The following is a 72,089-nucleotide window of genomic DNA, read 5'->3' on the forward strand; positions in this document are numbered from 1 at the left end:
CCTTGAAATTTTGAGCACTCTTTATACTGGTGAGTATTATTATATGCATTCAGTGATTCTATTTTTATTCACTTGCTGGTAACCATAGGAAAAAAATGTGCTGAGCAGATTTTATCATTTAATTTAATTTTCATTTGGGTCAGTTTTCAGTTCAGTCAGGGTGACTTTTCAGACTTCGGAGTTTTTTTGTTTAAGAGATAGCATAACAGCATTGTAAAGCAATTGCACCAATTTACTAAAGAAGTCAATCCAATTTCTGCAAGTTCACTACTGTCATATCTGGTTTCTTGTACATGCATTGATTATATCAACAGAATCTTAGATGGTTCTTTGAATACCTGACTTCATTGCATTAAAAGCTGAAATCTTTTATCTACATAGATACTTGAGAGACTTGCCTTTCTATATTTTAGACGTAAATAAATTGGCAAATATATCCTAAAGACTCTATGGTTAAATATAAATTCCCTGAGGTTTGAGATATATGTATATGTATGTGTATATATATTTTCAAGTGTGTGTCATTGAAATAATTTCAGAAATGTTGTTTAAAACTGGTATATGTATTTTTTATTCCTGCCATTATTATTACCAAAATGTCATTCCTTTTATAATTTACTCAATTTATATAAACAGAAAACAATCAGCATCTGCCTTCCCTTATACAAATGTAATTTAAGAGTAGCAATTCACTTTCTAGCTATCATTTTTGGCAATAGCTTCTCAGCAGAGCTAGTAACTAAAAAAAGGGGGCTTAGCCAATCTGAGGTGTTCATTGTGGCACTTTCAGAAGTATTTCTGTGGACTTGGAAATAATTTTGAAAAGATCATTATGGTGATGTTTTTAGTATCCCTGTTTGAGTAATGCGAGACCAAAGAGTGTTGTAAGAAAATGTAATAGAAATTGAATTGGAAAACGAGACTCAATCTGAAACATTGATTTATTAGGCACATCAATAATGTAAAAAATATTTTAGCATGCATATGCTGTTGTCCTTTTTCTCCCTTATGCCTACATGAATTAAATTGAGATCATACTTAGTATTTCTTTTTCCTCTATTACATATGTAAATGTTATTTATTCATCCACAACTGAAGTTCAGAAACATCACTATATTAGCATCCAATATCATACTCATTTCAAAAATTTACATTTAGATCAAAATTGACAGCTAATAAAGATCCAAGTGTGTTGAGAATGCTTGTTTAGAAAACCCAGTATTCCAAGTTGATGTGTTTGCATTTATCCTTCTACTGCTACCTTACTACTTCCTCAGCGTTGATGGAGTATAGTTAATACTTCATTGTTCTGAGTGCTGACATGAAAAATTTCATGTTAAATACATGTTTAGATATTCATCCTACTACAATTTTGAGTGCTGTTTCATTACTAAGATGTTTCTTCCTTAGTTGAAAATAAACACTTTTTAAAAATATTTATCTTTCATAAGATAAAATTACATGTACATTTGTTTTTATTTGCTTTATACACTAATCTTATATTTTTCCTAATTTATGTTTTCAACCATAACAAATTTTCTTCCTTTGAGTTCAAGAAATCTACTACATCCTACTGTTGTTCACAGTCAAGTAATTACTAAGGAATCAAGATCAAAAATAATTTTCATAGTTTCATGGTAATCTTTCTCACATCTAAGTTCTGTACATCTTTCTAAAAGTTTTATTTGTCGTCCATGTATTTGTCATAGGAAAAATGGAGTATCTTTAGTAACCTCTTCTTTTCTGTTGGCAATTGAAGTGATATGTGATGCTTTCACTGCAAATTGAGTCTACAAATATTCTTGCTTGCTTCCATTGTCTAGATGGATGTTTCTTTTTTCTTCTCCAAGATAAATTTGCTGATATGTACTCAAAATCCTGTCATTTTCAGTACCTTCTGGGAACTTGCTCAATCCATTACCTCATTTGTTTCATGGATCTTTATCTGTCTTGTTTCCATTGGCTCCCTCATAGCAGGGCATAAATTTCAAGCTTAAAAAGCAGCATTCACTCTCGCCCTGCTCCTTTCTAGATCTTATGTCTCTTTATTTCCATGACAATGATAGAAAAACAACAGCCTACCCTTGCTACTTCTATTTCTTAACCTCCTAATTATTTTTCAAAAACTGCCCTGCCTTCTGCTTTTTTATCTTTACCCGAATTGCTTTTCTTAAGTTCCTGATGACCTCCTCATTTCTAAATAAAAGAGGAATTCTTCAATTCTTCATCCTTTTGACTCAATAATATACAATAATATATCTTATCCTACTTCACAGTCATAGACTATGTTTCCCAGAATCCTTGGTGCAAGTTGTGTGTACCCTGTTTGAGTTCCAGCCAATAGAATATGGAAGCATGTGACATATGTCACTTTCAGGCTTGCCTTACAAAACCTCTTTCATAGTACTTCAAGCTTTCTCCATTTATTTACCGATGGGTTAACTGCAGAGGCTCCAGAAGAAGGGTTTTCAAATATTGGAAAATAGTGGCGTTAAAGAAAGAAGCTCTAGTTTCAGAATTCTCAGTACAACGATGTTGACAAGTTGTTCCTGTTTGCCTAGGACTTTCCCAATTTGAGAACTGAAGAGTCCTGTATTCTGGGAAACCCTCTGCACCTGAAACATCGGAAATTTGGTTAACCTAGGAAGAATGCTACCCACTGAAAATTGAAACGGACTGAAATTGAACAAGTGATAACCATTCTACTGTATTTAGACACATTTATTTGGGATTTATTTGCTATAATAGTCTACTTGAAAAAATATCTCGCTTAAGTAAGACGACATCAATTACCTTCCTTCATTTTGCTTCGCCATCCTTTTATTTTTATTTGTGATTACTACTATCACTTATATATTTAATCAGTCCGGAGTATAATAGTTATCCTGTATTCCATTCTTTTCATTAATTCACAGATTCATTCAAACCCTGTATATGCTGACACAGCCATCTAAAATATCTAATTGTTTTCTTTTTCTCTATTTTTCTTCCCAGACATTATTAGTTCATATTCTCTTATTTCCTCACTTGGAACACTGATATTAACATTTAGGCGCATAACATAATTATCCAGTGAGCTTCTGAAAGGTTTCCTAGACACACCTGAAAGGCTCTTATCGTAAGCTCAGGGTGGAAGAGGGGATCTTATTATTTAAATTACCCCAATAACTGTGATGGTAAATGTGACAGTTTAGAAACACTAATCTGGAGTTCCACTAAACCCTTCTTATGAGTGACATACATAGTAATAAAAATCCCTCTATATTGGGAGTTTCGTAATAATGATTTTCTAAAGGAAAAGAATATTTTCCATGTCTCTGTAGTAGAATAAATAGTTGTCCTAAAATAATCTGTCCTCAATTCTGTGAAAAAAAATATATGCTTCCTTGCCCCTTGATTAAGGGCTGGATTTTAAGTATTTAGGACTTATGGGGGTTATATTTAAACTTTAATTCTAAAATGCAAGTAGTAGCCACAAAACAAGGGTACTTGCCTCAACTTCCACCCGAAATGATCAAATGCTGATGATGATCCTAAATCCCCAAATCATATTAGTTTTCATATATAAATTTAACTTGATGTGGCTCACATGCAACTTCTTTCAATACTTATGTCATTTTTGGTGACACATCTTCTTTTTATTCAAGTTGCTCCTTCATGTCCTTTTAAAATAAATATATCTGACACCCTCAATGTAAAAGCCAATATTGCTACAATAGTGTGCAAGGCCAGACATGGCTCCATCCTCCTTCACTGATCTTATCCTTCAGTTGCTCCTGTTCTTGCTCTAATCCTAGTGTCCTCTTTCCCTTGTTTGTCCTCTGCTCTGTGCATTCTCCAGAGAAGTGATCATTTTCCTAAGGGCACATAAATGGATTATTGGTGAGAAAAAGACGGTGAAAGAAAATCTTACTTTTTCTTTGTGCTTACTCAACTCAGCTCAGCCCTCTTCCCCTTGGATTCACACCTCGTCATGGCTAGCGCCAGCTTTCCCGTGTTAGTCCATGGCATAGAATTTACCTTACCTGTTTCTACACTGTCTGAAACTGAGTGGCTAAGTATGCCTCACTAAACCTACTTAACAAACAAAGCCAAGTCCATCCATGCTCTTCATCTTGGCCTCTATGAGTCATAAACATGATACTTTGGCCTGAATATAGCTTTGTTTTTCTTTTCAATTTGTTCAGAAACTGAGAAGAGAAAAATATATACAGGCAATTCTCTTGAATAGACCACTCAGTATGTTCCGAAAGTTATTCTTTTGTGCACTTACGTATTCAATTTCTCACTTAAACAGCAATATTTACTTAGACTATTTATTGAGACTATGACATTGTATGTGCTGTGCTAGTACTATGAGGGGTTGCCATCTACTCTGTCAATTACAGGAGGTCCTTTTGATGGAGAAAACAGTAATCTTGCTCCTACATTCATATTTGCAGTGGTTCATAAGACTGGGCATAGAGAAAAGATAGGACTCCCAATTGAATGTTCTGGCCATAAATCATATGCTAAGCCTCCTATGAATATTTAGATACTACTTTATGGCAAGGAGTTGTTAAAACTCAAAGTACTTACTAAAATGTCAGCACTTATAATTATTAAAAAAAGAGATTGCTAATGTGACCTACTAAATTAGTTAAGACACATGAATGAATGTTAGCAACAAAAACTAACTCAAGCTAAGTAATTTATTTTTGTCCAATTCCAAGATTGGGGATGTTGCTTGGTTTCAAGCAGAGACCCTGCATAAGGATTTGGAGGACTCTTCCTATCTTTGATAGACTGGGGTCATCCTGTACCTCCCATAGTTTCCACCTTATGAAAATATTTTCTTTGGATCCCATTTCTAAATTCCAGGCAAAGATAATCCGATTAGCCCAGTTTGGAGCAATCATCCTTCCTCTCTTATCGGCTACAGCCAGAGGGCAGAAGAATATTGTAGTAAGAGAGAACAACCTTATGTGTAAGGTAAGTATTTCTAAGAGAGATATTGCTAGACAGACATATCAATAGGTCTCTTGACTCAGGGAATACTATAGGCTTCCGTAATTATTGTTCACCCTAATGTTTATTGATGTGTGATTTTTAAACAAGCTCATATGTGTTTGGATTTTCCTGCAGTTGGAAAGCTATGTCAACCATGTTAACATAACTATGGGAATAAATAAATATCAACCTTCAGGGAATACTTGGGGCAATTTAACTATTCATGTCACCCTTTAGGATGTGTGGCTATTTATTAGTTTTAATTATTGATTAGTTATTTTGATATTATTCTCTGCAGTAAAACAACGATAACTTCTCACTGCAGCTAAGCCCAGAATTAATGTATATTGAGAATAATTTGCTAGCAGTGTGCTAAAATGTGACAGATTTACAATGTTAAAACTAAATAGAATACATTCATATCACTGTAACTTTCTTCATGGTGTCTTAAAAAAGGGAAAGAGATAGAGTTATGGTTAGTAACCTAGCAATTACATAAGTGAGAGAAAGGAAAATATCAATGTGTTAGCATTCCCAGCATTTTGTACAACTTCTCATTTATTTAAAACGATTTTGTGTTTGCCCCTTTGCTCCAGGGAATTACTGAATTGAATGAGATAAAGGATTCATTAGAAAATTATGTGAATCTGAGCTAAACTAAATTGATTTACCATAAAAAGAATAAAACACCACTACAAGGGATGGGGAAAGTAATGGTGTATCCAGGGAACTAGAGAAAGTCAAGCTAGATACAGCCAAGAAGGAAAGGATAATAGAAGGCCAGGTTAGAACTGTTTGCTGGAGAAAAACAGAAGGATGATAGAATAGTTAACTGACACCATTAAGAATTTGGTGATCACTTATTTATAGATGCTCAGAAAATTTTTGCATGTCTTATTTCAAGGCTTTTGCTCCATCTGATAGCCAGGATGATTTGCGTTAATTTTTAAATACATGTCTTCATAAGTCCTTAACATTAGAATGCCACTGATAATGCTGATGACTCCACAGACCAACCTACACAGATGTTCTGCATCTAAGTATTCCAAGAAATTATTCATTATGTACAATGATTCATATGAGGGCAGTCAAGTACTTTAATTTTGAGAGCCACATAGAATAGATTCCAGGACAAGTTATACTTACTGAGTTATATAATTCGTTGCTTATTTGGAAGTAGAAAACTCTTAAATGTTATTAAATATAATTATTTTTAGATTTATTAATTTCTAAATATGATTAATTCCTAACTTTCAAACCTTTCTATTACCCTAAATAGAATGTCCTTTTCTAAAATGGGCATGGTTTCACCTGGATTATTAACAAACAGAATAAGAAATAGAAGAAATAGCTTTCTATGTACTTTGAAACAATCTCTCCTCAAGTCTAAGAGTTTATTGTAACAGAAAAATGGCCCCCCAAATGTCTACATTCTAACCCACGAAACTTGTTAATATGCTTTCTTACATGGAAAAAAAACTTTGCAGATCTGATTATGTTTAGAGATCTCGAAGAGATTATCCTAGATTACATACATGAGCTCTATCTAGTCACATGAATGAATTCTTAAAATTAGAGAACCTTTGCCAGCTGTGATGAAAGAGCGCTATGACAATAGAAAAAGGGTTAGAGAAGTGGCAACACTTCTAGCTTTGAAGATTGAAGGACAGGGCCATGAGCCAAGTAATGTAGACAACCTCTAGAAGCTGAAACAGGCAAAGAAACTAATTATCCAGAAGCTCTGCAAAGAAAAATACCTTTGTTGATACCTTTATTTTAGCCCAATGATATAGATTCTTTGTGTTAATCATTAATGTTGTAATTTTGTAATGTGATGTTCAATTTTACATTAGAATTGCCTCATAATCTAATAGATGATAGATAATAGATGATAGATAGATAAATACTAAAAAAGATTTAGATAAAGGAATACGTAACTACACTCACCACCAGAGACATTTAAATTACAATCTTTAAGATGGAAAGAGCTATTCATAACTTAAAAAATTTTCTAGATAATTCAAATTTTCATCAAAGTTTGAGGACAACTAATATAAGTAATAATTTTGACATACTTAAACATTTTTCTAATTTACATAAAATTTATTTTCTAAAATAATTTAAATTACAAATTCATGAAAAATAAATTTCTACTCAAAAGATAATACGTTATTAAAAAGTACTGGCATGGTGAATTAATTATCTATTGCAGTATAACCAACCATTCTAAAACTTAGTGTATTGTACGTCAATTCATCTTGCTTATGACTGTACAAGACAGGCTGGGTTTATTGGTGCTTCTTCTACTGGGCTCACTACTCAAATGACTACAGTCACCTGGCAAGTTAACAGCATCTCTACGGGCCACGAGGGCCTCACTTTCATGTCTGGCAGTGAGCTAGTTCTATTGGCTGGGACTCCTTGGCACTTGTTCCTGTAGCCTCTCTAACCTTTCCAGCAGATCAGCTTAGGATTCTTACACAGAAGTGACAAAAATCCAGGTTGCCAAGACCACTTAAAGAGGTATTTATTAAGCCTCATTTTCTGTAATACTTATTGATATACCATTGATCAAAGCACATCTCAAGGCTAAGCCCAGTATCAGTATAGAAACGGAATACACAGGCATGAATTTTGGGAGGTGTGTTTAATTATGGACCATTAATGTAGTAATGTAACACATTCAGTGTAATTGATTAGTGCCAAATATAAAATCTGCGACTGGGCATGGTGGCTCATGCCTGTAATCCTAGCACTTTGGGAGGCCAAGGAGGGTGTATCACCTGAGGTTAGGAGTTCGAGACCAGCATGGCCAACATGGTGAAACCCTGTCTCTACTAAAAATACAAAAAAGTTAGCTGGGCATGGTGTCATGCACCTGTAATCCCAGCTACTAGGGAGGCTGAGGCAGGAGAATCACTTGAATCCGGGAGGATTCATATATATATGTGCATATATATATATGTGCACGTGGCTAATTATGTAATACATATTCTGATTTCAGCTTTTTAAAAGTCTTTCTTTTAATACTCATTAACAAAAAGTACATAAAACATAACTATCGAAGTGAATAAATGATTGTGAATGAGTAGTAAGGAGAACAAAAAATCAGCAGCAGAAGAAGAATTTTGCCAGCATCCCAGAATCCCATTGAACATCCCTTTTGGGTCACATATTCTTATTTTACACAATGGGTATCATTTTTTCTGAAATCTAAGGAATCACTTTCTTGATTCTCTTCAGAATCCCATTCAATGATTTTTTTTTCCTGTTTTTAAACTTCATAGAAATATGACAGAGTGCATGTTATTTTTTATGTGGCTTCTGTTGCACAACAGTATATATTTCAGTCATTCAGGGTGCTACATAGAGCTGCATTTCATTGATTGTATGGTTGTATTCTTAAAAATAAACCACATTTTCTTTGTTCATTCTGTTGCTGCAGAACATTTCAGTTTCTATTTTAGATTTATTACAACGTATTATATATAGTATTACTCTAAACTTATAAACATATCACTTCAGTTTCTATTTTAGATTTATTACAACGTATTATATATAGTATTACTCTAAACTTATAAACATATATACACATTGTACATATGCTTTCCAGGTTTCAGTGTACATAAACACATGTGTATGCATACCCCAAAGAGATATATAATCTAAAGGAGAATTATTTCTGAGTCATAGAGAATGCATTCCCATTTAAAGATAAAAAAGATAATAGACACTTTAGCAGCATATGGTTAATTTTAGTAAGTGTTTCCTATTTACTTGGTGAGAATATGGATTTACCATTCTGCATTCCATCACTTAACTATTTTGCTAAACTTATCTGTAGATTGTTTTATTTTTTATGTATATAATTATCTGTGCATAAAAATTTTCTTCTTTCTCCTGTTTCGATCTTCTGAGTGTTACTTTTTTTTCCTTTTTAAATATTCAGGCAAATATTTTTTGGCTCTACCATGATTAAGAGTGGTGAGAACAAGTAAATATTTTTACATGAAATAAATTAATTTGCCATTCAAGCACTGTAAAAATGCATTTTTGCTTTCTCTAAATCAAATTCCCATTTCAATTTTATCTGCAGATATTATGCATTTCCCTTCTGCCTACTAACTTTAATTACTCCATTATCATTGGAATTCATTATTATTTTTCTATATTAAGCACTGTGAAATGAGTTTTGGAGGGATGCTTTGAAGGCTATTTTTATTGCATGTTAATATTATTATATTCATTATTTAAGAAATAAAATGAAGAAAGTCATTTTTGGAAATCCAGTGCCTCAAGAGTCAATTAATATTTTAGATACTAAAACCACTATTTAAGAAGGATGTTAGTCAGTTTAGGATGCCTAGCAAAATGCCACAGACTAAGTGGCTGAAACAATAGATGTTTTCTTCTCACAGTTCTGGAGACTTCTAAGTCTGAGATCAGAGTGCCAGCATGAGTGGGTTCTGGTGAAGGCCCTCCTTCTGGCTTACAGATGACCACTTTATCATTCTTTTTGTTCACATGGATCAAAGGAGAGAGAAGGAGAGAAAGAGAGAGGGAGAGAGAGAACACACAAGCTCTCTGCTATCTTTTATTATGAAGAATACTAATCCCATCTAAACCTAGTTACCTCCCAAAGCCCCCATCTCTCAATCATTACATTCGGAGGTTAAGGCTTCAACATATGATGTTGGAGAAAAACAATGCAGTTCAACAGTTCAATTCAGTTCCTTTTCTCCTTCTTCTTTTTTTTTTTTTTTTTTTTTTTTTTGAGAAGAAGTCTTGCTGTCTTGCTCTGTCGCCAAGGCTAGAGTGCAGTGGCAGGATCTCGGCTCACTGCAACCTCTGCCTCCCAGGTTCAAGAGATTCTTCTGCCTCAGCCTCCCGAGTAGCTGGGACTACAGGCACGTGCCACCACGCCCGGCTAATTTTTGGCAGCTTTAGTACAGACGGGATTTCACTGTGTCAGCCAGGATGGTCTCTATTTCCTGACCTCGTGATCCCCCCGCGTCAGCCTCCCAAAGTGCTGGGATTAAGGGCGTGAGCCACTGCGCCCAGTCTCCTTCTCTCTTCCTTCCTTCCTTTCCTCTTTCTTTTCTTTTCTCCTTACTTCTTTCCATTATTTTTCTCCTTCCCTCTTTCATTCCTTTTCTTTCTCTCTCTTTCTTCCTTTTTAGCCTTCCTACTTTCCTTTTTTATTAAAATTATTTGAACCATCATCTTTACATAGTAATATAATTTTATTTTGGTAACAATTTCATAATTATCTTTGAGTGATTTATTATCTCTTTGAAATTTTCAAGTTGTCAGGCGTTTTCTTCAAATATGCTTAGCTACCTTTTTGCCTGAGGATAAAACAAGGAAACACGCATACCTCTGAAATATTGTAAGTTGGCTTCCTGGCCCCTACAATAAAGTGAATATCTCAATAAAGCAAGTCACACAAATTTTTTGGTTTTCCAGAACATATAAAAGATATGTTTACACTATGCTGCAGTTTATTGAATGAACAATAACATTATGTCTAAAAATAATAATGTACCTACCTTAATTAAGATTTTATTGCTGAAAATTCTAATGATCATCTGAGCCCTCAGTGAGTTGTAATCTTTTTGCTGGTAGAGGGTCTAGCCCAATCTTTGATGGCTGCTGACTGACAAGGGTGGTGGTTGCTGAAGGTTGAAGTTGGAGGGAAAATTCTTAAAATAATAAAATAATAAAATCTGCAGCATTCATTGACATTTATTTTCATGGAAGATTTCTCTGTAGTGTGCAATGCTGTCTGGTAGCCTTTTATCCAAAGTGGAACATCTTTCAAAATTAGAGTGAATTCTCTCAAACATTGCTGCAGCTTTATCAACTAAGCGTATACAATATTCATAATCCTAAATCAAACTATCTATATGTTTTTATTAAATTGACCTGTGATTATCTATGTAAATACATAATTTATATAGAACTAAATTACTTTAGTTACATATAAAAGCACAGCCATTTGAGATATTGAAATACAAGTTATCCCTTTTAACTTTACAATATAGTACTTCCTTCTGGTCCTTTGCATGTTGGTGTATATACATCATTATAATATTGTTTTATCTGAGTACATTAGATAAACTTATTACAGCATTATTATCACTTTACCTTTAACATGGAGGACTCAAATATATACTTGCTCTGCACTATCACCGAAATATTTACATTGGCAAATTAAAATTAAAAAACACCCAAATCCTAGTTACACAGGTTGGTCATGAATATTAACAAAATGAACTTATTAATTATACTAGAAATTCCTTACTCTAGGATAGTCTAATCACTTTTTAAGACTTCCCTTTCTCTAAAATGATTTTAGAAATATAAATGTGTGCTCCACACGTTATTTAGAATGGCTTCTAGATGTTTTCAAATGAAGTACAAATACTTGCAATGGATGTATTTTCTGGCAAATTTTTTAAAAAGTTACTTTAAAAATGTCTGATCACTATCATAAATGTATTCTGTATAACACGTCTTAAAGTTGTGTGAATGTATTACTTTTAATAGGATTACATTTTTGCAGTTTGCATTTTCTTTTCTCATTTACTTGTATTTGCATTGTCTTTCCTAAAATATTTCACCCTAATGCAATATGTTTTGTTTTTGTTTTTGTTTTTGTTTTTTTGAGATGGAGTCTTGCTCTGTCACCCAGGCTGGAGTGCATGCAGTGGCGCGATCTCCGCTCACTGCAACTTCTGCCTCCCGGGTTCAAGCAGTTCTCCTGCCTCAGCCTCCTGAGTAGCTGAGATTACAGGCACATGCCACCACGCTTAGCTAATTTTTGTATTTTTAGTAGAGACGAGGTTTCACCATGTTGGCCAGGCTGATCTCAAACTCCTGACCTGAGGTGATCCACCCACCTTAGCCTCTCAAAGTGCTGGAATTACAGGTGTGAGCCACCACACCCAGCCAATATGTTTTTAAGAAATGTTTTTCTAATTACTCTGTCCTCAAAAAATTGTGAACATATGTATTACTTAAAAGCAATTTATTTTGCTTAATAATAATATATATTCATTTTGGTGTTAGCATTTTGATTATATAGTAGTAAAGAACTAATCATATGTTCCATCAATACCAAATTTTTATTGAGAGTTTTTAGCATGAAGGCTGTTGAATTTTGTCAAAGGCCTTTTCTGCATCTACTGAGATAATCATTTTGTCTTCGGTTCTGTTTATATGCTGGATTACATTTATTGATTTTCGTATGTTGAACCAGCCTTGCATCCCAGGGATGAAGCCCACTTGATCATGGTGGATAAGCTTTTTGATGTGCTGCTGGATTAGGTTTGCCAGTATTTTATTGAGGATTAGAACTCAATCAAATTTACAAGAAAAAAACAAACAACCCCATCAAAAAATGGGTAAAGGATATGAACAGACACTTCTCGAAAGAAGACATTCATACAGCCAACAGACACACGAAAAAATGCTCCTCATCATTCACCATCAGAGAAATGCAAATCAAAACCACAATGAGATACCATCTCACACCAGTTAGAATGGCGATCATTAAAAAGTCAGGAAACAACAGGTGCTGGAGAGGATGTGGAGAAATAGGAACACTTTTACACTGTTGGTGGGATTGTAAACTAGTTCAACCATTGTGGAAAACAATGTGGTGATTCTTCAAGGATCTAGTACTAGAAATACCATTTGACCCAGTCATCCCATTACTGGGGATATACCCAAAGGATTATAAGTCATGCTGCTATAAAGACACATGCACACGTATGTTTATTGCGGCACTATTCACGATAGCAAAGACTTGGAATCAACCCAAATGTCCATCAGTGACAGACTGGATTAAGAAAATGTGGCACATATATACCATGGAATACTATGCAGCCATAAAAAAGGATGAACTCGTGTCCTTTGTAGGGACATGGATGCAGCTGGAAACCATCATTCTCAGCAAACTATCACAAGAACAGAAAACCAAACACTGCATGTTCTCACTCATAGGTGGGAACTGAACAATGAGATCCCTTGGACACAGGAAGGGGAACATCACACACTGGGTCCTATTGTGGGGAGAGGGGAGAGGAGGGATAGCATTAGGAGATATACCTAATGCAAATGACGAGTTAATGGGTGCAGCACACCAACATGGAACAAGTATACATATGTAACAAACCTGCACGTTGTGCACATGTACCCTAGAACTTGAAGTATAACAGAAAAAAAAAAAAAAAAAAAAGAACTAATCAAAACCTATCTCGGTCGAATGCAGTAGCTCATTCCTATAATCCCAGCACTTTGGAAGGCCGAGGTGGGTGGATGACCTAAGGTCAGGAGTTCGAGACCAGCCTGGCCAACCTGGTGAAACCCCATCTCGACTAAAAGTACAAAAATTAGCTGGGCGTGGTGGCATGTGACTGTAATCCCAGCTACTGGGAAGGCTGAGGGTTGAGGCAGGAGAATTGCTTTAATGCAGGAGGTGGAGGCTGCAGTTAGCCGAGGTCGTGCCATTGCACTCTAGCCTGGGAGACACAGTGAGACTCCGTCTCAAAACCAAAACCAAAAAACAAACAAACCAACCAACCAACCAAAGACCTATCTTAATTTTCCAAAACACATTCAAACTGTAATGTAAAATTTGATCGAAAAGTTTTTTTGCTTGTTTGTTTTTCAGTGAGATAGGATACTGCCTTATTAAAGTAAACTTCTTTGTATGAAGATCTTTTGAATTGTCTCTGCATTTGACAACCACAAAAGTTTCCCACTGGAAAACTGTTTCTTTTATTTTAAGATGAGTGAAGACAATGTTTTATTTTTTGTAAAATGAGAAAAAGGTGATTGTGAAAAAAAAAGATTAGCATAGAGAATCTAAATAATACTTTGATGATAATTACGTTCTGAGCCAAATCAGTTGCAAAAAAAATATTAATTGATTTCTTAAAATTTATTGGTCTTAATATATTCTTTGTAAGATCTTCATACATCTCAAGGGTTAAAAACACCCCAATTTGAACATTTATTATTCCAGGAAGGAAATCAAAGTAAGATACTTTTTCTCTGAGAATCCGATAACCTTTAATTTTACTCTCTGACGGAAGCATTCCTTTGTAACATCTAAATTTGTGAAACCTTCACATAAAGCAGGAAATGTTAGCAAACATTTTTCAGGCCAACTTATTAATAGAAAATATTGTTCAAAAAGGATTTACTTTCCAAAGAGTACTTACAAATAGGGAAACAAACACAAATCTCATTAAGTTCAAATAGTTAAATAGGCCAAATACTGAAATGCTAATTCACTAAATGTAAATAACTATTACAATGTCAGCAAAAACGATTCATATTCACCAATAATTTTTAAACATTAATAATAAATTACCAGTTATGCTTAGGAGACACTGAAAAATATGTGATCTAAGATGGTAGAAATATACATATTCTTATTTTGTTAAAGTATCATGAATCACTGTGGTAAACAGGTCTTTTCTACTTTTCTCATGCAGCAGATATGTTCATTAAAGACAAATACCTAAGACAAATATTTCATCCCTTCTTTTGAGCACATCACTTGGTTATTTATCTATGACGAAGGAATTGTCAATCTGATTGGTCAGCACTTGAGAAGTTTTATTAGGCTATATTTCACTAGTGATTGGGGTTTTGCAACTTAAATTAATAATTTTGGGTGTATCTTCTCTATTTTCCTTCTCATTCCTATCTGTTGAACTAAACTGATCAGGATCTGTGTTTTTGGTTGAGACTAAAGCAGGATCTTCTCTCTTTTCCATCCTTTCCATTCTAGCAGGATGAGTCCCTTGAGATTTGGAAGTAGTGAAGCAGAAAATTTTCCCTCACCCCTTTGCGGGCAGGAACTGGAGTGCTGGAGCTAGCTGGCCGCTTCAGCGCTGGCACGGGGCAAACTTTGTTCACTCAAACCCGCTGTGCGCAGCCACTAGTGGGAGGGAGCATGCTGGTGAGTGGGTGCAGAAGCTGCGCCAAGCGTTTTTGGGTGCTGGCAGGAACGAACTACTTACCAGCCCCGCGGCAGCATCTAGGGGGGTGGCTGCGACCCCTGAAGCCCCAGAGGGTGTGTGTTATAGTGCTCTTTTAGCTCTGCTGGCCGCGGATGGCTTAAGTGTTAACAGCTCAGTGTGACAGCCTTTTGCATCTGCAGCGGTAGTACCCAAGCTCTTGTTCAGTGTCCGGGAAAAATCAGGTCACACGAATGAATTGAGGAGTGGTGAATGCGGATAATTTTATCGCCAATGAAAATAGCTCTCAGCAGGAAGGGGAGCTGGAAAGGTGAGGGAGCGGAAAGGTATTCTTCCCCTGAAGTCGCGCCATCAAGCTATTTTTCTGAAGTCAAGCCACTTCTCTCTTACGGCTGACCATAGTTTCCAACGCCCGGCTGTTTCTCCTATCGACGTTCAGCCGCTTCTCTTTTCTACTGTCTAAGCCTGGCGTTTTTATGAGCACACAATAGGGACTGGGGCAGGCATGGGAGGTTTTGGAAAAAGGCAACATTCAAGCACGAAAACAGGAATATAATGTTCTCACTGTGGGCCTCAGTTCCAGGCTTGAGGGTGGGGCCCTTGCCGGGAAACCACCCTCTTCTGCCCAGAATTTTCATATCAGTAGAAGAGTAAAAAGTCGGGTCCTAAAACTCCCACCCTAGAATGAATTCTTCATCCACCCTTCTCGGAAACTGCAGTGTTTACTGTCACTGGGAGCTTGCCAGTTTTATTTCGTTTTAGTTAACGTGGGAATTAATTTCATTTTTCAACTAGAGTAAAAAAGCTATACGCAGAAAACTGAAACTGGACCCCCTTCCTTACACTTTATACAAAAATCAACTCAAGATGAATCAAATACTTAAATGTAAGACATAGGACAGCCCAGCACGGTGGCTCACGCCTGTAATCCCAGCACTTTGGGAGGCCGAGGCAGGCGGATCACGAGGTCAGGAGATCAAGGCCATCCTGGCTAACACAGTGAAACCCCATCTCTACTAAAAATACAAAAAAATTAGCCAGGCGTGGTAGCAGTCTCCTGTGGTGCCAGCTACTAGGGAGGCTGAAGGAGGAGAATGGCATGAACCTGGGAGGCGGAGCTTGCAGTGAGCAGAGATCACCCCACTGCGCTCCAGCCTGGGCAACAGAGCGGGACTCTGTCTTAAAAAAAAAAAAAAAAAAAAAGGAAGATGGCCGAATAGGAACAGCTCCAGTCTCCAACTCCCAGCGCGAGCGACACAGAAGACCGGTGATTTCTGCATTTTCAACTGAGGTACTGGGTTCATCTCACTGGGGAGTGCTGGACGATGGGTGCTGGTCAGCTGCTGCAGCCCGACCAGCGAGAGCTGAAGCAGGGCGAGGCATTGCCTCACCTGGGAAGCGCAAGGGGGAAGGGAATCCCTTTTCCTAGCCAGGGGAACTGAGACACACAATACCTGGAAAATGGGGTAACTCCCGCCCCAATACTGCGCTTTAAGCAAACAGGCACACCAGGAGATCATATCCCACACCTGGCCGGGAGGGTCCCACACCCACGGAGCCTCCCTCATTGCTAGCACAGCAGTCTGTGATCTAGTGATCTACCGGCAAGGCAGCAGCGAGGCTGGGGGAGGGGCGCCCGCCATTGCTGAGGCTTAAGTAGGTAAACAAAGCTTCTGGGAAGCTCGAACTGGGTGGAGCTCACAGCAGCTCAAGGAAACCTGCTTGTCTCTGTAGACTCCACCTCTGGGGACAGGGCAATAACAAACGCAGCCGAAACCTCTGCAGACGCAAACGACTCTGTCTGACAGCTTTGAAGAGAGCAGTGGATCTCCCAACACGGAGGTTGAGATCTGAGAAGGGACAGACTCCCTGCTCAAGTGGGTCCCTGACCCCTGAGTAGCCTAACTGGGAGACATCCCCCACTAGGGGCAGTCTGACACCCACACCTCACAGGGTGGAGTACACCCCTGAGAGGAAGCTTCCAAAGCAAGAATCAGACAGGTACACTCGCTGTTCAGAAATATTCTATCTTCTGCAGCCTCTGCTGCTGATACCCAGGCAAACAGGGTCTGGAGTGGACCTCAAGCAATCTCCAACAGACCTACAGCTGAGGGTCCTGACTGTTAGAAGGAAAACTATCAAACAGGAAGGACACCTACACCACAACCCCATCAGTACATCACCATCATCAAAGACCAGAGGCAGATAAAACCACAAAGATGGGGAAAAAGCAGGGCAGAAAAGCTGGAAATTCAAAAAATAAGAGCGCATCTCCCCCAGCAAAGGAGCGTAGCTCATCGCCAGCAACGGATCAAAGCTGGACGGAGAATGACTTTGACGAGATGAGAGAAGAAGGCTTCAGTCCATCAAATTTCTCAGAGCTAAAGGAGGAATTACGTACCCAGCGCAAAGAAACTAAAAATCTTGAAAAAAAAGTGGAAGAATTGATGGCTAGAGTAATTAATGCAGAGAAGGTCATAAACAAAATGAAAGAGATGAAAACCATGACACAAGAAATACGTGACAAATGACCAAGCTTCAGTAACCGACTCGATCAACTGGAAGAAAGAGTATCTGCGATTGAGGATCAAATGAATGAAATGAAGCGAGAAGAGAAACCAAAAGAAAAAAGAAGAAAAAGAAATGAACAAAGCCTGCAAGAAGTATGGGATTATGTAAAAAGACCAAATCTACGTCTGATTGGGGTGCCTGAAAGTGAGGGGGAAAATGGAACCAAGTTGGAAAACACTCTTCAGGATATCATCCAGGAGAACTTCCCCAACCTAGTAGGGCAGGCCAACATTCAAATCCAGGAAATACAGAGAACGCCACAAAGATACTCCTCGAGAAGAGCAACTCCAAGACACATAATTGCCAGATTCACCAAAGTTGAAATGAAGGAAAATGTCTTAAGGGCAGCCAGAGAGAAAGGTCGGGTTACCCACAAAAGGAAGATCTCTCGGCAGAAACTCTCCAAGCCAGAAGAGAGTGGGGGCCAATATTCAACATTCTTAAAGAAAAGAATTTTAAACCCAGAATTTCATATCTAGCCAAACTGAGTTTCATAAGTGAAGGAGAAATAAAATCCTTTACAGATAAGCAAATGCTTAGAGATTTTGTCACCACTAGGCCTGCCTTACAAGAGACCCTGAAGGAAGCACTAAACATGGAAAGGAACAACCGGTACCAGCCCTTGCAAAAACATGCCAAAATGTAAAGACCATCGAGGCTAGGAAGAAACTGCATCAACTAACGAGCAAAATAACCAGTTAATATCATAATGGCAGGATCAAGTTCACACATAACAATCTTAACCTTAAATGTAAATGGACTAAATGCTCCAATTAAAAGACACAGACTGGCAAACTGGATAAAGAGGCAAGACCCATCAGTCTGCTGTATTCAGGAGACCCATCTCACACGCAGAGACATACATAGGCTCAAAATAAAGGGATGGAGGAAGATTTACCAAGCAAATGGAGAACTAAAAAAAGCGGGGGTTGCAATACTAGTCTCTGATAAAACAGACTTCAAACCATCAAAGATCAAAAGAGACAAAGAAGGCCATTACATAATGGTAAAGGGATCAATTCAACAGGAAGAGCTAACTATCCTAAATATATATGCACCCAATACAGGAGCACCCAGATTCATAAAGCAATTCCTTAGAGACTTACAAAGAGACTTAGATTCCCATACAATAATAATGGGAGACTTCAACACTCCACTGTCAACATTAGACAGATCAACGAGACAGAAAGTTAACAAGGATATCCAGGAATTGAACTCATCTCTGCAGCAAGCAGACCTAATAGACATCTATTGAACTCTCCACCCCAAATCAACAGAATATACATTCTTCTCAGCACCACATCATACTTACTCCAAAATCGACCACGTAATTGGAAGTAAAGCACTCCTCAGCAAATGTACAAGAACAGAAATTATAACAAACTGTCTCTCAGACCACAGTGCAATCAAACTAGAACTCAGATCTAAGAAACTCAATCAAAACCACTCAACTACATGGAAACTGAACAACCTGGTCCTGAATGACTACTGGGTACATAAAGAAATGAAGGCAGAAATAAAGATGTTCTTTGAAACCAATGAGAACAAAGATACAACATACCAGAATCTCTGGGACACATTTAAAGCAGTGTGTAGAGGGAAATTTATAGCACTAAATGCCCACAAGAGAAAGCAGGAAAGATCTAAAATTGACACCCTAACATCACAATTAAAAGAACTAGAGAAGCAAGAGCAAACACATTCAAAAGCTAGCAGAAGGCTAGAAATAACTAAGATCAGAGCAGAACTGAAGGAGATAGAGACACAAAAAACTCTCCAAAAAATCAATGAATCCAGGAGTTGGTTTTTTGAAAAGATCAACAAAATTGACAGACCGCTAGCAAGACTAATAAAGAAGAAAAGAGAGACGAATCAAATCGACGCAATTAAAAATGATAAAGGGGATATCACCACCGACCCCACAGAAATACAAACTACCATCAGAGAATACTATAAACACCTCTACGCAAATAAACTGGAAAATCTAGAAGAAATGGATAATTTCCTGGACACTTACACTCTTCCAAGACTAAACCAGGAAGAAGTTGAATCCCTGAATAGACCAATAGCAGGCTCTGAAATTGAGGCAATAATTAATAGCCTACCAACCAAAAAAAGTCCAGGACCAGATGGATTCACAGCTGAATTCTACCAGAGGTACAAGGAGGAGTTGGTACCATTCCTTCTGAAACTATTCCAATCAATAGAAAAAGAGGGAATCCTCCCTAACTCATTTTATGAGGCCAACATCATCCTGATACCAAAGCCTGGCAGAGACACAACAAAAAAAGAGAATTTTAGACCAATATCCCTGATGAACATCGATGCAAAAATCCTCAATAAAATACTGGCAAACCGGATTCAGCAACACATCAAAAAGCTTATCCACCATGATCAAGTGGGCTTCATCCCTGGGATGCAAGGCTGGTTCAACATTCACAAATCAATAAACATAATCCAGCATATAAACAGAACCAAAGACAAGAACCACATGATTATCTCAATAGATGCAGAAAAGGCTTTTGACAAAATTCAACAGCCCTTCATGCTAAAAATGCTCAATAAATTCGGTATTGATGGAACGTACCTCAAAATAATAAGAGCTATTTATGACAAACCCACAGCCAATATCATACTGAATGGGCAAAAACTGGAAAAATTCCCTTTGAAAACTGGCACAACACAGGGATGCCCTCTCTCACCACTCCTATTCAACATAGTGTTGGAAGTTCTGGCTAGGGCAATTAGGCAAGAGAAAGAAATCAAGGGTATTCAGTTAGAAAAAGAAGAAGTCAAACTGTCCCTGTTTGCAGATGACATGATTGTATATTTAGAAAACCCCATTGTCTCAGCCCAAAATCTCCTTAAGCTGATAAGCAACTTCAGCAAAGTCTCAGGATACAAAATTAATGTGCAAAAATCACAAGCATTCTTATACACCAGTAACAGACAAACAGAGAGCCAAATCAGGAATGAACTTCCATTCACAATTGCTTCAAAGAGAATCAAATACCTAGGAATCCAACTTACAAGGGATGTAAAGGACCTCTTCAAGGAGAACTACAAACCACTGCTCAGTGAAATAAAAGAGGACACAAACAAATGGAAGAACATACCATGCTCATGGATAGGAAGAATCAATATTGTGAAATGGCCATACTGCCCAAGGTAATTTATAGATTCAATGCCATCCCCATCAAGCTACCAATGAGTTTCTTCACAGAATTGGAAAAAACTGCTTTAAAGTTCATATGGAACCAAAAAAGAGCCCGCATCTCCAAGACAATCCTAAGTCAAAAGAACAAAGCTGGAGGCATCACGCTACCTGACTTCAAACTATACTACAAGGCTACAGTAACCAAAACAGCATGGTACTGGTACCAAAACAGAGATATAGACCAATGGAACAGAACAGAGTCCTCAGAAATAATACCACACATCTACAGCCATCTGATCTTTGACAAGCCTGAGAGAAACAAGAAATGGGGAAAGGATTCCCTATTTAATAAATGGTGCTGGGAAAATTGGCTAGCCATAAGTAGAAAGCTGAAACTGGATCCTTTCCTTACTCCTTATACGAAAATTAATTCAAGATGGATTAGAGACTTAAATGTTAGACCTAATACCATAAAAATCCTAGAGGAAAACCCAGGTAGTACCATTCAGGATATAGGCATGGGCAAAGACTTCATGTCTAAAACACCAAAAGCAACGGCAGCAAAAGCCAAAATTGACAAATGGGATCTCATTAAACTAAAGAGCTTCTGCACAGCAAAAGAAACTACCATCAGAGTGAACAGGCAACCTACAGAATGGGAGGAAAGTTTTGCAATCTACTCATCTGATAAAGGGCTAATATCCAGAACCTACAAAGAACTCAAACAAATTTACGAGAAAAAAACAAACAACCCCATTAAAAAGTGGGCAAAGGATATGAACAGACATTTCTCAAAAGAAGACATTCATACAGCCAACAGACACATGAAAAAATGCTCATCATCACTGGCCATCAGAGAAATGCAAATCAAATCCACAATGAGATACCATCTCACACCAGTTAGAATGGTGATCATTAAAAAGTCAGGAAACAACAGGTGCTGGAGAGGATGTGGAGAAATAGGAACACTTTTACACTGTTGGTGGGATTGTAAACTAGTTCAACCATTATGGAAAACAGTATGGCGATTCCTCAAGGATCTAGAACTAGATGTACCATATGACCCAGCCATCCCATTACTGGGTATATACCCAAAGGATTATAAATTATGCTGCTATAAAGACACATGCACACGTATGTTTATTGCAGCACTATTCACAATAGCAAAGACTTGGAATCAACCCAAATGTCCATCAGTGACAGATTGGATTAAGAAAATGTGGCACATATACACCATGGAATACTATGCAGCCATAAAAAAGGATGAGTTTGTGTCCTTTGTAGGGACATGGATGCAGCTGGAAACCATCATTCTTAGCAAACTATCACAAGAACAGAAAACCAAACACCGCATGTTCTCACTCATAGGTGGGAACTGAACAATGAGATCACTTGGACTCAGGAAGGGGAACATCACACACAGGGGCCTATCATGGGAAGGGGGGAGGGGGGAGGGATTGCATTGGGAGTTATACCTGATGTAAATGACGAGTTGATGGGTGCAGCACACCAACATGGCACAAGTATACATATGTAACAAACCTGCACATTATGCACATGTACCCTACAACTTAAAGTATAATAATAATAAATAAATTAAAAAAAAAAAAAGAAAGGCATAGGACCATAAAAATCCTAGAAGAAAACCTAGGCAATACCATTCAGGATGTAGGCATGGGCAAAGACTTCATGTCTAAAACACGAAAAGCAATGGCAACAAAAGCCAAATTTGACAAATGGGATCTAATCAAACTAAAGAACTTCTACACAGCAAAAGAAACTATCATCAGAGTGAACAGGCAACCTACAGAATGAGAGAAAATGTTTGCAATCTATCCGTCTGACAAAGGGCTAATATCCAGAATCTACAAAGAACTTAAACAAATTTACAAGAAAAAAACAACCCCATCAAAAAGTGGGTGAAGGGTATGAACAAACACTTCTCAAAAGAAGACGTTTATGCAGCCACAGACATATGAAAAAATGCTCATCATCACTGGTCATTAGAAAAATGCAAATCAAAACCACAGTGAGATACCATCTCATGCCAGTTAGAAAGGCGATCATTATAAAGTCAGGAAACAACAGATGCTGGAAAGGATGTGGAAAAATAGAAACTATTTTACACTATTGGTGGGAGTGTAAATTACTTCAACCATTGTGGAAGACAGTGTGGCAATTCCTTGAGGATCTAGAACTAGAAATACCATTTGATCCAGCAATCCCATTACTGGGTATATACCCAAAGGATTATAAATCATGCTACTATAAAGACACATGCACACGTATGTTTATTGCAGCACTATTCACAATAGCAAAGACCTAGAGCCAACCCAAATGCCCATCAATAATAGACTGGATAAAGAAAATGTGGCACATATACACCATGGAATACTATGCAGCCATAAAAAAGGATGAGTTCATGTCCTTTGCAGGGACATGGATGAAGCTGGAAACCATCATTCTCAGCAAACTATCACAAGAACAGAAAACCAAACATCACATGTTCTCACTCATAAATCAGAGTTGAATAATGAGAATGCATGAACACGGGGTGGGGGGGGAGGAACATCACACACTGGGGCCTGTCGGGGGATGGGGGGCTAAGGGAGGGATAACATTAGGAGGAATACCTAATGTAGGTGACGGGTTGATGGGTGCAGCAAACCACCATGGCACGTGTATACCTATGTAACAAAAACGGCATGTTCTGCACATGTATCCCAGAACTTAAATTATAATAAAAAAAGAAAGAAAAGAAAAGCTATATCTTTAATTGCAGTAGTCCCAAGCTGCTTTATCTTAAAATAAAACAAAATTGCAAACTAATATAAGTAAATATTTATCATAAAATTTGTATTTATATAAATATTAAATGACTTTTAAGACTGAATCAAATGTAATCATAGCTATAAACAAAGATTAACTCAGATACTCAGCAATATAACTGTGATTAAGTATATTAGCATATAACTCAATAAAATTTAGTATGTAATGTAAAATTCTGTGTTTTTAACCCAGCTAAAACATGGAAATGTTTAACAGACTCTTTGGAGAAAAATCCAGATAAAGCATTATTTATAAGTTCAGCTATATGGAAAGAAGCTTACATTATAAAATATGTATATTTTTTAAAAAGATATTGTGTTTTTGTTGTCAGATCTTCTCTATTTTCACAATTTACTAAGCTTAGTAATGAACTTAAATGACTATTGCAATTCAGTTGTACAAAATCATCACTAAAGGACAAAAAGCAAACTGAAATTTTTGTGGAATTGAATATACCTTACAATATTTCTCATTTTTAATGCCCTCTTACATCCACTAATAAATCTTTTTTTTTTTTACTTTTGAGTTTAGATCTTTATTTTTTATTCCTTTTAAGATATTTATCATTTAATAAATATAGAAATATATTTTCTTTTGTATCTATAATTCTTAGGGTGACATACATGTATGTATGTTTGATGGCTTCATATCAAGTCATTCGATTTTAGATTTATTCTGAATGAATTCTTCAGTGGTATTTTTTTGCAGTGACTTTTCAAGAATACTACAATACTTTTCAAAGACATAATAGAGTTAACTTCAATCTGAAGGCCTTTGGCTCTTTTGAAGGCATTTCACTGTTATTTTCTGTTGATATTGTCATTATGACTTGCATTAAGTGACATTTTGAATATAATATACAAATGTTTGTGCCCTTAAAGTTTCACCATGCATTTTTCATGCTCAAATTTTGTTAAATGTCTCTCTTTTCATTCGATTTTAGAGTTCCCTGAGACAATAGAGAGGAAATATGCCAATATTAATGTTTAAGTGTTTGTATTATCTTGTTCAGTTTTGTTGTGTAAGTGTATGTTTAAGAAATCGTTGCAATTTCTGGGCCAAGTTTAAGGACAAAAGTTTGTTATTACTAAGAATATAAATAAATCCAATCATGTATACATAATTAGCATGGTATTTTTTGAATGAAATAACAATACTAGTGCATTTTACTTCATACTTTCCAAAATAATACTTTATTTCCCTCTATTTCGGTTAATGTTTTCCTCAACTTTACTATATACATTGCTGTATTTAAAATGTTGATGCCCGCCCCGCTGACTGACTTCATATATTAAAATCTTTACAGTTAAGGGAATGATATTAGGAAGTGGGACCTTTAGGGGCATTTAGGTCATTAGTGTGGAGCATTTGTAAATGAGATTAGTCTTCTTATTAAAAAAATGCTTAAGAGAAACTCCTCATTGTTTTCCCTATGCGAGGACGCAGCCAGAAGGAACCATCTATAATCTAGAAGTTGGGCCCCCACAAGGCAATGGATCTGATTGTGCCTCAAAGTTGGACTTCCCAGCCTGGAGAATTATGAGGGATACATTTCTGTTGTTTATAAGTCACTGAGTGTACGAAATTTTCTTAAAGCTGCCCAAGAGGACTAAGACATACACCGAGGAATGAAACACATTCTCTACCTGTATGTTTTGTTATCAAATTTAAACAAAACAAATATCATACAGAAATTTAAACAGTATAAAGCTGCATTTACCATTCTGAAATAATCTCACCCCAGGAATCAAAGAGCAGCACATTTTTCTCTATTCCCCTGACAAAGCCCTGAGAGAAGTGAAGAATTGGGTGCATTAATCAAGAGACAGAAACAAAGTGGAAGCACCAAAGCATTGCTGCAGGTGGACTTTGCCTGTTCTGTCATTTCAAATTCCCTCACTCTTACTTTTATGCGTAGATTTGTCCTCATCAGCTTTCTCCAGGTTTCATACTTTCTCCTACAACCTATTCCTCTATGCCAGAATCACCTGGTCTCAATCCATGTATCTCATGAATCTGGGATGGATTTCTGACTGTTGACAGCAGAATGAAGAAATCAGACTTGGAGTGTGACCTTTTAAGAGACCTCCACTCATGTATTTCATCTTTAATCTCCACAGAGCACAAGTCACAAGCAATTCTGCCCCCGGTGATTACATGAGAACTACGTAAATAATCACCAAATTTTTAATCACATTAATTCTCACATTAAGTGCATTATTTCCTAGCCTCTTAGGGTAAAGATTTTATTTTAGTTACCCAGAGGTTACATACCTGTCATTTTGTACTTGGAGAATTCCTTGTCGTTTGTGTTTTGCTTACATCAAAATCCCACCTCATCCTCATAGGAACAAATAATGCTTGATAATCATTTCTCCTTTTCTCTCTTGCAATTTAAAATTAATGAGTAAAAATAATGCAGTCGTGTTTCATGTATTCAGTGTTTTATATACTTAAAATTATTTATTCTTCAAAAAAAAAAATCCTGTGAGCTGACCACTACATTCTTTTTTGTACAGATGAGGAGTCTGAAGTACAGAGAGGTTAAGAAACTTGCAGAAGTCCAGACAGCTTTTTAGTGTGGTAGATGGGCAGTGCAGCATCAGAATCTGTGATTTTAATCATACCACTGCAAGGCCCCTGAGTACTATGAATGCCCAGTTGTGTGCCTTAAATGTAACTGGTGGAAGGTATCCAAGTTACCGGTGGCAAATTCATACAAGTCTGCAGCAACCTCAATTCTTGCCTCTTCAGGAGAAATAATTTGATTAAGGGAATAAGGCAAAAAAAAAAAAAAAAAAAACGGGACCAAGGCAATTTTCAGAATAGGAGTGTACGTTTATTTAAAATGTCTTCAGACAGGGGGGAAACTATGCTTGGAAGAGACCCAAATGGGCATGTGAGGGTCAAGTGCAATGTTTAACTTTGATCCTAGCACTTATAGGCTGGCCCCTTTCCACTGATTCTTCCCTGAGGATGGGCCAACCACATGTGTAGTGTCTCTTTACACTTGAGAGGTGAGCACATGCAGTGTGTTTAGGAAGTTGTATGCATGCCCATCTGAGGCTTTTTCCCTTTTCCCTTGGAGTGCCCCCGGAAGATCATGCTCCGCTATTTTGTCTCTTAATGCACGTGCCCAGGAAGTTGTTTCTCCCTGACATCTGCGTTCAATTAACACTTCAATGCAACAGGTGTGGACCATCAAGAAATGGCCTCTTTCTGACACCAGCCGCCAACTTCCCACTTTAAGAGGGGCAATGTGATCATTGCCCAACCATCACCTGACATTCCTGGTAAGTGGGGAAAGCCATCTCCTGGTCTACTCATGCCTATCTACCTGTTACATAAACTCCTAGATGCCATACATTAGACACATTCTCTCTTGACTTTGACGAAGAATCTGGTATCAGAAGCAGGAAAGTACTGACAGCTCATCTCTCTTGCTCTTTTTCTCTCTCTCTCTCTGCTTAGGGTTTGCGGTAGTTATAATAATTACAAGGTAGGAATCGTGGAGCAAGAGAGACAGTGGTGCAAACTTTTAGTAACCATTCCTTGGTGGCAGCAAGTACATATCCTGATCAGACCAGTGTACTCACCAGATCAGCAGCAACCATTGTTGTCTGTGAACACTTGCTATTAAATTAAGTCTACTAAAGGTTTTATAAGTTTCCTATTTTTTTAATTTAGTAAAAAGTTTAATCGACTGGATCATTAGCCAGAGCTGCATTTATTACTTTCGACCAGAAATACTAACTAACATGTACTAATGATTTTCAAGGCAACTGCCTCAGAATGAAGAGAGCAACTTCACAAGTAGAAGGCTTAGACATTTACCTCTAATTTCTTCTTCCAAATTGTGACTCTTTATTTGCACCAGGGATGAAAATGTGTCCGAAGCTTGAGTCACATATTTCTTGTATCTTTCTTTTTATTGTCAAGAGCTGAGGTGCGCCTGAGAGAACCGAAAGGTCACGTTTCAGGCAAATTGTCCAACCACGACAATTGTCAAATTGTGACAAGTTGTCAGTCCATTAAAACAATAAGTTCAAATCAAAGTAATAGTTGAGCCTTTAATTGCTTTTTGCCATAGTATAAAAGCAAGAGACTAAACAGGAAAAGGTATTGACTCCTCAAATGTTCCATTTTCACCACAGTTCTGCACTAAGCAAATGTCATGTGTATCAGTGCAGACAGAGACAATTGTCTCACTGTCAAGAGATCTCTGAAAAGAAAGCTATTTCCAATTTGTTGACTGTAGAGGCCATAGAAAGGAAGAAGGGAAAAGGCTGGGAACTGGAAATTTCTGAGGACTGAGACACGTTGGAGAGAAGTGTCTGTACTTCTTCTCTGGGCCCCATAAGAAGGCTTGGCAGTGGTGCCTAGGGAGGGACTCAAATTAGTAACCTTGATAAAGCGGCCTCCACCTCATTAGAGGTGGTCTCTAGTTGCCTGAGAGCTGGCTTTGGAATAATTTAAGGCAGGGAAAATATTATCTTAGTGTGTGAGATTTAGATAAAGAGTGTAGTTGTAGAGATACACTTGGGATTGCTTTACTGGCATAAGAAGGCAGGTCATATCCAAGGTCTTTGCCATCTCTATCAACTGGTTAAGCCTGAGAGAGACAGTCACTTACCAGGAAACAATATTTTGAAGATGACAAAATATCATACTCTATAGGAAAAAATCCATATTAACACAGCTTTAAAAAAAATAGCAACTTATTCGTTCACAGTTGGTTAGGGCAGAAATGTGAGATTTAGGTGTCAGTAGGGTTGATTTCTTCTGAGGTTTCCCTCCTTGCCTGGTAGATGCCTACTTTGTGTCTTCACATAGTGTTTGGACTAAATTGTATCTTCAAAATTTACATGTTGAAGCTCCAATCTCTAATGTGACTATATTTGGTGATAGAAGATTTAGAAAACTAATTAAGTTTATATGAGGTCATAAAGATGGGACCCTAACATGACGAGATAGGAATTCTTATAAGACAAAGAAGTAGTACCAGAGATCTCTCTCCACACATACAGAGAAGAAGTCATGTGAGGACATAGTAAGAAGGCAGTTATCTATAAGCCAGAAAGAGGGGCCTTATCAGAAACCAAGTCTAATAGATGCTTGATCTTGAACGTCTAGCCTCCAGAACTATGAGAAAGTAAATTTCAGTAGTTTAACCTTCCTGGTCTGTGTTATTCTATTATAGCAGCATGTGAATAATACACATCATCTTCATAAGAATACGTCCGTGTCCTAATTTCCTTTTATAAAAACACCAGTCATGAGGGATCAGGACCCAACCATATTACCTTGTTTAACGTAATTATTTTATTAAAGACTCTATCTTTGAATACAGTCACAACTACTGGGAGTTAGAACTCCAGCATATGAATTTTGGGTGCACACGATTTAGTCTCTAGCATTCACCAAAGACCCAGTCAAAGATTTGAGAGTTGAGGACTCTCAGACTCCATTCCTAGTTTTTCTCTGGAGCAGAGAACATCTTACTTTTACGTCATAGTTACAGTTTGTTGTTTCAGTTTCAAACAAGTTTTACTAATTTGAAAACTTATTTTTTCTGCTGTTTTTATGATATGTATATATATCAAACTGATCTTTGTGACAATGTGAATGTGGAAATCATAAATAAATGAGCTGAGGGGCCGGGTGTGGTGGCTCGTGCCTATAATCCCAGCACTTTGGGAGGCTGAGGTAGGTGGATCACTTGAGGTCAGGTGTTCGAGACCAGTCTGGCCAACATGGTGAAACCCTGTCTCTACTAAAAATGCAGAAATTAGTTGGACGTGGTGGCATGTGCTTGTAATCCCAGCTACTTGGGAGACTGAGGCAGGAGGACCACTTGACCCCAGGAGGCGGAGGTTGCAGCGAGCTGAGATTGTGCCACTGCACTCTAGTCTGGGTGACAGAACAAGACTCAGTCTCAAGTAAATAAATAAATAAACAAATAAATAGGCTCAGAGAGTTAGCAAGGAGGGCATTTTATTTACAGCTGCTAAAAATGACCATAAAGACACATGCATGTGTGTATTCATTGCAGCACTATTCACAATAGCAAAGACATGGAATCAACCTGAACGCCCATCAACAGTAGACTAGCTAGAGAAACTGTGGTATATATACACCATAGAATGCTATACAGCCATAAAAAAGGAAGAGAACATGTCCTTTGTAGCGACATAGAGGGAGGTGGACAACATTATCCTAAGCAAACTAATGCAGGAACAGAAAACCAAGTACTGCATGTTCTCATTATAACTGGGAGCCAAACAGAGAGAACAGATGAACACAAAGAGGGGAACAAGAGATACCAGGGCAGAAGGTAGGAGGAGGGAGAGGATCAGGAAAAAATACTTATTGGCCACTATGTTTATTACCTGGTGACAAAATAATATGTACACCAAACCCCTGTGACCTGCAGTTAACCTATATAACAAACCTGTGCATGTATTCCTGAACCTAAAAGTTCTAAAAAAAAAAAAAAAAAAAAGTTCAAAGTATCAGTACACTATCATCAGAAATCAATTAATAAACATCCAAAAATTCAAGTCATTAGAATTCCTAAAGGAGTCAGAGTGAGGGGAATATAGAATGGGTGGGAGTCAGGAAGGTTGGAAAATCAGAGTGTTGAGCACTTGGATGTGGAATGCAGTGAGGAGGAGCATGGTGTGAAGCAACTTGAAAAAGATGGACACATGTGGAAGAACTATGTTATCACATCCATTCATTCATTGAATTGGCTTAGTCTTTTGGGGATGATATAACAAAGATACCAGAAGCTGGGTGGCTTATCAACAACAAACATTTTTTCTTACAGTTCTAGAGGTTGGGAGTTCCAAGATCAGAGTACTGTCAGTTTTAATGTCTGGTAAGAGCCCTTCCCTCACAGATAATGCATTCTTAGAGCATCCTCCTTGGACCTCTTTTATAAGGAGCAAATCCCATTCATGAGGATCTAATCAACTACTGAAGACCTCATGTCTTAATACTATTCCACTGGGGATTAAGCTTCCGCATATGAATTTTGGGAGAAGGCAGAAACATTAAATAGTAACATGACTAAAGAAGAACCAATGAAACAAATGCAGCAGGAAAAGCATATTTAAGTTATTTTGACAGAGAAACAATATTTTCATTGAGGTATTATAAGAAATACCTTTGGTATATACTATAATATACAAATTAATATAATAATAACACAACATATTCTGGGGAAAATTGCATTACCAACTTCTTCTTGAGAAGCATCTAGGCCATTCTTGTTCTAAATAGAGCCCTCCTAGCATGGATGGAGGCTTTGTTTTTTAATACTTCCCGAATGATATTTAGCAAAGTATTTTAAAACACCGTATAATATGTACTCACATAACATTTAATTTCTAATGTAGATCAATATGTAAATATATATGTAAAGCTGCTTATCAAAGTTGTGTTTAGTGCATGCTGTTTACTAAATCTTTCAAAAATAGTTCTGAAAATTGTATATATCTTACAAATGCTTGCTGAGGTGTTTATTTTGTTTGTTTTGTTTTGCTTTTAAATTATTAATGCAGTTGTCTTTTTCGGAGCAGTGCATGTATCTAGACCACAGTGTTTCCTAGAAAATAACATCAAACTCTTCCAATGACTTCTTATTTATTGATATAAATAGGTCTTTTACTTTTGATATGTAGAGAATTACTTTTAACATCAATGATTTTCATTATTATGTGAAAGCTTCTACTGGCTGCTAAGCTAAAAATTGCATAATGTTGCTATAATGCTTAAAACAAGGCCTAAGAGTAGTATATATTCCATATCTTTATTGTGAATTAAGTCACAAAATTGTTAATAAGAATGTTATATTTAGTTAGATTAAAATGGATTCTTCTGGCCAGGCAGGCAGTACTACTGGTTGGGAGTAAGGCATGCAGGGCTGACCAGATTTGAAGCAAAGCTCTGTAACGTCCATAACCTCTGACATCTCATTTCCCTCCTCTGTTAGAAGTTAACAATGATACCGCTTAGAGTACATGAAATAGTCAATCACAGATACTGGCCATGGCATTGGCATAAAATCCTAGAAAGCCACTACTGGGCCAAGCATTAATCATTTAATTTCTGGATCATGGGGATATTTGGAGGCAGGGGTTTCCAGGTGAGATTCTACAGCAGCAGAAGAGACAAGCAGTATTTAAGGGGTAGTGGCCACATAGCAAGTATGGAAGAGTTTTGATATCTTAATATCTGATAATGTCAATATTTTAACATTTAGTAATGCTAACACTAGATATTTAAATGTCTAGTACCATTAGCTTACAGGTTGCATATTAGCTGTGGTTGGACTCTAATTTTATATGTTAAATTTTCTCCTGATTGGATATCAGTCAGACGATAGACAGGAGATCAGCGTAGGGCTTTGGTAGAGCAGCGTAGATGGATTGTAGCTAATAAGCTGAAAAATGTCCAGAAAGAAAGATCTTTAACCCTGAAGAGGTGTAAAATAATGAGATGCAGGACAAATAGTTCTAGTAAATCAATAGGGTGGCATTTTTTTTTTTTTTTTTTTTTTTTTTTTTTTTGAGACGGAGTCTCACGCTGTTGCCCAGGCTGGAGTGCAGTGGCGCGATCTCGGCTCACTGCAAGCTCCGCCTCCTGGGTTCACGCCATTCTCCTGCCTCAGCCTCCTGAGTAGCTAGGACTACAGGCGCCCGCCACCGCACCCAGCTAATTTTTTGTATTTTTAGTAGAGACGGGGTTTCACTGTGGTCTCGATCTCCTGACCTTGTGATCCGCCCGCCTCGGGCTCCCAAAGTGCTGGGATTACAGGCTTGAGCCACCGCGCCCGGCCTAGGGTGGCATTTTTATGGAACATTTTACAAGTGCCCAGGAGGTGCATCAGCTATGTAGAAGGTGCCTACCTAGAAGTTTGCCAGTGGGGAGCCCAGCATCCACATCAGATGTTGCTTTCATATATCATCTGTGTGCCCAGTGACCTCAGCAGACAAACATTCAGACATTATTTGAATAAAAAATTTGCATTGCTATAATCAAGCCATAACCTTGCCACAATCAAGCCATAACCTTGCCACATTTGTGGGAATTTTGTGTATCTTCATCTAGAAGATGGAGATCACTTTACTAGAGGGAGAGCGAAGCCTAACCACGTTTTGTGACTTACCTGGAAGAACAGTGTAGTATATAAAAAACAAGGAGGAGAAACGAAGTCATTATTCTCAGCTTTTGAATAGGACAATATATCTCTCACAATACAAGAGAGAGGCAAGAGAAACAGTACTTTATGTTCTCTCCTAAATTTTTCCGTGTTAGTTTCAAATTAATTCCATGCCAAAAAGTGTTATGATGTGATCATATATGTATAAATGCACGCAGTTGAGAAAATACAGACTAAAAATTTGAACTAACATATAGAGTACTTGAAATTTGAATACATGCTTGATATCAGCATCCATTCTTTAAACCACTGTTCTATTATGACTTTGAATAGTAAACTACTGCTCTATTATGACTTTGAAGGGTAAGCTTATCAATCAAGTTTATCAAAATATCTGAAAGACCTTGAACAGTGCTTGTGAATTTTAATAATCATGAAAATACATTTAATAGTAAAAGTAATAGTAATAACACCAAGTGCTATTTTAGAAAGCCCCTAAAATAAACATTTTACTAGATGTTTTACATTCATTAGCTTGTTTAATCCAAACAAATATTCTGTGTGTAATCATATGTTCATTTCACAGATGAGTAAAATGAGAATTAAAGATTAAAATTAGATTGCCCAAGAATAAATGAGCAATGCCAAGATTTAAATATGTCCCTCTCTAAATTCCGTTGTTTGTCCCTTTATTTAATGGAAATGACAAAAGAAGGTAAAAACTCAATAAAACAACTTTAGAAATTTAAAATTAATGATACATTGACAATTAAATGATATATTTTATGATTTCATTGTATAAGTTTAACATTATAATATACATGACAAAAATGCATAATGCAATATTAGAAGCTAAAATCATGTTTCTGTACTAAGCCCTGCTGCTTAGAGAGAAGCAATTCAATGGTTTCTTGTGGCAAACATTTACATTATTTGCATTGAAAAAAGCATATTTTATTTTTACCAAGGCAGAAATTCTTTTGTTATTGTATAGATTCTTGTGTCATTGACTTTGTAAGAATTCAGTTAATATCTAAATAAATGTTTTTCAAATCTGTATGCTTTGTTGTTGTCAGTAGCAGAGAAATTTGAAAGAGCAATAAACTGACATCTAGTTCAAGAATCTAAACACTGGATGCTTAGTGCTATTTTTTTAAAAAATGTCTAAATCTGTTTCATTTCCAGTTAATAGCTTTCCGGGAGCAGACTTGAGAAACAAAGATTATTGGGTGTTTGCATGCATTTAAAGATCATTTTATTATACTTCACAGGTGATTTCTCTCAACATGCTTCCTTGTTCAGAAAGAATGCGGTTTGGCAAGGTGTTTGAAACACAAGGGCAAGAGGAAAACAGTCCTCAAACGAGGAGTGAAAGTTGACCATAATGTCCTCAATTCTGTAGTTAACCTGATTTTCAAACTGTCACTTTTAATAATATAAGACAATAGTCAACAAAATATTTTTGGAGAAATAAAGAGCAATTTTATGATGAGAAGCAGACAGAAATTTAGATGCATAGGTGGTAACTGTGCGGTTTCACCTGGCAATGGTATGTGAAATGATCATTTTTAGAGGCATGTGGAAACTGCATTCCATTATATTTTCTTCAATTCAACTTATTTCATTTGGTGAATCTCTTCATCTTCCCAAGAGGAATTTCCCCTCATTTTCTGAAGCAGGAAGAGCACTGAAATTGTGGAAGATGAATGACCACCATAAAATGATTGGCTGTCACCATCAACTTCAATTCACATTGTATCGGGATCTTATTAAAATGCAGATTTGATTTTGAGCAAGTCTATTACTGTTCTTGTGCAAGCTTGTTATTCTTCTTTATTATCAAAGTCCATGGGTCCCTTTAATTCATCTATCCCTATTTCATAAGATAGCTTGAACATTCCCTGAGCTAATAGAAAAACAGAGTTGAAATGTGGAGTCAGGGTAAAATCTAACTATGGAGACTAATATCACATAATACCTAGACAACTCAGGGTAAAAATAACTTTAGACACTTTAGGTAACATTGAAAATGAGCATTTGTAGGGTATACTTAAAAATAACAAACTCCATTTTTTTCCGTATCTATGATCCCATTTCCATTTTCTCTCTTCACTTTCTTTTTTATTTAGTAAACACATAAACTAGTAAAAATTTAAATATAAATGTTTAAGTTATCGTCGCTTATTTATACCAAATGTTTTCCTAAATTTGAAGAATACTAGAATTAATTCAGACATTCCTGGTCAAGGAACTGACTAGTACAATGCATGATGATAAAAATGAGGTATAGTATTCTATGCATATACAGACGCAAATATAACTATCTCAGTGTGAAATAAGAAATTTCCAGTTTGTTAAGGGGAGATATCACATTACACAAACATCAATAGTAGATGTAAAAGGAAGAAGGCATGAAAACCCGTAGGAAAATGGAAACTATCAGGAAGGCAGATGAAGCTGGGCAAAAGAGAATATGGTGAGGAAGCAGGTTATCAGATGCCTACTAGAATACTGGGACATGAATTATAGGAGCATATATGTGAAATTGAGCTGAATAATTCTGGCCATGTAAAGCCTTAAAAATAAGGCTGGTGCTCTAGAAGCATTGATATCATTTGGAAATTTGTTAGAAATGCAGAAAATTGAGATACACCTAGACTTGCAAAATCATATCTTCAATTTGATAAGAATCCCATATAATGTGAATTATATGCATATTCAATTTTGAGACAAATTTCAAATGATATATTTGGAAGTGTATGAGTAGCTTGAGAGCAATTGGCTGAAACCAGATATCATCAACAATGCTTTTTGACAAGAAAAGCTCAAACAGGTTTCTGCTGGGAAATATTAAAAAGAAAGATTTAACACTAATTAAAAATATTTCCATAATATGACCTTGGATATAAGATCATGTGGATCATGTGGTAGACATGTCAGGTTTTTTTGCTTTGTTTTTGTTGTTGTTGTTTGTTTAACATATCAACAACCCTTTATTTTCATGTGGCAATGAGCTTCAGAATAGTGCAGAATGATAGCTCTAGGTAATTTCTATTCTGAAAATGAAACACAAATCAGCATAATAGTTAATACCCTGGAATTACAAATTGTCTTTGTCTATTTCAAAATAAGATTTCGCAGCACTCAAGTAGAGGACTTCCATACACTCTTCACATGTAAGATTTACATTTTGTATTATTATTTCTATGTTTTGATTATTTAAATATTAGTTTTCTAAATAAAAACTTTAAATTGTTTTTATTTTTATGTGGAAGAAAGTAAAAGCTTTTGTTTGAAGATTCTACAAGATAGTTCCAATTTGGGCACAGATGTAGGAAAGATTTATAGGGTATTAGCAGGATTAAGTAAGCCAAAGTTTTGCTAGTTTTGGAGAATAGTTAGTCAAGGATGGTTCTTGGAAGAGGGAGAATCCGACCTTACGGCTTAGCGTCATTGGCAATTTAGATATTGTCAAGAGGGTAAGAGGAACAGTTAAGGCTACACGTTTGTCCAGGAGGTGGTGGGAGAAAGAGCTATAGGGGACAAAGTCAGTCAGGGGTTATAGAGAAAAATTATTTGTCCTACCCTATCTTTTACAATTAACACATTATTTTAGTAGACAATACAAGTGAAATATTTATTGAAATATCCCATGTTTCTTATTATAAATGTATACATATGACACATTCTGTTTCACTAATGCTAAATCAAGCTCAAGTTTCTATTACTTGTGCTGTGGTTCCCAAGAAAAAGGACTCAATATTGATGGTTTGCACAAATTAAACTCAACCATGCAGGAGAACTTGAACTCTTCCAGTGGAATACACTAAATATTTCTACCATTGCATTGAGATAACTCCTTACTTCTCTTGTCCTGGACCTCATCACTGCTATATATTTTTTCATACATCTTAGGATGCTGAGAACTCTGTTCATTGTACTTTGTTTCTCCATGTTTAAATTAGGGTGGGCTTGGTCTATCATTGATTTCATATCAAAAACCCAATTGTCTGTAAAAATCAAGCCTCTAACATACACGCCACAAATATGCCATGGCAGCATGCATGCCATGTATATATGTTGCAATGATATTTGACAAGGAAATTGACACAGACTTCTTTGATTTTGTGAAAGGGTAGTAAATACCAGATCAGCAAAATCAAGAATGCTTTATTGTAACTCAAATGGTACCACTTACAAATAAAATGTTCTTTTGAGAAAACTCCCTTCTGGAATTTTTACATCTATCTGCCATCCTTCTGAGCTATGCAATGGTGGGTAGTACAGGGTAGGCCAGCAAGTCCCAAGTGAGAGACGATGTGTTAACAAGAGTTTCAAAAACATTGTGCATTAATTACATACAGTGAGTATCTAGGTGTAATGTTGTAAAACCTAATGCATTGGGAGTTTCATCAGAACAGCAGAGTAAAAACTGTCATGCCTATTTCCTGAGAAGTAGAAAAAAGTGTATATATATATATATATTTGTATGTATGTGTGTGTGTGTGTATTTTTCTTTATGGATGAGGAAGCCCCAAAGTTGAGGTAAAAGTAAAAAGTTAGACAGAAATATTGTTTTGTTAACTGGTTTGAAAAATGGTGGTTTCCTGTTCATCCGAAGAAATAGGCTGATTGTCCTCATTTTAATTCTTTCCTAGCGTGGGTATGCGAGGTCTACTGCTTTTGCTGTTCTTAAAAGTGAAAAAAAAGTTCACAGGTGTTTGTGGCTGGTGATTAACCATCAGAGCTTTCTCCTTGTGAACAACTATTTTCAACCAAAAAGATAATTTCAGAGACAATTAATCACTATTAAAATTAATCTAAATATTAGCAACTTGTCCAGAAACCCAAGGACAATTATCAAACTAAACTTAACACATGCTAATTAGCCTATTTTAAATTAAAATTTAAACACCAACTTTATTTACAGAAAATATACAGAGAATATAGATTGAAAATGCAAATGAATAATATAGAATTTGCACAGTTCCTTTTTGATATTTCAAATATCAGAAAACACCTAATGTTTTGGTCAGTGTCTGATAATTCCCACCTCTTAATATTTTTCTTTGTGATTAAGTAAGAAGTCAGATTCTCAATAGATAAATGAACATGAACAAAGCCTTCAAACAAACATGTAGAAGAATTATACAAACCCAAAATATCTATAAAATGTGCTCAAACTTGATTTTATAAAAGCCATAAAAATGTGATTTTCCCCAAATAGGTTGGTGAAACAAACAAAAATGATACAATTTCTATTTAGGGACTATCATTCAACACTATCCTTATGTCAATGATAGGAAAGAGGAATTTTAAGAATCTCCTAAACACTGTTTTAAGAACTTAAATTGGTATAAGCATTTCAGCAACAATGCCACATTAAATTTGCCTCTATTCCCTCCCAGTATCTCTGTCTTTCCCTTGTCTCTCCTAGCCTTACTATTTGTCCAGGACGCTAGGCATGCCTACCTCAGGTTCTTGACAATCTTCTCTCTGCTTGATATTTACTTCTACTAGACATGTCTGTATATGTCTCTCTTCATTTAAGTCTTCCTCAAATACCACATTTCTCAGTGAGCCAGATTCTGACCACACCATTTACAATTTCTAACAGTCAAATGAGGCAATCCCTGTCTCTCTTTATTCCCTGTTTTATTTTTTCTCCATGTACTTATTGCTATCCATGTACTATTACATATTTCATTTTGGGTCTGTTTTCTCTAGAACATATGTAGTTTAATCAGGATTTTGTCTTTTTTGTTACCGTTATATCTTCAGAGCCAAGTACTGTCTGAAACGTACATGTTTTTTGATGATTAGATCCATGTGTACAGTATCATCTCACATAATCACACCTATACTTATATGCACATTGCTGGGGAAATATAAATAGAAACTAATCTCCTGCCAACTGAGGAAACCTCCTCACAAAAACAAAAAAGAAAGGAAACGGTTTTATTATTGAATAAACAGTAAACCAGAATGTGATAAGAGATTACAAAGACAGAAAGATACCTCTCCCTTTTATATAGGCAGGCAAATACAGCCCATTACATACATGTTCTCAGCATAAACACAACTAGTGCTCAAGTTAAGAGTACTTGACAGCAACATTTGTCACACATAGTTTGTCTTAGATGCACCTGGTAATTCAGGAGGCCATCTGCGTTTGCTAATTGGATTTGTGCACAGGAAAAATAAACTTCTCATATATTTATGACAGGAGAAGTGTTGCAACTTGAGGAGGGTGCCTGCAGAACGTAGGCCCCTACCTGTCACAGGAACTGGGAGATAGCGGCACTATCATCCTTGATGGTGACATTTCAGAGAGATGGTTTTCAAGTCCTTGAGAAAGAGACAGAGAAAGAACTTAGAACTATTATGTTTCTAAAGTAAATTCTCTAGTAAATGGGAGGGGGGAAGTCTCTCTCTTTATTTCCAATAAGAAAAATTAATCCTCCTATTTTTAATTTGTATTTGCTCTTACAGTCTGTCATATCTATCTATCTATCTATCTATCTATCTATCTATCTATCTATCTACTATCTATCTATCTATCTATCATCATCATCATCATCTATCATTTATCTTTCCTTCTGAGAATCCACTGAAAGTCCTAAGAGTTTTCTATTTATTTACTTACCTCTTGAAGGTTTGACTTAGCGTCTTGGGCAAAAAGGATTAATTTTCATTTACTTCAAATGCATTTGAATTACTTTTTAGAAAAAGAAAAATCATTAACAGGGATTTTATTTAAAAGTATAATTTTTAACTTTAATAAATATAAATGTATTCATCAGGGCTCTCTAGAGGGGCAGAAAGAATAGGATATATATTTATATATAGAGAGAGGTGTGTTTGTTAAGGAGTATTAACTCACACAATCACAAGGTCCTACAATAGGTTGTCTGAAAGCTGAGGAGCAAGGAAGCCAGCCTGAGTCCCGAAGCTGAAGAACTTGGAGTCTGATGTTTGAGGGCAGGAAGCATCCAGCATGGGAGAAAGATGTAGGCTGGAAGACTAAGCCAGTCTAGTCTTTTGCGTTCTTCTGCGTGCTTTTTATTCTGGTTGCGCTAGCAGCTGATTAGATGGTGCCTACCCAGATGAAGGCTGGGTCTTCCTTTCTCAGCCCGCTGACTCAAATGTAAATCTCCTTTGACGACACCCTCAGAGACACATCCAGGATCAATACTTTCCATCCTTCATCTAATCAAGTTGACACTCAGTATTAACTATCACAAGTCCACCTCTTGTCAACGTGAACCCATACACATCTCCTGAGATGATAGATAATCTTTAAATAAGGACAATAATAAGGTCATAATTATGCCTATTATAATACAACTATCTTTCCTACAAGTGAAAATCTACCAATCCCCAAACCAGATGCTATTACATAAAGTTAACAACACTTAAATGCTGATATAAAGTCAATAAATCTTACTTCACATGATAAAGAAAAAAAGGAAATAACATGAAGATATTTTCTTAGTGCCATTGTATATATGCACAAACATGTTTTTAACAAAATAAAAAGGAAATATTCATGACAATTACAGTCTCCATTTCTGCAAATTGTCATGTGGTCATAGGTGGCATAGATTACTACTTTCTTCTATTACACATTTTCTATTACCTTTACCTTCAGCAAGCACCTCAGCCGATCATGGGATTTTGTTTGTTTGTTTGTTTGCTTTTTCCTGATGAAGTGCCCCAAACCATTTCTGAAGGGTCTGGATCATTATAGTCATGCCTGGATTGGGCTGTTGTAGTTTCTCATTGACCTTAATCACAGGGCATAGTAATACTAAGAGACCCTCCAAGGGATCTCTTGTATTCCATGCATACTGCTCCTTAACTCCATTGTGGAGTAGCAGACTGATATTGTCTTGATGGTCTGGGTCAGTCACCCCAGTCAACACTGTAAACCCCTTCTCAGCCTGTTGACTTAAAGGCAGGAGGAGCCCAAAGTGTCCAGGTGGCAATCTTAACTTCCAGTTTAATGCAATTGTTGTGTCTTTTGGTGGCAGTGTTCCTCCATATGGAACTAAGACCTCTAGGCTAGCAGAACATAATGTCGCAGAAACAGGAAGCAAAAATGTTGCTAGTGGATCACTAAGGGTGATGGTGAGTGCTGGCACTTCCATTTCCACTCCTTTATTCCTAGACCCATGAATCCTGGCTATGGGAGAAACAACGCCATATTTTGCACGTGGATTCAGAGTATACACGGCCTTCTGGAGAACTTTGCCTCAGTCTTGCAAAGTATTGTCACCTAGTTCTTGTTGTACTTGACACTTCCAAAGGCCATTCCACAGTTCCATCAACCCAGCTGCTTTAGGATGATGGGAAACATGGTAAGACCAGTGAATTCCATGAGCATGAGTCCACTGCCACACTTCTTTAGCCATAAAGTGAGTGCCTTGGTCAGAGGCAATGCTATGTGCAATACCATGATGGTGGATAAGGCATTCCATTAGTCCAGGGATGGTAGTCTTGGCAGAAGCATTGCATGCAGGATAGGCAAATCCATACTGGAATAAATGTATATTCCAGTGAAGACAAACCTCTGCTTTTTCCAAAATGGAAGTGGTCCAAAATAATCAAGCTGCCACCACGCATCTGGCTGATCCCCTCTAGGAATGGTACCATATCAAGGGCTCAGTGTGGGTCTCTGTTGCTAGGAAATTGGGCATGCAGAAGTGGCTGTAGCCAGGTCAGCCTTGGTGAGTGGAAGTCCATGTTGCTGAACCTATGTGTAACCTCCATCCCTGCCGCCATGGTCACTTTGTTCATGGTCCCATTGGGTGATGACAGAGTTGGCTTGGGAAAAGAGATTGAGTGGTGTCCACAGAATCAGTCATTCCATCCAGTTGATTATTAAAATTATCCTCTGCTGAGGTCTCCCATTGGTGAGCACTCATATGGGATACAAATACCTTCACAATTTTTTACCCCTCAGAGAGGTCCATTCACATACCTCTTCCCCAAACTTCTTTGTCATCAATTTTCCAATCATGCTTCTTCCAAATCCCTTATCAGCCAGCCAAACCATTGGCTACAATCCATGAATCAGTATATAATTGCACATTTGGACATTTCTTCTTCCATTCAAAGTGCACAAGCAGGTGCATTGGTCGAAGTTCTGCCTACTGGGAAGGTTTCCCTTCACCACTGTCCTTCAGGAATGTCCTAGAAAGGGGCTGTAGTGCTGCAGGTGTTCACTTTTAAGTGGTGCCTGCATATCGTGCAGAACCATCTACGAATCGAGCCCTAGTATTCTCTTCTTTCTGTCAGTTGATCATAGGGAACGCCCCATGAAGCCATCAGTGCAAGCTGGGGGAGAGAAGGCAGGGTGGCAGGAGTGAAGACCATGGGCATTTTGAATCACTTCCTCATGTAATTTACTTGAGCCTTAAGGGCTTGCTCAAGCATAATCACATATATGCCACTTCCATTTGATGATGGAATGCTGCTGTGCATGACCTACTTTATGGCTAATGGGTCAGAAAGTACCCAGTTCACGGTAGGCAGTTCAGGTCACATGGTGACTTGATGACCCATAGTCAAAAGTTCAGCTTCCACCAAAGTCCAGTAACACACCATGAGCTTTCTCTCAAAATGAGAGTAATTATCTGCAGAAGATGGCAGGGCCTTGCTCCAAAATCCTAGAGATCTCCACTGTGATTCACCTATAGGCGCCTGACAAAAGTTCCAAACAGTATCCCTATCTGCCACTGACACCTCAAGCACCATTGAATCTGCTGGGTCATTAGCCCAAGTGGCAGAGCAGTTTTCACAGTAGTTTGGACCTATTGCAGAGCTTTCTCTTGTTCTGGACCCTACTTAAAACTTGCAGCCTTTCAGGTCACTCAATAAATGGGCCAAAGTAACACAACCAAATGAGTAATGTGTTGCCTCCAAAATCCCAATAGGCTCACTAAGTGTTGTGCCTCTGTTTTGGTTTTGGAGGGGCCAAATGCATCAACTTACCCCTCACCTTAGATGGAATATCTCAACAGGCCCCACACTACTGGACCCCTAGAAATTTTACTGAGGTAGATGTTTCCTGGATTTTAGTGTATTTCCCATCCTCTGGCACACACATGTCTCACAAATAAGTCTAGTGTGTTTGCTACCTCTTGTTCACTGGCTCCAATCAGCATAATGTCATCAATGTAATGGGCCAGTATGGTATCTTGTGGAAGTGAAAAGCAATCAAGATATCTGCCAATAACATTATGACACAAAACCAGAGATTTAATATACCCCTGAGGAAGGACAATAAAGGTATATTGCTGCCCTTGACAACTGAAGGCAAATTGCTTATGGTAGGCCTTACAGACAGAATTAGAGAAAAAAGGATTTGCCAAATCAATAGATGCATACCAGGTACCAGGATATGTGGTAACTTTCTCAAACAATGAAACCACATTGGTTCAGCATTTGGAGTCACCACTTGGTGAAGCTCACAATAATCCACTGCCATTCTTCAAGATCCATCTGTCTTCTCCACAGGCCAAATAGGAGAGCTGAACATGGATGTGGTGGGAATCACCACCCCTGTGTCCTTCAAGTTTTCGATGGTGGCACTAATCTCTGCAATCACTCCAATGATGCAATGTTGTTTTTGATTCACTATTTTTCTAAGAAGTGGCAACTGTAATGGTTTCTATTTGGCCTTTATCATGTAATAACCATTACCCTACTAGTCAGAGAGCCAATATAGGGGTTCTGCCAGCTGCTAAGTATGTCTATGGCAATTATGTATTCTGACACTGGGGAAATGACCACAGGGTGAGTCCAGGGACCCACTGATCCTACTGTAAGTCAAAACTGAGCTAAAACTCCATTAATTGCCAGACCTTCATAAGCTCCTACTTTAACTGGAGAACCACAATGACATTTTGGGTCTCCTGGAATCAGTGTCAGCTCAGAACCACTCCAGGTATTCCCTGAAATGTCTGATCATTTCCCTTTCCCCAATGCACAGTTATCCTGGCATAAGACCAGAGTTGCTCTTGGGGAATGATGGGAGAAAGATATGCAGCATAAATTGTCTGCAGTGTAGTGGGGTCCTTCTTCATGGGGACCCACCCTCTCCTTCATTCAAGGGGTTTTGCATCTGTAAACTGGCTCAAGTCTGAAAATTGATTGGGGTCCATGATTCTCTGCTTTTATAATTCAAGTTAGTCTTTTGTCCATTTGACCTGGAAGTTTTCTGCTTATACAAATTAAATAGGAATTCAGGAGGCTTCCTATCAATTTCACTTCTAGGAACACTGTGATTAATTAGACAATGCCAAAGCTCTACACGAGTCAGGCTATTCTGATTGCTGCTTTGCCTCTGCTGTCCATTACGGTAGCTACACCCACCTTGTCTTTGATGATTGAGAGCTGCCACTTAGCCCCTGCCACCTCAAGATCCAATTATTCCCATTGTATTTCAATTTTGTAGTTGTATGACTGTGGTTTTCACGGTTTCTTCTGGCATACAGAAAAGAGTAATTACAGGGCTTTTCAAAGACGCAGTTGCTGCCTTCACAAATCTATTTCACAAAGCATTGGTCAAGAGTATGTCTTCTGGACCATTCCAGCTTGGATGAGTATGTCTACGGTGACTAATTTACTCCACCATCCCAATATCCCTAAGCCTTTGGATTCCTTCCTCTACATTAATCCAAGGGAGATCAGGCATTTTCAGTTAGCTCACAGTAGGCCATCTTTTGATCCATATTTAAACTAACCAAGCAAATAAATTATTAGAACCTCTTTTTAACTCCCCAAACTGTAACATTAAATGCAGAGTCTCTACTTAGTGGGCCCAAATCAATAAATTCAGCCTGATCCAACTCTATGTTCCTTCCACCATTATTCCACACCCTTAATACCCATTCCCATGTCTTTCTCCAGATTTCTGTTTATATAAATTAGAGAACTCTAGCAGTTCTTTTACAGTGTAGTCCACCTCCTCATGGGTCACACTCTGAACCTCACCTCTAGGGACCTGCCAGGACTTTAGTCTAGTTATAGGGCTAGAAGTAAACAGCAGTGTTGGGGGTGTGTCTTGAGAATCAACATTATCTTGATAGGCAACTGCCTATGGGGAGGTCATCACTGTTGCCTCAGGCAGCACAGGGTTTATCTCCTCAGACAAAGGTGGAAAGGCTGATGGCAGTGTGGGTCGGGGAGGGTATGTTGCCACTTCTGGGAATGCGGAATCTGTTTCTTCTGGCAAAAAAAGACTCATCAGAGCTTACAAAATCAGTGTCCCCAGCTTCATTAGAGTCCTCCCACATGTCTCCATTCCAAGTTGTAGGGTCTCATTCTTTTCCAATTAATGACCTCACTTTATCAGTAGATACCTGTCAAGGCTGTGCATGCACCTTTTATTGCAGGTCAGCAACTCGAATGACAAGAGCTTGTGTCTGCTTTTTCATAATTTCAGCTTTTTCTCTACAGGAGGTTAAGACTCTCATTAAGGGCAATTTTACGAGATTTGAGACTCAGTATCTGCTTTGGAAGCCAGGAGTTAGAATCCTTGAGTTCATCATTTTCTTTCATCATTTTGTTCAATGAACTTGGGAGCAACCAACCAACTTCATTGTGTTCCTTCATTCTCCACATATAGTCAAAAGTATTATGTATAAAGTCACTGAGCTCCTTGCCAGTGACTCAACGGTGAACCAGATGTTGAATGCATTTATTTTGCATAACTCTCCAAACAGTTAATCCCAAGGACTATTAGCATTCTCCATACTATTAGAAGTAGAGTCATTAGCATTTTGGGGTCTTATCATATTAAACAGTCAACTCCAGAAACCCCAAAACTATGAAAGAACTCCATCCTTAATATTCTGTTCCTCTAAAACCACTTCTCGTACCAAAATCTGTAATAGTCAGGGTTTTCTAGAGGGACACAGAGAAAGATGTAGGCTAGGAGGCTAAGCCAGTCTAGTCTTTTCACGTTCTTCTGCTTGCTTTATAATCTGGCTGAACTGGCAGCTGATTAGATAGTGCCCACCCAGATTAAGGGTGGGTTTGCCTTTCCTAGCCCACTGACTCAGATGTTAATCTCCTTTGTGAACACCCTCACAAACCCACCCAGGATCAATGCTTTGTATACTCAATCCAATCAAGTTGACACTCAGTATTAACCATCATAGCAAACAAGAATGAAATTGGGTTTGCTTCTTAGTCAGTGCTAAGTACTTTAATGTTTATATGACCCATATCTTAATGCAGACTTAGATCTACCTTTCATTTCTTTTTGCATTTATCTCCTTGCTTGATAATGTCTACTGATTATCAAACAGAATAAGACAGTCATATTCATTTTTTAGGAATTAATTAAATACATGATGTCAGATTTTGATCAACTTAGACAGACCTTATTTAGTTCCAAATCATTGTCTATGATACTGATGTTACTAGGTGGTGTAGGAAGGGCCACCTAACAATACTTCATCTCAGAATTTATTCCATTGCCCAAGCACACTTTGTAGAAATCCAGACTGTACTTCTGAACTTTGAGGCAAAATGGTATGCGAAACAAGACTCCTCATGAACTGTTCTCTGAACATGGGGTAAACCATTCACAACTGGTATAAAACTGGTAAATAAAATATGCAAATTGAGAGTGCATTTTGCTACAAGTGGAGAAAGGCTAATTGCTTTATGCAGAAAATGATTTTGTTTATTGGTATATTTTCATCATCATAATTTTCACCATTGTACTGAGCCATTAGCAAATAATAAAAATAACTTTTTTATAGGAATGTATATTCATTGAATAAGTCACACAATATTGAAGAAAATCTTTTCTCCATGTTACATTAAGTGCAGATGATATTTTGAACCATACAATATCCAAAAAGATTGTTGCAAACAAAAAACACAAAAGGTAATGTTTCAAACATCTAATGGGAAGAAACAGAATTTTATACTTGGCATATGGAGAAGGAATTTGTTTTTCCAGTGAGTCATCAGTTTCATAATATCTTGTTTCAAGTCAGAAAACACAGAATTTCTAAGCATAGAGTTCAAAAAGTCAGGTAATTGTTGCATTTTAAATTCTGGACTTTGAGCTTCACTAAGCATAAAAAGATAGAAACTCTGCTTTATAATATCTGAACTCAGAAGTGAAAAATACTAGGCTCATGGGGATCATATGAATACAGAAAGATATTTAAACTGTTTACATAAAGGAAAAATTATTTTTTTACAGGAGGGGATTGAAATAAAGTTAGAAAGTCAGAATCACTTTTTTTGCAACTGCATCTTTGGGATTCTAACAAGAATTGAATGGAAGGAATGAGTCAACCAAAGCAACATTGTGGAGTATTTACTATTGCTTAAATAATTTTTAGATTATTTGTATAGAAGACATAAATGTTTTAACCATGTAGTTTTGTCTGTACTTTTTTCCTATATTGCTGATTGGAACCCAGTATTATGAACATAATATTTTGATCCAAATATTTTTATATTTATGATTAAAAATAAAATATGCAAAAAATTACACATTGATTAATTTTTTATTATAAAGCATTGATTATTAACCGTTTATTGCCCATTTATTTAATAGCTTTTAGTAGCTGATTTTCTGTATAGAACACTAAACATACTTCCAACATGCAGTAATCTAATTTAACCTACATTAGCATCCATGTTAAATAATTATTTTCCATATACATATTGCCATTGTTTTTCCCAAAATAAGACAATAATATTGCAATATGAGTTTTATAAATTGTTTCCCAAATCAATTTCCCTGGATCAACTTTTATAACCTACATTTTAAAATGAAAATTTATATTTTCACCAGTTTTTAATAAATAGCATTTTATGGGCTGCAATTTTAGAAACTAAATTTTAGTTTTGTGCAATTTATATTACTAATAATTATTTTCAGTATGTTTTTGCTTTAAATTAATCTATGAGAAAAATGTGAGAAAATTCCTTGAGAGATAACCAGATGTATTGTTCAAATGTGTAACTGCAATTATATAATTTATCAGTAGAGCAGCTACCATTTTTCACACTGGAGCAAACTACAACAACAGGATTTAAAGTATCTTGGGGAGCAAAATTTTCAGGGCCCATTTGGGTAGCTCAAAATGAAAGGACAAAAACTCTATTTTGGAAACAAAACTCAATTTAAATGCAGTGAGTCTATTGCACAACCACAGTAGTGGGATTAAATCACAGGGTAAAGATATTGCCTCCCCTACTGTTGCCATATCCCCTTGGCTTTTCTTAAGCCAATAAATATGCTTTCTCAAACTTTAAAATCATCTGTCAGGTGTTAAACTGGATGCCCCAAGCGCAGCTGCAGCAGTCTTGTATCCTGTTTTCTGAGCGAGGCATCTTAAGCTTCTGCCTTTAGTCCTGAGTCTGGGAACAAATTCTCTACTCTCCAAAAATAGAGGGAAGGGTTGACAGCAAACCAACAACTGTCTATAGATAAATTATTTTTCATGACTTCCAATAATCATAAATGTAAGTTATAGTTTCAAGAGTGCTGTACATATTTTACAGCCTGTTTCTTTTAAACTTGCATTTTGTTTTGGCAAGAAACAGTGGTATAACATGTCAATAGTATCTGTTGCTTCAGGTTAAACTGATGAACAGCTAGTCAAACATATTTGTAAATATCTTTACCATTGAAATTATACTTCTCTCTTTTACATTTGTGAAAAAGTGATGATTCAGATAAATTAACTAGTTTTCTTAAACTTTGTAGCTAACAGTAGTTACAGCAGCTATTTTTTTACATCTTTATTCCCTTTTTAATCATAGATTAAATGGATTTTTTCCCATTGCCCGTGTGTTTGTTTATGCCATGCTGATAGTAAAACAAAACACTGAAGTAAAGTTTATTTCATCTTAATATAATATGAATATATATGCAAACACATTTATGCTGCATCATTCTATATTTTTAAATTTCCATCTAATACCTTTGCTGTTTTCTTATTGATATGAGGTAATAGACTGCCTTTAATAGTTAAAGGCAGACTTAGCAAAGTACCAGAAAACTCCTTCCACTTGTCAAAACTTATCTCTTTTTCAAAGCTGTATTATCCCATAAGATACAGGAAACAGTATTACAGATGTACTACTAAAGAAAAGAAAGCTGATCCAGGAACTTTAACAATCCAGTTCCTAAATATTTTAAAAGGGGTCGACATCAAAGCTATTTGAAAAACAATCAACATTGTTCCAAAAAAATTTTAAGCCAATTTCACTTATAAATGTTAAAGATGAACTTATAATAGTGTGGGAATTTTTTGTCAAGCTTAATTTGAAATGTGAAAAATAAAAATTTCCATATGAAGGACTATGGAGCAAAAATTGAAATGTTCTGTAATTATATTCATACTCAGTCACCTTCTAAAAATGCAATGTAATGTCCATTATTAACATCAATGTTATAAGGCTTTCATATTTTCTTCTATTTTGGGTATAGTGGTTTTATCCAATGAGAATGAATCTGCATTTCATTTTAAACTGAATTAGGATTTTTTGTTCAAAACTTAGACTCAAACTTTAGATTTGCTTATTCTATACAAGATTACTCATTGTATTGGTGTTAAAAGTTTTCTGTCATTTTATAATCATAACATTAAAATCTGTTTTTTATGAAACCTAAAATTATTAAAGGTGAGTTAGCCATAAATATCTACCATTATCTTTGGCAATTCTTAAAAATGTGGTAACAAATCAAATAGAAACATTTTTGACTGATGAAACAGCAGAAGGCTAAACCTTTGTGTCTGGAATTGGTTCCTTCTGGTGGGTTCTTGGTCTTGTTGACTTCAAGAATGAAGCCATAGACCCTCACAGGGAGTGTTACAGCTCTTAAAGATCGTGTGTCCAGAGTTTGTTCCTTCAGATGTTCAGATATGTCCAGAGTTTCTTCCTTCTGGTGGGTTTGTGGTCTGGCTGACTTCAGGACTGAAGCTGTAGACGCTTGTGGTGAGTGTTACAAACTGAAAGAGTGAGCAGCAGCAAGACTTACTGTGAAGAGTGAAACAACAAAGATTCCACAGTGTGGAAGGGGGCCTGGGCACGACGGCCACTGCCGGCTCCCATAACCAGCTTTTATTCCCTTATTTGGCTCTGCCTACATTCTGATGATTGGTCCATTTTACAGAGAGCTGATTGGTCCATTTTACAGAGTCCTCATTGGTCCATTTTACAGAGTGCTGATTGGTGCATTTAAAAACCTTTAGCTAGACACAGACCGCTGATTGGTGTGTTTTTACAGAGTGCTGATTGGTGCATTTACAAACCTTTAGCTAGCAGAAATGTTCCCCAAGTCCCCATTGGACCCAGGAAGTCCAGCTGGCTTCACCTCTCACTTTGATCTAGTGTATGAAATTTTAGAAAAAATAAAGAGTAGTAGTTAAAGTGACAATCAAATATTGCCAATACACGTAGATATATTCACTCTGTAGGTTGTTATAATAAAAGCACTTTTCTGAATTTTTTCACGTAATTTTCTTCTAACTGCCTTTAAGTGAAATATCATTTTTAAAATGACATTTTTTTAAGTGTGGTCTGCAGACCAAGTGCATTAAAATCACCTAAAATTTTTGTGAAAAATACAAATTCAGGGAAATATTCCTTATCTACAAAATTAAAGTCTTTAGAATTGGGTTCAGGAATCATTTCAACAAAATCACAGGATATTTCCTGTGGCTACATTGGTTGAATCATTGCTCTATGAGTTCTGTGCTATTATTTTATTAAATAGGAAAATAAACAGCCTCTGAGATAGGACAACTTTCCAATGTTACACAATTCAAGTGACTGAGCATCCATTCCAACACAGATTAAAGCTCATGACCTTAATCATTAGACATGCTGGCTCATGTAGAAAATAAAAACTTAGATATCAAAATATCCATTAAACAATGGATATTAGTTACACATATAAACAATATATGTTTTTTTTTATTACTTTTAAAAACTAAACATTAGTGGTAGGTATTTTACACATATAAATTACTTTTGCACCAATCTAATATTTTATGCTCTTTCTATAATAAAAGATGACCCCATGAAATTTAGTAATCATAACAATACTTATCATATTTCATGATCTACTGATTCAAAAGTGTAAGTTGAAAATCAAACTAAAACACTTGTAACTTCAAATATTAGATTTTTGCAACATTATGATTCTTAACCACTGTCTAACCATGTTGTAAATCTCTCACTTCTTGTTTTGCCCATAAATAATCCCTTGTTATAGTTCGTATTAAAGTGAGTAAAAAGAATTCAAGCAGAAAACTCTCAATCTGAAATTTAAAATAGTGATCATGTTTCTTTCAAATTAGAGAACATAACACACAAACAGAAAATGCTTAGCCCAAAGAAAATCCCGAATCCACTAAGATAGATTTTCAGCTTCTGAGATCCCACAAAATATTTTTATTGCTGCTGTGTTTCTGAATCACTTAAGGACATTTGTAGAGATATTGGCCCATCTAGAGCAATATTGAGAAACACAATTTAGATAGGTGGAGAAATAAAAGATATAGATAATTTAATAAGCCAGAAGAAAGCCTTAGTTGGTGAGATATCTTTGCTTTTGCTACAACATGTTTTCTTCCTTTGAATTGCCATTGTTTTGAGCACTATCAAGTTTTATTTTAATGAAAGTATATGAGAAACATGGGATTGTAAGTAGCAGTGGAAACAGTGCCAGAAGCCAATCCAGTTTTCAGCTCCAGCAGTGTCAGCTGTGCTTGCGCCAATCATTCCTGCTCTGCAGCAAGCAGCCTTCAAATTCTAATCAAACTTATTCAACCTCGCGCTTTAAAGTGATGTTCCTGGCTCAGAAATGCTCAACTCGAACAACTCTAAATCCTTGTGCTAAACTCATTTTTGTAGAAATCTTCCAAACTTTGTTTCTGTTGTTTTCAACAACAAACCTTGACTCATATAGTGAGGTATCAAAATTCTATTTTCTGGACAAGGAATTTAAAATTAGGGAAATTAGTGTATCATTCAAATTTTTGGAGCAAATAGGAAGCAGATCCAAATCTAAGTCTATCTGACTCCACGTCCATTCTCATAACTACTATGATAAATTGTATCATATAATTGAGAGCTATGTGAAACAATGACACATGCCTTCACCTAAATATATGTAACTAAACCAACATTTAAAATTGCCTTGAAGCCCCATAACTTAAACTTATAGTGTGTACATTATTTTCAAATTATACCATATCCTCATTGATGATCATCTTATGATCATGAATGTTCTAGGGCTATTTTCTAGCTTTTAGAGTGAATTTTACACTATCATTATTTATACATCAGTGGAGCTCTCAGTGGTATCTCTGATCTCCCTTTTTTTTCTTTCCTGAGCTGCAGCTATGTTGCAATTTAGTGCAATCCATTTTTATTTAAAAGCCATCTCTTCTTCATAGTAAGGAGTAAGACTTACGCATAACATGTGCATGCTGTATAGACAATATAGTATTAAAATGGTTTCAAATAACCTCACTATCAAACAGTCTGAGCTGCCAAGGGAGCAGCCAGTGTACTTAAGATAAAACTAGGGTCTAGGATTTAACAAAGGGGAGAGATCACACAGCAGGAGCACGTTGGTGAAGCAGTAGATCTGGACACAACATAAACAATCCAAACTGGAGGAAACAAAGCCTGGCATGCAGTGATTCATTGGTTCATTAAGTAGAAAGAAAAAGAACACTCTTATTGACTGATGATATCTCCAGGACAATATCTTTGAGTGTAAAGCTAAGAAACTTGGGAAAAGTGAACATCTAAGAAATGAAGTAATATAAAATGTGAAGGCAAAAGAGGACTGGAAATAATTAATAACAACTGGGGGACAATAGACTGTAGCTACATTGCTTAGGTACCTGACTCAGAACACAGAAGCTTCGTGAATGTGGTGGTTATAGAACGGCATGACAAACTTTGAATTGCTAAAATGGAAGTGCCTCAATTCAGACCTTATCAATCTGGTGGGACAGATATCACATGCAAGCTAAGATATTGTTTTGGGGTTGGCCCCATCCCTCTCTATTTGTCTATGTCTTATCTAGTCTTTACAATTTTTCCTTGCCCATCTTTCATTCAGACATTGACTGTGCTTTCATTGTATTCCAAACTTGGTATCTCATTTTATCAACCTTATTATCTAATTATCTACTATTTTATCCTTATCTCATTCTTTTAAATCAGGCTTGGTTCAGAAAAACCTGATGGTAATAATACTGCCTGGCTTTGGAAAAGTACTTCTCAAATTACTTCAAGGTTGGCCCTAGATGATTTATCCCTACTGGCATTGATAGGAACCTAACCTAGGCATATTGGAAAGAAATAGGACCAAAAAAAGTGCTTGTTTTGTATTTGTCTACTTTCTGAAATTATTAATGCATGTCAAACAGTCTAGTTAGCAGTATTCAAGGAACAATAGGCATTGGTTCTATATATATTGCACAATATCAATGCCATACAATAATTTACTTCCAAGAAAAATGATACATTTACAAGCCAACAAAGAAACTGTGAACTTTTATAAGAGAAGCCTCATCCCAAACAATTCTTGCTAACGTTGAAAATTTCAGTTGTCCTGGCATTTACAGGATAATGACTTGTGCTCAGGAAGCCAATCTTCTTAACTTTGGAAATATTTTAAAAATGTGGAGTTTCCCACGTACAATATACTTGTGTGTTTCTGTGAAAAATACTGTCTTCTTAGAATGGATTATATACAAGATATCTGACATTGTGCTAATGACTTAAAATATAATCCACTCCCAACCTATAGTTCTATTTGCCTCAAAACATTTTTTTGATATACAAATTTAATTTGCCAAACTGTTGATGATATGGTTAACCACAACAATATTAAAATAATGTAATGGAAGCATTATACACCCAAAGATGTAACTTTCACACTCCTGTAAGTAACTTCTGGAGAATCAGTCATATAATAACTAAATATTAAAATGCCTCTCGCAGGACTTTAACCTCAAGTAGATAGTACATTGCCACTGAGGCAAATTCAACTCTCTCAAATATTAATTTATGGCAAGGATAATCATTTTTGTTCAATTAAGTCAAATTCTTAGGAAAGCAATGAAATTTTCATGAATATTTCTGGAATAATTAGAGAATTTCTATATTTATAGTGCGCTGACATCTCATAAATATCACATTGTGCTTTTATCTTCATATGTATTCTTTCCACTAAATATAGAAAAGTGATAATTAGCCTTAGAAATATCCATTAAACATGAAGGAAGATGGTATAAAAAATTAATGTCATATGCTCATGATAACGTGCAAAATAAAAATATTTCCAATTATTCAATTGTAGTTATTAATATAGCAAAATGTTGTCTGAGTAACATTAAACCCAATAATCACCATAATCTTCAAGAACTAAAGATTTATTAGAGAAATATCATCATGGAAACAAAATATATTATTTAAATTGGAAGAAAAGTTAGTAAGAGCATGATATTCTGAAACAATTTTTTTCATAAAATGAATAATAAATGCAAATAATAAGAACAATTTAAAATGCTTGGAGATTACTTAAGACCATATTAAAGTAGTAGTATATTTATTTTGTTATAATTTTGTTAGAATTGCTTTATTATATATTATAAGTTTTGAGCATGGGTTAAAAGGGTTAAAAATAAGGTCAAGTTAATACATTTATTAAAACCAAAATTATTCAACATTAAATAATTTGAACACTAACACACAGACTGTATTCTAGCACTCTGAAATTATAGATACATAATTCTACCATTAAAACCTGTTATAAAATTTTAAAACAAATATTATTTGGATTTATTCTTTTATTCCATAGGCCACAAAGATAGGCTCACTATAACAACTCATTTCTCAGTACAATGGATACATTGCATTAATCAAAATTTATTTTTAACTGAAATGTAGCTTTTAAAATGATTTTCTATAAAGAAAAAGTACACTCACCCGCATTCTAGTTAGTAAAGTAGTACATATACTACATATGAAAATACAAAAACTGAAATATGACTAAAACAAAATATAAACTTTATTAAAAGTTAAGGATCATTTATTTTTCTTTGCTGAAAACAATATAAATCACGATGAATAATTAGTTAGCTATCAATAAAGAGGAAGCCACTTGATAAAATGGCCAGTCATTTGAATGAACTTGGCCAATATAAAAATCCGCTTTAAATTGACATGATTATGCTTGGACATAAATCTCTCTAAATTAAAAAAAAAAAAAAATCATACCAAGCATATTCTCGGACCACATTGGAATAAAAATATACCAAGAGGAACTTTCAAAACCACACAATTCCATGAACACTGAAAGACTTGCTCCTAAAAGACTTTAGTGTAAACAATGAAATAAAACCTACAATCAAAAATTGTTTTAAAACAAATGAAAATGGAGACACAGCATACCCAAACCTCTGTGATGCAGCTAAAACAGTGTAATGTTTCAGGATACAAAATCAACCTACAAAAGTCAGTAGCATTTCTATACATGAAAAATGTTCAAACTGAGAGCCAAATCAGAAACACAATTATTTTTACAATGGCCACAAGAAACGAATTTTTAAAAAACCTTAGGAATACATCTATTCAAGGAGGAGAAAGAACAATGTAAGGACAACTACAAAATGCTGCTGAAGAAAATCATATATGATACATTAAAAATAAAAAATTATGCTCATAGATTGAAAAATCAACATTATAAAATGCCCATACTACCCGAAGAAATCTATAGATTCAATGCTATTCTTATCAAATTACCAGTGTCATTTTTCACAGAATTAGAACAAAAAAATTCTTTAATTCATATGGAGCTAAAAAGAGCTTTGAAAGCCAAAGAAATTCTAAGCAAAAAAACAAAGCCAGACATCACATTAACTGACTTCAAGCTATACTACAAGTCTATAGTAACTAAAACAGCATGGTACTGCTACAAAAATAGACACATAAACCAATGGGAACATAATAGAGAACCCAGAAACAAAACCGCACACCTATAACCAACTGATCTTAGGAGAAGTCAACAAAAACAAGCAATGGGAAAAGGATTCCCTAGTCAATATATAGTGCCAGGAAAACTGGCTAAACATGAGCAGAAGAATGAAACTGAACTCCTACCTATCGCCATATACAAAAATTAACTCAAAGTGGATTGAAGACTTAATGTGTTTTTGGATATGTGTTTTAGAATAACTTTAGAATGGTTTTGATAAAAAAATAATAATAATTTATTTCTGGCAAGACCAGTGTCTGTGAGTGTTTGCATGCTCTCTCCATGTCCGGGTGGGTTTTTCCAGCTTTTCTAGTTTCCTTCAGTATACCAAAGCTGCATAGTTTAAGTTCAGTGGAATGTGTCTGCCTGTTTCCAATCTGAGTGAGTGGGAGGTCTGTGTAAGCACACTCTGCAATGGGATGGAATCCTGATCAGGGCTGATTTATCACCTTGTTCCCTGAGGATAGGCTCTGGGAGTGATCCTGAACTTGAATAAGCAGGTTGGAAAATGAATAAGAGAATAAATAAAATGATTGCAAAATAAAAATTTGTAAAATCTATGAAAAAAATACAGATGCATGACAATAAAGAATATGGTACAAATACACTCAAAAAATAAACTGGTGTGATTAGTGTAAATATAATAAAATAAAACTACGGTGTCAAGATCAAGTTATAAACATAGCTAAATAGATGACCAGTAAGTGTATATTTTAGTCTTAAAAAGAAAAAACAACTTACGTCAACTTTTGTACTTCAATAGTAACTACAAATATAATTAAATGTGAAATGAAAAATTAAGGAAATCTACAATTCATGATAAAAATTGAGATACACACTGTGTAAAAAACACTATAATTAGTCTAGGATGAACAGCACCATAGAAAAATGGAAGATCAATATTCATTTCACAACACAAGAAACACAAATAGACAAAGCACATAAGAACATATACATATGGAAGATTATCTTATATTTGTGCATATTTTGTATATAATTTTACCTTCTGTACGAGTAAACAAAGTGATATAGAAGCTGTTTGCTTATCTAATTGGTGAAGGTGAAAAAAATGCAGCTTGTTGATTATTACACAAAATGCGACTCTAATTCCCTGCCAGTGAGAGAGAGTGAATGATTATACAGCTGTCAAAGCACAAAATTGCACCAAAGTTATTCAGGTAAGGAAGACTTTACGGAAAACGATTGCAATAGGGAAGAGAGACAAGAACTCAGTCTGAACTTCATGGACATAAAGGGAGTTTATTAAAAGTCAAATTATGGGGGAGTTTTAAGAGCTGTGGTGAGGGGAATCATAGGCCACTTATGTTTTCTAATTGGCCTCACCAAAAATAAAAGTAAACTTTCTTTTATTGTCATAACAGGAGCTAGTATTACAACTTTGAGCAAGATGCCCCCTACCCTCCCAGGAAGAATGGGAAATGCTGTCTTCTTTCATGATTACATTTCAAAGGAATGGCTCACATGTTTTTGAGAAAGACATTCTTGTGTTGTAAAATTGGCAAGAGGCCTTTAAAAACATTTGCATACTTAAAGAGGCAGAGAAAGAACTTGCGTTACACATCTGCTAAAATAAATGTTCTAAGTAAAGGGAGGGGAGTGACCTCTGTGGTTAGTTCATCTGGATTCTGTCAGGAATAGGGTGAGAGGGAGGTCCGGCCTAGAGGCCAGAAAAATCCTATGTAAAGTTTAGTCAAGCTGAGAAGAATGTTAAAGACTCTTGGTCATACCTTACTAAGGGATCATTTTAATACATTGCTTAAAATACTCAAGGCATTCTGTGCCATCTAAGTAGAATAAGATTTTTATTCAGTTATTCTAGGGAAAACATTAGTTAGTTGTGTATGCTTTGTATGCAGGAGGAGTAGGTTGCCTGAATGGAGTCACAACATCGGGGTAATCTGCTCCTGGCAGAAACTGTGATGGATCTGGTTAGTGTTGTCTGAGTTTCTGAACCAGAGGTAAGCATTTGAAATCTGTATTTTAACTTTCTGTAGTACAATGTGGTACTGTATGAGGGGAACAAAAGTCTTATGGTTTCAATAATTTATTTAAATATATTGTAGAATTGGTAAAAATAAGCCACTTTTATGTGATACTAGGTGTGTCAGACCCCAAGCTCAGCACTTCACCAAAATCATATTTTAAATCTCACAAAATTCTAATAGTAAGGATATTGACATCCCTAGTTATAAATATGGAAACTAAGGCTATTAATTTCCTGAAGATCCAAGAGCTAGTAAAGGAAACGACTTAGTCAAAACTTGATTGTTCTAATTTTACAATACCTCTTAGACATTGTGTTTGTTCTCCAGAATCAAAGTCATTATCAAATATTTGTATCTGTTCAAAACTTTCTGTGAGTCTAAGTTAATGTAAGATCTTGAATATGTTATGCTATGATAACTAAAGATCTGAGGAATTTCTACATATTGGGGAAAATATCAAAAATACCTTCTATAATAACATTGCATTGAAAAGATGTATTGCTGTTGGATGGATCAATGAAAGCTTTGGAAAATCAAGACTACAAATAAAATATTCCTCAAAGCTCATCTTTTGTGTAATATTTACTATGCAATTTCCCAGTAATATTGTAGCTTTCATCCCTACCAGAAAACATATATGAAGCAAAATTTCACTGAAGAAAGTGAAAATAATAATACAAAATATGTGCAAGTTTACAATATGATAAATTGCTTTTAATAGGCAATTTTGAATAGCTCAGATGAAGGGAGGAGACCACCCCTCATATTGCCTTATAGCCAATTTCTGCCTCCAAAGAAAGAAGAAGTAAAAACTAAAAGGCAGAAATGGAATCCATATGCAGACAGCCCGGCACCACACCCTGGGCCTGGTAGTTAAAGATAGACCCCTGACCAAATCGGTTATGTTATCTATAGTTTACAGACATTGTAAAGAAAAGCACTGTGAAAATCCCTGTTCTGTTCTGTTCTGTTCTGTTCTGTTCTGTTCTAATTACTTGTGCATGCAGACCCCAGTCACGTACCCCCTGCTTGCTCAATCTAACATGACTCTCTCACACGGACCCCCTTAGAGTTGTGAGCCCTTAAAAGGGACAGGAATTGCTCACTCAGAGTTCCCAGCTGAATAAAGCCCTTCCTTCTTTAACTCGGTCTCTGAGGGGTTTTGTCTGCGGCTTGTCCTGATACAATATGATATTTATCAATTGAAAACAATTTAACATGCTAGACACTGAAATATAAAAATATTCTAAATCATTAAACATATTTATAGCCAGTTTAGCTTAAGATGTATTTCATTAATTGTCATTTTATAGGATTAAGATTATAACAATTGAGTGGGCCCACAAAATTTTCAAATGTTGGGCCTGAAAAAGTTACGGGTGCTCAGAGAAAAAGTATAAGTTATAGTCTTAAACTGTCTTTAGTTATGTCATAAATTAATTAATATATCTTCTCAATTATATCTAAACATCAAGATCAGATCTTCATTTGAAATGAAAGTGTCACTCTATAGAATAAATTTAATTCAGAGAATGTCATTTGTTAATGTATTTTCTGGATCACAATAAGAAAATTACATAACTATTTTATGTAAGTTCAATTATATAGAATATGTTCTAATTGATACTATTTATGATCTGATCCAGTAAGTTTAGAATCTTAAATGTAATAGTAATAATAAATTTATCTGCTATCTTTATTGACTCTTATCAATTTCAAGTAGTCAAATAATTTAAAAAACATATATTCCAAACTGCATAACCACTCCAATAATTTCATTCTTACTACCTGGAGCGTTTTATGTGTCTTGTTTCGTTTTGTTTTTATTTTTTAAATTTTTGTTTTATAGAGTTGCATGAAGGAAAAATAAGCAGAAAAAAATTTATGGATTAGCATAATAAAGAAAGGATAAGTAGCTTTAAGTGGGTAACATATTTGAAATTTCTGCCAGTAGTTCAGGAAACAATATTCATCAGGCATCATTTCTGAGATTTTTCTTTTGACTCTATCTTATTCGAGTTGTATAACCTTAAAATTGGAATGAATTTCAGATAGCATATTGAAATTTACTATTTGGCCAGGCACAGTGGCTCAAGCCTTTAATCCCAGCATTTTGATCCGAAGCTGGTGGATCACGAGGTCAAGAGATGGAAACCATCCTGGCCAAAATGGTGAAACCCTGTCTCTTCTAAAAATACAAAAATTAGTTGGGCGTGGTGGCAGGTGCCTGTAGTCCCAGCTTCTCAAGAGGCTGAGGCAGGAGAATCACTTGAATTCTGGAGGCGGAGGCTGTAGTGAGCTGAGATCACACCACTACACTCCAGCCTGGAGACAGAGCTAGACTCGGTCTCAAAAAATGATAATAATACATAAAATAAAATAAATAAATACAAAAATAAAGAAATTTACTATTTTGGAGCAAATAAAATCAATATTTAAAGATCTTATAAAGCTTATTTTTAGAATAAGAGATTGTTTTTGTTTCCCTTCACTAGGAAAACAGACTGTTATCTACCTATCTTTCAGTATACAATGCTTTAGATGGCAATCAACTTTAGTATAATGGCCTATCTTCTACTAAGAGAGGTAAATATTTTAAAAGACAGATGTGTTTTGTTAAAGTGTAACTTATTGGAAAGTTCTCTTAATCAGTGAAGTAATCATAAAAGAAGTCTATTTTAAAAGGAAAAGTGCAGTGGTAGCTTTGTATAGCAGAGGACCTAAAAGAGATTTAAATTTTATAATGTTTGTTAAGCCTGTATTTCCTCGATGTCTCCTGCACTACTGGAGAATAAAAGCTTCTGAATTAGAGCTAAAGAAAATTATCCTCTAATCAGGGGTATTATATATTAAATGATAAGCTAGTGATATGCTTTATTTGGGTTTTGATTTATTTAATTAAAAAGAAAGCATTTGCATTATATAAAATCTACTTAAAAAAATTTTTAAGTCTATGTAACTTTTTAGTAATTGGAATTCTCATCTAATTACCAAAGAAGACAATATTTGTTCAGTTTCAGTTGACATTTTCCCCAATATCTTATTGAATTCATATTTTTATCCTGTTTTATACTGTTTTTGTACACTGAAAAGCTACTATTAAGTTGGTGGTGTGTATGAAAATCGACGGTGTTCAAGAATATATGGAACTTCTATGTTTCTTTGCTGAGGTTAAGTTTTAAGAAGTAAATAAATAAGACAGTATCATCTGTGAATGTCTGTTAAATGTGGATTATGGTAATTTTATTAAAAATTGACATACACTTGTAGAATTGTGTGTTCCAGTCTATTCTGTCACTTAGTAGCTCTGATAACTTGGGCAAATCAAGTTTCTCTTATCTGTAATCACACCTAACAACACGGAGCAGTAATGTAAATAAAATATTAGCCTTTTCTCCTCTATTTGGAAACTATTTATCTTTTATATTTATCTGTAACTATTAAACCTGTCATCAAAAACACATTAGAATCAGGTGTTCTCGCTGTTGAGTGTAAAGGCGGGCAGGGTAAAAAAGTGAGGAAAAACAGGGAACGTATGTATCACAAAGCTCTTCCAGGGCAGCTTCAAAATCTAGGTTGCTAAAGAATAGAAAATTGGTCCAACAAATCAAGTCATAAATGAAATGAAATTAAGCAAATGTTAGTTAAAACTATATTATTTACACACACACACATTCTCACACACACACACACACACTCATTACTACATTTGAAAGATTTTGTTCCTAGTCATTCACAATCAACTGTAATTTGCAAGTAATATAGTTTAGATCTGTGTTCCCACCCAAATCTCATCTCAAATTGTAATCCCAAGGTGTTGAGGGAAGGACCTGGTAGGAGGTGAATGGATCGTGGGGGTGGTTTTCCCCATGCTGTTTTCGTGATAGTGACTGAGATTTCATGAGATCTGATGGTTTTGTAAGTGGCAATTTCCCCTGTACACTCTCTCTCTCCTGCTGCCTTGTGAAGAAGATGCTTGCTTCCTCTTTTGCCTTCCACCATCATTGTAAGCTTCCTGAGGCCTCCCCAGGCGAAACTGTGAGTCAGTTAAACCTCTTCCTTTTAAAATTACCCAGTCTCAGATATTCTTTTTTTTTTTTTTTTTTTTTTTTTCCAAGGCGGAATCCTGCTCTGTTGCCCAGGCTGGAGTGCAGTGGCACAATCTTGGCTCACTGCAACCTCTGCCTCCTGGGTTCAAGCGATTCTCCTGCTTCAGCCTCCTGAGTAGCTGGGACTACAGGCTCATGCCACCACACCCAGCTAATTTTTGTATTTTTAGTAAAGACAGGATTTCACCATGTTGGCCAGAATGGTCTAGATCTCCTGACTTCTTGATCCACCCACCTCAGCCTCCCAAAGTGCTGGAATTACACACGTGAGCCACTGCACCTGGCCTTCAGGTATTCTTTACAGCACTGTGAAATTGGACTAATACAGAAAATTGGTACTAAGAGAGTGTGGCACTGCTATAAGGATAACCCGAAAATGTGGAAGTGACTTTGGAACCGGGTAATGGGCAGACATTGTAACAATTTGGAGGGCTCAGAAAAAAAAAAAAAAAACAGAAAGATGTAGGAAAGTTTGGATGAGGAACTTATTGGGAAATGGAGTAAAGACCCCCATGTTATGCTTTAGCAAAGAGACTGGCGGTGGTTTTCCCCTACACTAGAGATTTGTGGAACTTTGAACTTGAGAGAGATGAGTTAAGGTATCTGGTAGAAGAAATGTATAAAAAGCAAAGCATTCAAGAGGTGACTTGGATTATTGTAAAAGTGTTCAGTTATATCAATCCACAAAGAGATGACTTGAAATTAAAACTTATGTTTAAAAGGGAAGCAGTTCATAAAGGTTTGGAAAAGTTGCCGCCTGACCATGTGGTAGAAAAGAAAAACCCATTTTCTGGGGAGGAATTCAAGCTGCCTGCAGAAATTTGCATTAAGTAATGAGGAGCCCAATGTTAGTTGTCAAGACAATAAGGAAAATGTCTCTAGTGCATGTCAGGGAATTTCATGGAAGCCCCTAAGGTACTCCTTATAGCAGTGTGAGACCTGACTAAAACAGTAAGCCAGGTTCATTTATTTAAAACAGCTTGGAGGCTCAGCTATTATATGTTTGGAAAATAATGACTACAACTAATGCAACTTGACCCAATAGACATCTATAGAACAAGAACATGCCACCCAAAAACAACAGAATAAATATTCATCTCAAGTATATATTGAGGATTCTTTATGCTAGAACATCTGCTGGGCCATATAAAAAACTTTAATACTGGTATCATACAGAGTAAATTCTCCATACACAGTAAGGAGTATAAAATTAAAATAAATAATAAAAAATTTGGAAATTTAAAAAATATGTAGAAATTAAGTCTCACACTTCTAAATAATCAATAGAGCGAGAAAGAAATCACCGTAAATTTCAAAAATACTTTGAGATGAATTATAATTAAGGCACATTATGCCAACACATATGGAATGCCACTAAAACAATGCTGAGAGGAAAATTTATAGTATTAATTTCCTATACTAATCAAAAAGAAATATCTTAAATCAGTAACCTTTTCTTTCATCTTAAGACACTGGAATAAAAAGCAAATTAAACCTAAAGCAAACAGAAACAAAGGTAATAATAATAGTTAGAGTGAAGAATAATCAAAGAAAGCACAGAAAAACAGTAGAGAAAATTAAAAACAACAAAAGTTGTTTTTATGAAGTGAGTGACAATATTTAGAAACTTGGTTAGACTGTCCAAGATGAAAAGAGTGAATATTCAAATTACCAAAATTAGTAATAAAAGTAATTTCTACTGAGTTTCCAGAAATAAAAGAGTGTAAAAATATACTATTAACAATATTTGCCAATAAATTAAATAAACTGAGTTGAATAGAATAGAAACACAAATATACATACTACGAAATTTCCTCAAGAGGAAATAGAACTTATAAATAGCCCTAATAACTAATCAAGTGATTAAATTAGTCATTCAAAAACTTACCAAGGAGAAAGCTCCAGACCCAGATGCCTTCAGTGGTAAGTTCTAAAAAATATATCTAAAGAAATGTATTCCATATCCTCACAAACTTTCTAAAAAATAGACAAGGAGGGAATAACTCCTACTGTATTAATAAGGCCAGTATTACCCTTATCAAAACTACAGAAATAAATCACAAGTAAAAAAGAAAACCAGACAGATTCTCATGAATTGAGCATAAAAATCCTCAGCAAAATATTAGCAAACAGAATTTAGTAATAAAAAAGGGTTGTACAACATGACTATATGGCATTTATCCCAGGTTTAATTTCTGAAAATTGATTAATTATTATAAAAATATAATAAAGAAAACCATGTGATCATCTCAGTAGCTGCAGAAAAAAAAAACACTAGACAAAATACAAAACCCCTCTGATTAAAATATGTGTTCTACATACTAGCAGTACAGGAAAGTATCTTAGGCTCTTATATACAAAAAAGCCACAGTTCATATCATATTTAATGGTGAAAGACTGAATGCTTTCTTCCTAAGGTCAGAAACAAGAATAGAATGTCTACTCTCACTTATTTTATTTAACATTTTATCGGAGGTTCTAGCTTGGGTATATATGCAAGAACATTAAAGGAAACAGTTTCAGATTAGAAAGAAAGAAGTAAAACCACATCTATTTGCAGACAACAGTCTTATATATGAAAAAATCCCTAGGAATCCACTACAATAAAAGCAACTATTAGAATTAATATAGGAGTTAAGTAAGCTTATATAATTTCAACATAAAGAAATCAATTGTATGGCTAAACTATCAGTAAATTTACATTAAGCTACAATTATTTAGTCAATTTCAGTTTTTTTTCAACTTTTATTTTAGAATCAGGCCATACATATGCAGATTTGTTACAAAGGTATATTTCAGTAATGCTGAGATTTTGAGTATGATTGAATTGGTCACCCAAGTACTGAGCATAGGACCCAATAGGTAGTTTTTCAAACCTTTCCCCCTCCCTCCACTCTTCTTGTGTTCCCCAATGTCTATTATTTCTATCGGTATGTCTGTAGGTACCCAAGGTGTAGTTCTCATAAGTGAGGACATGCAGTATTTGGCTTTCTGTTTTTGCAATAGTTTGCTTAGCATAATGGTCTCCAGCAGCATCTATGTAGCTGCAAAAGACATAATTTTATTTTTATGGCTGTGTAATACTCCATAGTGTATATGTACCACATTTTCTTTATCAAATACACTGTTGATGTGTTGATTCCATATTTTCTTTTTCTATTGTGAATAGTGCTGCCATGACTATATGGGGACATGTGTCTTTTTGGTAAAATGATTCAGCTCCCTTTGACTATATACTCCGTAATAGGATTGTTGGGTCAAGCGGTAGTTCAATCTTAGTTCTCCACAATGGCTGAACTAATTGACATTTCCACCAACAGTGTATATGTGTCCCATTTTCTTCACAGACTTGTCAATACCTATTACTTTTTGACTGTACAAAAATGATTCTGACTGCCGTGAGAAGGTATCTCATTGTGGTTTTGATTTGCATTTCCTTGATGATTAATTACGTTGAATATTTTTTCATCTTTGTTGACTGCTTATATGTCTTCTTTTGAAAAGTGTCTGTTCTTGTCCTTTGCCCACTTTTAACGGGGTTGTTTTTTGCTTAATGATTTAAGTTTCTTACAGAATCTGGGTATTAGTCCTTTGTTGGATCATAATTTATGATTTTTTTTTCACATTCTGTAGGTGGTCTACTTACTCTGTTGATAGTTTCTTTTTCTATGCAGAAGCTCTTTAGTTTACTTAGTTCCCACCTGTCAATTTTTGTTTTTGTTGCAATTACCTGTGGGGACTCAGTCCTAAATTCTTTCCCAACATAGATATTGAGAAAGGTATTTCTTAGGTTTTACTTCAAGAATTTTTATAATTGTGGACCTTACATTTAAGTATTTAATTCACCTTGAGTTAATTTTTGTATATGATGATGATAGGTAGGGGGTCCAGTTTCATTTTCTGCACTGGGAAATAAAAAAGTTAGAAATATGTTTAACAAAAGTCAGACAATCTATTGTATAACCATACAAAACAATTGTGAAAGAAATTACAAACCTATGTTTGTAATCACATCTCATGTTATGGGTCAGAAGACAATATTGTTAAGCCAAAGCTAAAGTTATAAAATTTTTGGAAGAAAATATTGAAGTAATCCTTTGTGAACTTGATTTAGGTGAAGGCTTCTTTAGATAAAACATCAAAAGTGCAAGTAACAAAAGGAAATTATGAATAAATTAGATTTCAACAACGTTAAAAATTCTGAGTATATATTTCACCAAAGAAGAAACATAAATGAACAAAAAGTACATGAAAATGTGTTCTACATCATTTATTATGAAAGGCACAATGAAATACTGCTTCATGCTCAATAAGATGACCATAATTAACAAGACGGATCTTAACATGTGTTGGTGAAGATGAGGATAAATTCAATACATATATTAACAGTTAGAATATAAGATAGTGCAGCTACTTAAAAAAATTCTGGTAGTACTCCAAACATTAAGTAGAATTACTATATGGCCTAGCAAAATTTTACTGCAAGGTATTCATTCCAGAGAAATAGAAACACTTGTCTGCACACAATCTTTTACACAAATGTTTATAGCAACGTTATTTGTAGTTTCTCAATAGTGTAAACAAATCAAAAGTCCATCAGCTTATAAATGCTTCAGTAGACTGTTGTATCTTCATTCAGTGAAGTAGAGAATTATCTGCCAGTAAAAAGGAATGAAGTATAAATAGATGCTCAAACATGGATGAATGTTGAAAATATTATCATAAGTAAATTAAAGCCAGTCACTAAAATGTGAACTTATTTTTAAAAATGAAAAAAGTAAGTCACGCATATATTGTGTGTGAATCAATTTATAATGTCCAGAAAAGACAAATCTATAGTCCCATATCTCTAAAACCAATTTAAAATTATTAACACTTTTGCTATTTTCAAGTTACATGCCATTTTTATTAGATCTTAAGTGTTTATCTATTTCTATCATTACAGTATGGTTTAAAGCAATAGTAGAGAGGGTTTGTCATGTATTTAGAAATACAAATTATATAGTTTAATGTGTTTTCAGTCTGGTTACAAAAATGACATTTTCTGGCCGGGCGCGGGGGCACACGACTGTAATCCCAGCGCTTTGGGAGGCTGAGGCGGGTGGATCACGAGGTCAGAAGATTGAGACCATCCTGGCTAACATGGCGAAACACAGTCTCTACTAAAAAAAAAAAAAAAAAAACAGATGACATTTTCTGAAGGCTTCTTATGAACTAGGCAGGTGTGAAAAGCAATAAAGGAGTGGGCGCCATATAAAAAAACAATAAAAAGCGATAAAGGGGGATGCAGTATAGTCCCTGTTCCCACTTCTTTCAGAATATTTGAAGACCTAATCGAAGGCTTTGCTTTAGAAGTGAAGAAGCTCAACTCCAACAAACCTAAAGACTTTATCTAACTAGCCAAGCAAATTAATGAAGAGTTGAAATAAGGACCAAGATTTCATAATTCTGTATTCAGAATTGTACTTCAGTCTGACGATTGAAGGATGTTTAGCTGTTTTACACACTACAGTATTGTTCAACTGGAAATCATATCTATACAAAAAGTGTGAACTGCTTCTGAAATTATTTTTGAATATGTATTCATAATTTATACTATTCTTTTCACTCTTATTATATAAATATTTGTTGAGTAAGTTTATTAGTTTGGCGAGTGCTTCTTCTTTTAGAGGAATTGACCATTCTTTCCATTCCAAATATGTCATTAAAGGATGTCAGGTTCAGTGTTACACACTCTCGATGCTTGAGCTTTTGCACAATGATTGAGCATAAATGGGTATATACACAAGTAAAGATAGAGTACATAACAAGAAGAGGGTCTCTTTCTTATTCTAACAAGAAGCTTTGAGTATGTGAGCCTTGATATACACATAGTTGTGTTTGTATTGAAAAATACATACAAGAAGTGAACTAACATGTAAATGGCTTCTAATGGTGTTGGGGTCCCTAAACTCAGTTATATTTGAGTTTTATTTCACAATTGTTTTAGTCCCATATCTCTAAAACCAATTTAAAATTATTAACACTTTTGCTATTTTGTTATTATACTCTTGTTTTATGTTTCTATAATCATTTTCCAGTAAAAGTCATGGTTGGAAAAAAAAAAAAAGTCATGGTTGAAAATGTGGAAAATTAACAGCACTGTCTCCTCTAGTGTGTGCTTTGGGTTGGTGGCAAATTTTTCCTATGGATGTTCTCTGTGTGTAATAATTTCGCTTCACTCAAAGTCATTGTTGCAGCATCACTCTGGCAGCCCATGAAAAACACCATGATCCCACTTTGAAAATTCTGCTATGACCTGAGAATGTATTCCTTGCCAAGCCATCCTCTGAAGGTTTGGAACTGACCATGGAGCCATAAAATGATCATGATGATGAAAATCCTGCAGATTCCAGGGTAGCTGGTTCAACTCTTTATCAGTGGAAGATGGAAGGAATGAGACAGAGAAAGCACTACGAGAAATGTAGACCAGACCACCCCTGATAATGCCAGAAGATCTCACACGCTACAGAAAACTTAGAAATTTCAAAGGTTCTCCAAAGAGCAAGGCTGCTGAGGCGCATAGCTCAGGACAGATATATACCTGTGTCTTAGTGAAGTACTGAATAATGAAAAATGAAAGACAAATTTAATAAAATCGTACAGAACATGAATCATATATCAGTGTGTAACTGTTACTTAAAGGAGCTTTATGTGTTGCTCCATATGTGAAATAATAAACCAAATTTGAGATATGAAAGCATTAATTCAACACATTTTATTATTTTTCCCACACTGTATAAGCCATTTGAATATGACTTCCGTTCAACTCAGTATTTTCTTTCCATGGTCCTTTATAAATACAATCTCGTCCAATGTTGCTGACAAATTCTCTAAGAGGAAAAGTGACTGCTTTTATTACATTTCCTATGATAGAATAAAAGAGGGGACTGTCACTTAGAAGATCAAGGGGGAAGGGTCAATGGAAGGAGTCTGACCAGTATGTATTAGGCTTTTACCTAAGCCCACACTATTTGGTGGTGTTTTGGGCCACAAATTGAAAGTATTTTGTGAATGTTAAAAAGTGCTTATAATATTTGACACATTTTCTGATTACCTAAATTCTCTGTACCAAAACTGGGAAAATTTAATATTAAACTTCTATTTATTAAAAAGAATCCCGGCGAGAAAGAGATTAATTGAATAATTTGATTTCAAAGATACAGAAAAATTGCACTGTACCTAATACACTTAAGTTAGTACTTAAAACTAAAATTATTCAGGCTGGGCATGGTGGCTCATGCTCGTAATCTCCACACTTTGGGAGGCTGAGGCAGGTGGATCGCTTGAGGTTAGGAGTTCGAGACGAGCCCGGCCAACATGGTGAAACCCTGTCTCTATTGAAAATGCAAAGTTTGGCCGGATGAGGTGGTATATACCTGTAATCCCAGCTACCCGGGAGGCTGAGGCAGGAGAATTGCTTGAACTCAGGAGGCGGATGTTGCAGTGAGCTGAGATTGCACGACTGCACTCTAGTCTGAGCAACAGACCAAGACTGTATCTCAAAAAAAAAAAAAGAAAAAAAGGAAAAAAAAAACTAGAATTATCCTACATAGTATTAGGTAGTTACTCTTTTCTTTACTTTGTCTTCTGATTGCTAGGTAGTCACACCTAGTTGTGAAGAACACAGTACAAATAGTAAATAGTTCAAAATAGCCTCCTTGAAATGTAAATCTCTAAGAGTATCCATCAAACAAATATACACACACACACATATATAATCAAAAATTATCATTCAAAGTTTATATCCTATTTCTTTCTTTTTTCTTTTCTTTTTTTTTTTTTTTTTTTAAGTCGAAGAAGTCTCACTCTGTCACCCAGGCTGGAGTACAGTGGCATGAACTTGGCTCACTGCAACTTCCACCTTCTGGGTTCAAGTGATTCACCTGCCTCAGCCTTCCTAGTAGCTGGGATCACCAACGTACGCCACCATGACCAGCTAATTTTTTTGCATTTTTAGTAGAGACAGGGTTTCACCATGTTAGCCAGGCTACTCTTGAACTCCTGACCTCAAGTGATCCACCCACCTCCCAAAGGGCTGGGATTACAGGCGTGAGCTGCTGCGCCCTGCCTATATCCTGAATTTTTATGTAAACTGTCTGTAGCTGTTAATAGAATATGTTCCACTCTGTTTTAAAACTACCAAAATTATTAATTTAAATTTGTGTCACATTATAGGTTTTATCATTTGTAAAAATAATTTAATAATATAGATTATTTTAAAAATAGAGAATCATGTACTATAATGACACATTTTATGAGAATTATCCTGTAACAATAATAAAATCATCACAAGTTATTTAAAGCAAAGTAAATTAATGATAGAGTTTATTTTTAATATTAGTAAGAAATCAGAAGACATCCTGCCTTGTATAAACTTAATTTGATGATAATATTTTAAATATCTCTTAAGTATAAGTTGGAAAATATAATAATGAAGTTTATTTTTACTGTATTCTTCACAGAGTCATGAAACATTTTGGTAATTTTATATTTAATTAATATACATTAGTTCATTAGCAATCATTCCATAAAAATATTTCTTTAGGCACTAGTAATTTTTAAATTTACCATGTATAAATACATCGTTAAGATTATATTTTTATTAATTTTGTCATGTTTATCATCTTCTCTTTTAACTGTAGACCATAGGAATTATATACAACATAACTTGGTTAGTATAACTGTTGAAGATACTTTGCAGTAGATCAACGTTCCTAACAGTGTCAGTTAGCCATTGCTGCTCATAAAGTACATCCAACACCTAGTTCCTTAAAACACAACTTTCTTCACTCACAATTCTATGGATGGACTAGGATTCTTTATGCATCCATAGTCAGTTGTGTTAATCTTAGCCTGACTCTTTCACAAGTCTTGGGCTTCACCTGGGAAAGCTGAACTGAGTTGACACTCATCCCTGTGATTTCTCATCCTCCAGCAGGGCAGGTTAGATCTTTCACACAGTGGAGGCAAGGGTCCTAAGAGAATGGAAAGATACATGGTCTACTGAGCACTAGACTCAGAATTGTCACAGTGTAATTTATGTTCCATTCCATTGGACAAAAGAGGTCACAAGGCACAGAGGATATGAAAATAGACTTCAGAAGCTGCACGGTTACATTGTAAAACATGTGGATACAAATAGCATTGGAGAAATAGCACCAATTGTATACTCAGTCTACCCTACAGCCAAAGCCTGACTTCCAAATTATAGTAACTCACAACATGTCATGTCTCTTAACTTACCCTCTGCTCCCCCAAATAGCCACTACATTGAAAATACTTGTATTGGGTAGGAAAGGTATTTAGAGAGACCCAGATAAGCAAATATTGATCATTTCTATGATTAGAAATCTTATCCTGAGAGATGTCTATTACTATTTTGTATTTGTGAATTTTTGACAGTGTGACCTTTAGCATCTGCCCAAAACTCCCGGTTAACATGACATTAACTGGCATAGTTGTGTTCTAAGTCAACACTTAAAGTTGTATATTAACAAAAGAGGGAGGAGAAGGCTGTTTTTTTTTCCTTTCCATCCTATATCATTATCAACTTATTTACAAGGAACACAACTACATGTGCTCATAGATACAGATATAGATACACACACATATACATACATGGACAAAACACGCCTACACATACAATTACACAATGTGAATACTCTATATCCACAGTTTCTTATAATTTAAATTTGAAATTCATCACATTAAGAGAAGGTTAAATATGCACTGATCTTGTGGCTTGCTTTGGCCAACACATTGCAGCCAAAATGGCAGTTTGCCAATTCTGAACCCATGTGTCAGAAGACCTTACTCATTTCTCCTAGCCGCCTTGGAACTTTGCTGTTCAGGTTAGGCTGATAGAATCTTATGGTAAGACATCCACATCCAGGCACTTGACCTTACTAGCTAATACTTAAGCAAACACTAGATATGCAAATGAATCTGCTGGAGGCAATCCAGTCTCAAGTAACCCATCAGCTAACCACATACATGTGAGTAAGCCAAAATGAGATCACTTAGACCTGACTGATTGCTTATAGTGCTCAAATGATCAACATATTGGTGGGGGAAAATACTGTTCTAACATTAAGCCACTAGGTTTTAGCATCATTTTTTATAACAAAAACTAATAGATATGACTGTACACACACATGTTAAAGATGCCAAAATAT

This window comes from Macaca mulatta, chromosome 6 (assembly GCF_049350105.2).
Source record: "Macaca mulatta isolate MMU2019108-1 chromosome 6, T2T-MMU8v2.0, whole genome shotgun sequence".
NCBI lineage: Eukaryota > Metazoa > Chordata > Mammalia > Primates > Cercopithecidae > Macaca > Macaca mulatta.